Here is a 72089-nt window from a genome sequence, read left to right on the forward strand (position 1 = left end):
ATGTCTGAGGGAACAAAGGATTTTATTATCTTTGCTACTACCTTGCTACATGAATCTGAGAAGTCAGCTAAGCTCTAGCTGCACCCATTTCCACATCCGGGAATTAGTGATAATTATGATACAGTGAAATGAAAATTGAAGTAGTTGAGATGTGATCCAATTTCAGGCGTCCATGTAGGGCACAATCCACATTACTTGAGTCTAATTGAAGATATTTACTTGGCTGCAGATGAAAAGGAAATGATGATAGTATTAACACAGTTACTTCAAGAAGAAGTAGGGGGTAAGAATAGTTTAAGCTGGCATTCACTGCAGAGAAATATTTGTTAATTCTTGACCTAAGTCTTTTCTGGTGTTAAGACAGTTGCTGCAATAGGAACATCTTCTTAAGGTGTGTTAATAGAAGTCATTAAAATATAAAGTAAATATTTACAAATGAAAAATTCATAAACACACACAATGGATGCACATGCGAAAACTTGTTTTGGTGAAAGCAAAGAGTGGGTGCAGACACTGAGCAGTTGCTGGTACACGTGAGTAGCTGCTGGAATTTACCTTGAACACAAAAATGTTCATTTGCATGGTTAAATGTTGGCTTCCAGCAAGCACCTGGATTTGATGCAATTAATAGTTCTTGTGGGTGCTATTCTGGTCACCCAAATACTCTCGAGACAGATCTACAAAGTGACTGAACAGGCTCAGTAAAGGGTTTTGTGAAAAGAAAGTTTTATGATTTACCATCTCATTTTACAGCTTTTCTGGGCTTATTTGACCATGTCTGTAACTCTTCAATAACCTCCCTAAAGCTCCAAATTGCCCTTTTTTTGGTATTTACTATTCGAATTCCATAGTAATAATCTATTCATGTGAATTGGTTTTCACGAATGTTTGGTTCATCATCTAATGAGGATGGAGAGGGTCAGCAACCACTGTGCTACCGCTTCTTTGTGAGACACCGGGATTAAAGCAAGGCAGGAAGGTCCCTTCTTCCACTTCCATGCTTTGCAGGAGACCTGGCAAACTGTCTGCACGTCCCGGGGTGGGAAGCCAATGCCTGACCAGGCACTTCATTTTGACTCTTCAGCATGCCAGGTTATGCCACTCAGAGGGCTCATCTTAAAAGTGCAAGTAAAACAGTGACATTAACTTCCTGCCTTGCAATACTGGTTTCAACACCCTCCATGCAAATTCTCCAGAGAGTTGCAATTAACGGTTGTAAAGAAACAAATTAAATTCTGAAAAATAAACTCTTTTCCTCGGGTCTATCTTGCCTGGCAGAGATTGGAGATTGTATCAAGGGAAATTAACTTCCAGAGAGGTGATTGCCAGCCACTGAAACAAGTTACAACACATCATCCCCCTCTTCACACCCCTTTCCTGTGCAGGCACAATTACAGTGCCTTGATGTTAAGGCTCTAAGGTACTTGATGATGAAGATTTATTTGGGCTGGGCAACAGCTGTCATTTCACTAGCACACTCAGGCAGTGGAGATATGCAGACAGGCAGCATATGTAGAGTGGAAAATGTCACTGGAAATCTGGCAACATCTGTATGAACTAGAAAAATCTGCCATATTCATAAGATCTAAGGAGATCTGTCCTCACAGTCTTCTTTATTTTTCTCCAGTCAGAGGAGACCACGACAAATTGTTACACAGGGACACAATAGAAGGTGTCAATGAATTGTCTTTTCTTTTTTTTTTTTTTTTTTTGGTATTGTCCCAAGCAACGAGATACTCTGCAACGAGCAAAGGTTTCCATTTAGTGATTTAAAGTGATGACTGTGTGTTTAAGCTTCAGGAGCAGACGTGGAAGGAAAGCGCTCCCACGTCCTGGAAATGGGAGACTCCTGTATGGGTAATACTTGAAGGTGTTGTTAATTCTCACATCAAACACACAAATCCCACATCAACTGCTCTTCTCAAGCCTGCAGCAATCCCAACAGTTGAAGGCAGAGCAAAATTCAGTTCTCTCAGGTCTTTTGGGAATGTCTGGGACTCAAATTCTACCCAGCTATAAGTAATGCTGGTAGAAAGAAGCTGAATTTTGCATTCCAGTCATGGAGCTGACAGCAGACCCAGGCAGCACACATATGAGGCTTTCTGGGGTTATAATACAGGGTTTCCTGGTACTCAAAGGCTCTGGAAGGTGTTATTTGACTTCAGCTTCCAACAAACTAACAAACAAACAAAAAGCGTTTAACAGCTCTGGATTTACCCTTGCACCACACCATATGTTAACAGTGCTGCAGGTTTATCTGTTGTTTTCTATGGCTGGAAAAACCTTCAGAGCCTCTTAAACTGCAGGGCCCATTGCTATGTGTGCCCCGCGCTGGGGGAAGTGTTGCAGGTGAGTGTTAGGTGCAAAATACATTGCTACAAATCCATAGTCATTGTCTGAGGCAGTCATGCTGGCATCCCCTATATGCCCATCTACCACAACTGGCAGAGGAATAGTCAGGTCTTCTTCTGGAGAGAACAGGTGTCACCTACACTACACGGTGTTAGGAGCACACCGTAAACTCAAGATATATCTTGTTGGTTCCCCAACAACACAGGCCTCTGTAGCACATGGAGGCATTCCTAGAGGCATTCCTACAGAAACCAGAAATGCCCCCCTCATATCAGCCTGTTTGACTTCTCAATTTTCTTAAACAATGAAAAGCCAAATTGTACCTTTCTAACTGAAACTATCTGCAGAAAGGAAGACATTTTCTCAAGCAGGCCAATCTGACAGCCTGGAGTCAATGCACTGAAGGTCTCTGCATCCTACACATATGGACAAGTGTTTCCATTTCCACTCCACTCAAGGAGTAGGGCACAGTCAATTCCAAAGCATCAGTCTCCAGAGAGGCTGGAAAAGTAACACTTTTTCAGTTTTGTTAAGAGAAGCTTCCTTTCTCATCCTATCCATGAGCTCACCTGCAGCCCTTCAGCCAGCAGCTTCAGCAGGCCCTGGAGAATGCAGCTTGCAGGGAGCCAGTGGATTTGAGTTACCCTTGTCTGAAATACCTACAGAGGCAAAGGCACCAAAGGTTACGACTTTCCAGTTCATGACATGTTGGTTCATGACATGTCAGTTCGTGACACACCTTAGCACTTACACCGCACACGGAGGGGAGGGTCCTACGCACACAGCCAAGGGGCAGGACCCGTCCCTGCGGCAGGAGGTACATCATGACAGTGGTGTTTCCTTCCTGTGCCTCAGTGCCAGCTCTGAGTAACAGCTGATGTGTCAGGTGCTGTAGTAGGCATTAGAAATCACAGATGACGTACACAGGCTGTGTAGCTCCTCAGGCACGTGCCAGAACTGATGTCCTACCAGGGACTGCTCTGCTCACAAAAGAGAAGCTGTCTGATATTTGTCAATGTGCCTGATGTGTAAGGGTCTGCCTCCATCACCTACCCGGAGCTGTTCCACCCTGGGCAGATGATGGACTCCCTGTCTGAGTCTGGCTTTTGTTGCTTCCAGGGGTCTCCTGGTAGTAGCAGCCAGACCTGTTGGCCTTACCCTAACAAATATCAAAAAGATCTTGTGTCAAGGCTAGATAACCCTTTAACCCTTCATACTCACGGTTGCATAGCATACCTGCATGCACAGGGGCTTGGCATGAGGCTGTGAAAGACCCTGGATGCTGGGGGAGCAGCAATGGAGGATGATGAGAAGCTGAAGGAGCTCCCTCTGGCACTGCTCAGATCTGCTCTGCAGAATGCACACGGTGGTGTGGCCACTCCATTAGCTCACATCTGATTCACACCACAGTGTAATTTTTAGTTCACTTTAGAAAGCAGATTGTGTGCAAAATAGCGTGGAAGCCTAGCATGTAACAGAGGATCTCCTTAATCTGACAATGCAGAAATATTCTGTTAACATCAGTAGTTTTTTATCCTTTTGAAGCTGTTTGCCTGACCTTAAGGGAAACAAACTTCCCAATTTTAAAAATCTGTGTCCTGATTTTAAAGTTGACCCTGAGAAGTTCTTATATGAAGCTGAGCTTTCTGAAAGTCTCATGAACCCTAAGTCACTGTGTTCTAGGAGACGTTTGTGCAGTAAAGAAAAATGATGACAGAGAGAAGATGCTAATAAGCGTGTTGCAGTTAGTGGTGACCAAAGACCATCTTAAAACTTATTTCTATAAATTTTAAGAATAAATGTATCTTTTTCTCCAGAAGTGTCTCCCTCCTCTGAATGATGAGCTAGGAAGTGGAAAAACTTGGTGCTACTTATTCAAGAAATAAAAACTGCTAGTTGGAAAACAAAATTGCCCCACCATCCAAGGATTTTGAAGTAAACAGTTTGTATTTCCCATCTAAACAGAGATTAGTCAATCAGAACCACAGGTTTCCCTGGAAAAGAGGACTCTTTATAAGCAAAAACAATCACGATGCTTAGCGTGGTGTTGGGGGAATATCTTGAAATCACAAATACAAACAAATATCATTCAGTGAACCCAGCAGCAAACTAAGTCCCCATTTATTCCTCAAAACCAAGTTGCCGTTGCAGAAGTTTTGGAATCCTGGCAGGATCGCCTGAATCCGCATGCAAAGGGCCCTTAAAAGTAAACATGTTCAGATCTGCCAAGTCTACCAGTCTTCCCAATAAACCACTGTTTTTGATCCTGTGAAATTACTGAACCAGCTTAGTGCTTTTCCAAGAACTAAGTTCCAGGTTTCGTGTGTGTATTTCACAAAAGCAGTGTGCTTTTTGTATGTGTGAGAGATGACTAGCAAAAAAAATTATAATTGTGGGTTTTCTTGCACTTCAAGATGTCTGAAGATAATGTAAAAATGGTTGTTTGTTTTGTTTTGTTTTGTTTTGTTTGAGAAAGGCAGTATTTACTTTTCTTGTATTACACATTGCAAAAAAAATACCTTTTTTTTGTATTGTTTTAAGTATTAATGTTGTATTTTCAGCCAGGAAGCTCTGCCTTGCCTTGCCAGCCACTAGCCTGGCTTCCGCCCTTCGCAGCCTCTCCATATAGACTTTTCCTTCCAGGTGTCCTTTAGGTGTTTGACCCAAATCAGGGTGAGTATTCCTGTTCTCCATTCAAGAAAAAAGTGGTTTCTCTCCTGCCCTTCTATTTCTGTCTGTATTGTTGAAGAGATAACACTGGTGTAGCCTCCTCTGCACTCAGCTGCTCTTGCTGTCTCTAGGGGCAGAGACTTCCCTCTGCACAGCTATAGCAAGGGAGCCATAAATCATGCTGCATGTTTGTGGCTCAAAGCCACAAGTGCAAGCGCTAAAAAATAGGGAGAGGCATCCTGGAAAATTTGGGGAGGTAATCAAAAGCTTCTAATGCTGTCAAGGGTAAAAACAAGATTCATCAGAAAATATGAGCTTCCTCTAAGCCAGAGGATCTGGGGCTGTGGTGGAGATCCACCTCTGGGATAAGCATGGTTTTCTGTTTTCTTCATCTCCTCTCTCATGATCCAGTAGATCCTAATTCTCCCCAGTTTCTCTTAAGAGACATATAAATTAATACCTGCTTGCTTTGCTCGATTATATTCAATGCTTAAGGTGCTCAGGCTTCCCTATTTGCTCCAGCCAGGTGGTAAACAGATGGTGAAATGTCTTAGAAACTACAACAGGCTTTAACATGATGCTCCCTGGGACCATGAACAAGAAGTTTTGAAAGGGGAAAACTAGTAGTAGGAGTAAAAGAAGAGAATAAGAAGAAAAAGCTGAGTCCCGCAAATTGTTTTTAAAATGCTTGAAATAAGGACACCTTCTGGGAGATGAGGGAGCAAAGAGTTGAAAATGGATTGACATTTCTCTGTTTCTTTTTTGACACTACTAGGGTTGATTAAGTGACAATTAAGCTAGGGAATGTGCCAACAGTCACTGTTTCGTCCAGTTCCTTTACCCCCTCAGGACTTGTCACCACTGAATGAAGGGTAGAAATGATATTAGAAATGTCTGCAGTTTTGAGACAGTGTAAATTAAGAGGCTTGTGCTTTTTAATGCTTTATGGTTGATTCGAGGCAAATCAAATTGCCAGACTGATTTTTCTTTTCCCTCCGGAAATGAAAGGAGGTTGGATTACATGCTATTTACTAGCAGGATATAGAGTCTGTAGAGTCGATGCACGGACCTTGCATCTGCATTTCTGCAGACTAAACAGTAGAGGTACATAGGTGTGCACCACACACAATGCAAAACAAAGGCAAATGCCAGCAGATGCTAGTTTTCATAGAAGATAGCCTCTCAATAATACAATACTACTTAAAACAATACAAAGTATTTTTCAGTGTACCTTCTAGGACTTCTAATCTAAAGGAGTTTCCAAAGTTCAGGTATTTTTGTTCTGATTTGGAGACAACTTTCTTTGAAAAATCTTACAAAAAGAAAATTCCATTAAAGAAATCCCTCTCACTGGTTGGAGAAATATATAGTTTAGGAAAACTTTGAAATGTATTTAAAAATTCCCTAATCAATTCACTTGATTTCATAGTGAATTTCATTTTATTTTACCATTAGTTACTTAATTCTAGATAATTTCATGAGGTTTTAGCATATGACTTCTAATTTTCTAACTTCTTCAATGAAAAACTACTGCTTTTCTAGAAAGCACCTTACTCTATAATAGTCAAAATATTATGAAATCTTCAGAGTTGTTAATAATTATGATTGAATAAAAATCTTTACATTCTAGATTTTAATGTCTTTTGTTGATTTGCAAAGAAGCAATTCACTGAACACTCAGGGAAATAAGAGCTTTGAGCACAACCTCTTTGGGGGTTTAAATTCTTATTTAATTACAATATGAGTTAGGTGCCTGAATATGAATAATGTGAGTGTATCTGGTAACAGCTGTTTCCAATTTCTGAATATTTGCTTGCTACGATTACCCTCATGGCTTAGATAGAGTCACAAGTTCCTAGGCCATTTTTATTCTAGTCTTTTCAGGTAAACTCTAAGAAAAAAAGAAAAGGAAAAAAAAAAAAAAGATAATTCCTCCATAGCTTTTAGGAGGGAAGAGCATGGAAATGGTAAATAGAACAGAGTATGATCTAAAGGCATAGTAAAATTTGAGCAAATATTTGATGGCAGTGGATATTGCATTTACATAACTATTAGAAAACACGGTGAGTTCACCACTCATTAAATTGATTATTACTTTTTCTATATTTCTGGTTGATTATCAACCCTGAAGCACATTATACTCTGACACACAAGATTATGTTTGTTTCTTATCTTCCTTCTGAAATGGCAATGCTCTAATACAAAAGGTTTCCCCCCTCTGGAAGAAAAAGACAGTATAAATCACAAAGTTTAGCCTCTGTATTCACATAGATGCAGATTGTATATGCACACTACAAGCTTAGAAACACTTTGGTAAAATCAGATCAAAATCCTATATTCAGTCAAGTACTAGGGTTTTGACTCCTCTTTATTCCTGGCTTCTCATTGATTTTGTATTTTCAGTTTTCAGTGTGAAACTTCAAGCTGACTTTTGGCTATATGAAACATTCCCCACAAATAACTGGGGTGAGACTCCTCTCACCCCATTTCTGATGTCTGCAATATAGGCATTTATTTCTGGGATTTTTCTTAGAGATGATAGAAGAAGCCATACTTTGTCTTATCCTTGCCTGGAGATGTAAAGCACATCAGATTGGTTGGAGGGATGACTGATTTCTCTCAGCTGACCATGCTGGAAGTCTGTGTGACTATCTCAAGTGTACCTGCATACTGTAGATTCAAGTTATGATTGAAACTGCTGATGTCAATTCATTCCCTTCCTCTGAAAACGTACAGAAACTTCTGAAAACTGCTGTGCTGGTGATCTTGCACTAAACTGAAGTATGAGGAAGAGATGTGTTAGTTAATACTGCAAGGAGAGCAATGGAAATGGCAAAACAGTTAAAATGTTCTGATTTTGTTTGCTTGAGGCATGAATTTGAACACCAGCATACCAGAGGGGATGCCGGCCCCCAAATGTTTGCATATCCCTATATCACTCAGTCTATAACCTGAATTATTTTTTTCTTCTTGTTGTCAGTCTCCTCCACTGCTTACATTTACATTCCCCTCTTCTCAGTGCATTTTTTCCTGGAATAACAAATGCAAAACCTGGCATTGTGGATGCTACATGCCCCTCCCCGCCACAGCAGAGATGGGTTGTACAGCCCCAGCTACAGAGCTTGAATGATACCTCAAACTATGATGTTTCATATTATTTGGGGTCTTTTTATATGTCTGATTCAGTCTCTTATGGGCAGGATAACAGCCCACAAGCACACCGAGCTTAGTGCTTGTTGTTGGATGCTGACCCTCAAAGCTAGGTGAGACATGAAATGAGAACATGGTGCTTTAGGAGTCTCTTAAAAGTGCCTCCAGCTACCAAAGGGTAATGCACAGTCCCTGATGCCCCTGTTTTCTTTACTTAACCATGATAATGACAGGGCTTGTAACCTGAGAGACCATCAGGAGGCATTTTTACTTTATGCCCCAACTCCTTTCAACTTTGAATTCCAAAGCTAAGCTATTATCATGCTGAAATGTGAAGAATATGGCCAAGAGGTACTTTTTAGCTGTTGTAGCTGTTGGCTTTCTCCTGGGAGAGGCAGGACTGCATAATTTGTCTGATGTTTCTCCTGAGTAAGAAGAAACATGTTTTTAAAATCAGGCTCGAGATAGGTTTGTGGTAACAATGCTGAGATTCCTGAGATAGTTCTGTGCTAATGCCCTGGCCTCCTGTCCGATAAACCCTGCTCATGTTGCTCTTGGCAGTGTCCTGCTAGCTGGCAAGTGGGCATATATTCTAATACCAGAGCTGAACTGGAAAATGAACCTGGGGGCACTACTCAGTGTCGAGTGCTTGTGGAATGCAAAAGGAATCCAGACATTTAATTCCCTGGTCTCTCTTTGGAAAATCCCTGCCTTGCTACTCTCAGTAACTTCAGCACGTAAACCTGAGCAGCCGGTGTCGTCAATGAGCACCAGAACAGCTGGGATGGTGCATGCTCATGGAGCATTTCTCTTTGCAAATGCTTTGTGACGCAGTGGAGATGTTGTACCAGGGACCTAATATTTTTCTGGCAAACCCTCAGTGAAAGCCACTGCTCTCAGAACTTACTAAAAAAAAACAAAGAAAAACAAACACACAAACAAATAAAACAAACAAACAAAAGCAACAGCCAAACAATAATAATAGAAATGGAGGGGATAAAGTTGATGAAATACTCTGTAAAATATTCCTGTCTGTCTTAACAGGCATGGCATGTTGGGTTGTGATCCCTCCTAGAGACACATCACAAAGGGGACAAAAGGTACATGCCTCTGAGTATTTCTTTCTCTAACCTTGCATATGAGATTGCTTCTACATCCTGCAGGGATCTCCAGTTCACCTCGACATTGTATCTAGGAGTGGTAGACTAGGTCACCCCCTGCAAGGCTGACATGGATGCTGATGTGGATGGGGCGAACACCTGACTTTAGAGGACCACATTCAGGTGAGATGAACCCATGCTCCATGCGTATAACAATTTAGCTCACAGGACTGAAGCATATGGACTGTTGTGTTTATAACTTAATTAATCTCCGTATATCAAAGAAGGGAAATCTAGTTAAAATATACTGAGCAAAAATGGAATCTTTTTGCTCATGCCACCGCCCATCTCTAACACCACTGCAAACACCACAGATACTGCTACGTACAAGAAGTCTCAGATTTACATGGACCCAGGAGGTCTCAGATTTACTCTCAGCTTCAGCTGCAGAGTATGAAACCAGCCCCATGCTTCATAAACAAAGGTTACCCATTGCTTGGTAAGCTCCTAATGTGTTGTCCATGGCTTCTAAAATGGTTTCTCTAAAGAAAAAGAAACTCCCCTGAGAACAAGCAACTCCAGTGTTAGCATACCCAGCCAGTACACAAACAGATGTTGATGACTTCCAGCAGTGAGATGGGTCAAATTCAAAAATCTCCTAAGTTTCCTGACCTAGATGAGACCAGTCACATCATGGAAGAGATTGGTATCATCTTTAGCACCCCAAAATAGCTGTTATTGTCACGTCTGGGACTAGTAATGCAACATTAGTAATGCACTAGTAATGCAACGCTATTAATGCATCCATTGAAGTAGTTCATATTTTCTGTGTGAAGTATGATTGTCAGCATGTGTTTTGTAGGAAATGCCTAATTTATTGAACAGAATAGCTTCACAATGAGATTAAAGTATAACTTGACCAGGTGGAAAAGCATTTTACCCTAATGAAGGCTAATGACTTGCTCAGCCAAGTCATTATCAACAGTATCTGTTTGCTACCAGGATGGGAAAGGATGGTCCCTGACCACCAAAAAAGAAGTCTTTAGCATCTCTAGAGTGCTAAAGGCAGACACTAGCCTTGGGGCAGGAGTGTGGGAAATATTTCCTGAGTAAATTAATACCAATAATCCCGGGAGTGAAGAGTGTCTCGAACTTGAAGAGAAGCCCAGGGGATTCAAAGAAAGAGCATCAAGAACATGAAGCTTAGGTAAAGAGTGGGTCCTTAGGTATGGTTGATCAGCTCATTAGGCAATAGTGAGAGAGACAAAAGTCTTGCTGGAGCTAACTGTAAGGTAAATAACCAAGTGCTTGTGTTTTTTGTCTTCTTCGCCTATTTCTAAGTCATTTCAGTGTTCTTCTTCTTATTGTTGTTGTTGTTATTATTATTATTTAGGTTCTGTAAATAAGCACAAGTATCTCGCTATGTGTTAGACTGTTGTTGAGGATGAGAATATGTCTGAGGTACCTGGCAGACAGCAAGCTATTCCCCACTGCACAGCTGCTGCAATCCTTAACCTTAAACACTGATGCTCCAGCTGTGTGCTGAAGTCACTTCTCTGGGCATTTGGGAAGAAAAAGAGGGATTCCCTGAATTAGTGCAGAGTCTGCTTTAGGAATGAGAAGGAGGAGGATCTGTTTGGAAGGAAAATTTTCCAGTGACCTGCATTGGCCAAGAAAGTGCATAGCTCTCCGGCAAGACACGAGAGAGAGACTGTCCAAACCCCCAGGGACATAGAAATAGTCACATGTTAGCAAATAACATATTACATCTCAAGTAACAAGACTCCAATGAAATGAGTAATCATGCAAAAGTGGAAGATTGGCTGATTTCCTCTCTGTATAGCAATTTTACAGACAACAACTCTGCATGATGCCACACGTTAGCTCATCAAGTGTATGACAACATCTTTAAGGTAGCCATAACTTTCTTAGTCTTTAAGAATGCATCTAAATAAAAATACTCTTATTTGCAGACATGAGGAATGCATACAACTCACATGGAAATGTCCATGAAAAATCCAGTTGTTCATAGTGGTATTGTCGTCTTGTGCAAAAAGTGTTACATTGACATCGTGATCCCAGACAGCTAAAACTTTAACCCAATCCTAGTTTCTTTCCACCTTTTGGCAGGGACACATCAAAACATGTCAGATCAAGCTGTCCCACATGATATAACCCATGAAAACACAGTTGCCCCATCCTGGATTTGGTACATCTCGTGAAGGATGAACAAGGGCTCTGTTCGTCATGTTCCCAGATGAAAGATTGGGAACTGTCCTTGTTCAGTAAGATGACTCACAGTTCTTTAAAAAATAAAACAAGAGAATGGGAGAGAGAGAACTGCCATCCTGTGTTTGGTGGAGCAAGACTTTCTATATCTCCTCTGTTAATAAATAGGATTGTAGCAAAGTGACACCTGACTGCATTACCCACTGATTTCTCCTCCTCGTGGTGCTAAAAGGGCAGCTGGAGAAGTAGTGTGAGGGAGAGCCATCCCCACACACAGACCTCTTCTTGTGACCCTGTGGGAAATCTTGTGCACATATCTATGCCACAGTTCTCATGAAATTTACCCTGACCAAAAATATGAATAACTTAATGGGACCCGTTCTCGGCTTAGTGCAACCCAAGCTATGTAAATCTAGTACAGTTAGTGTCAGTATTTAGTACAGTGACCTGAAAATCTAATCCCCATTTGTCAGTTCATTCTGGGTTGGTTTGGATTTTTTATTTTTTTTTCTTCTTATAATGCAGCTTCTTTAACCCGGAAGATGAATTGTTATGTGATTAAACCTACCTTGGAGGCAGGAGATGAGAAATTTGCCAGCCTTCCTATAGATGGGTGATGTGCAATCAACTGAGTAATTTTAGCATCTCAGTGCCTCAGGTACTTTATTTATTCAGAGGTATTTTCCCCTTCCTATCTCAGAGGGGGTTGTGCAGACTACAAGGAACACCTGCCTTTGATGATTTCAGCTGCTATAAAACTCAAAGTATTAATGGACCTCTGAAACTTTGATGCAATGGAATGAATGAAGTTATACAGTTCATGTTCCAGGCCCTAAGCTGTGCTTGAGTCTATATTAAAGCCTCTGTGAAGTTCTTATTGGTGATTTTTCTTTTCACTGAGTGGGATTGACTCCATAATCCTTGTACGCCTTTAGTCATTAACCTGGGCTGGAGAAATCAGTGCTCATTCCTCTCTTCGATAAATATGTAGATGGAGCCTGCTTGTGGGGTCCTTGGGTGCTTGGCAGGCCTTCAAAATGAGGAGGGCAAACTGGAGGAGTGCAATTTCTTCCTTGCTCTTCTCATGTACTCTTGCTTCCTTGCATTCCTGCAGCAGAACCACTGGGGGTTAATGAGTTTTTCTCCAGTACAGTGGTCCTCACAAACATTGAAAGATGCCAGCTGCCTGCCCACACGTATGAGGTGGTGAACTTCACCCCCTAAACTTTTGGATGCTTCCCCAGCTCCCTAGACCTGTTGCAATTCATGGATGTTCATGGAGAGTCAAACCCTGCACTTAATCACAGCAGCACTTTGAAGAGGAGGTTTCAAATCCACATCTGCAAAGAGTAACTGGCCTTGTCTTCTTAAAAGGCAACAGAAACACCGTGGAAGTTCAGCTCTGACTTTAGCCCTCACATCTCAGGCTCACCGTGGTGCGGTAAGCCATCTGAACACATACAGTCTTGGAGTAACTAAGTGGGTGTAAGAGTGTCTGCGGCTCCTGGGCACCTGTTGGTTTCAGTGTCAGAACCAGAAAAGGCTTATTAAGAGACGTGACGTAGCTCATTTATTTTGGTCGAGAGTTTTCAACCATGCAATTTGATTTGCCTGTGGGTAACAGGTTATACCGGATGGTTCCTCATTCAGGCTTCTAACATTGTAGTTCACAGCCTTATCTTGCTTGCTTCACAGCTCACCCTCCTGCAGTAGAACACAGTTATTTTATTTTTAGATAATTAACCTTTTCTTTTGCCAGCCGTAGATGAAGTGCAGGGCTTCATAATTGGTGTGTTGTTGTCTCTGACTGCCATACACCCCCATGGGGACATTCAGTCATTGTTAGGGCTGGAGTTTCGGTCTGAATCCATGACACAGAGCTGCCTTATTATTTACCCTGAGTAGGAATGCAGCAGAAATCGATGAAATGAATGATTATTATTACCCAGAACTGACTAGAATTCGGATGCTGAATGATGTGGCCAAATTAATTTTTAAAAAGACGGAGGTGCACGGTGGCTGCGTAACACTCTTACACTTGAAAGCACAACTCTCATCGGGGGGGGAGGGAAGTATGACTGTAAATGTTTTTTCAGCAGCTAGTTAGCAGAAAAAATGTGAGAGATTTTATTGACTAGTGAATTTCTCAGGAAGTAGGGCGGTTAAAGCAGTATTTACATATTGAAATAAAGGGCAGTGCCCAAGTCCTCAAGGACAGCCAAAGAAATAAGCCACATCCCGGGGAGGTCCTGTCCTATAAGCCTTATTCCAACAAGGAGGCCTTGGAAACCAGTATAAATGACTGCCTACATGGATATTGTCTGAATACAACTTTTAGCTGTGGCACAGGGGCTTTTGATCTTCGGATCATTGAAGGGTTGGGTTTTTATGAGAGCTGTAAATGGGTTGTTATTCATGATCACACATCATCACTTCTCAGTACTCATGAGCACTTGGAGAGTCAGCACGATCTGGGGTAGCTTCTGATTTTTCTAGAAAACAGGATTTGATAACAACACGTGGGGGAAGGAAAAAGGGAAATCCTTTCCTTTCTTCATCTGCATGTAGGAGATTTCACAGGCACTACCTGAACTTCTTCTCAAACCCATCATTTCTTCCAGTCCTCTGGACAAAACATTGCTCTAACTGCAGCGGTCAAGACCTGTACAGACCCATGGTCTTGGTTTACTGGAAAATCAAAGTGAGGTTATGTCAGAGCAATTCCTGATGCCCAAGGGACTGAAGTCCAGTCTGTGCTGCCGTGAGGGCACCAGATGGGAAAGTGAGCATCTAGATGGTCTCCACTCCATCGCCTCTGAGCCTTGCCTTCTTTGTCTGGTTCCATCTCAGTAACAACATGTGGTGAGTGACCGTGGAAATGGGAAGGGGAGGGAGGTCCTGGCTTCAGCCTTGCTCTGTGCAGCCCCGTCAAGTCTGGGCTTTTATTGAACTGTCCAGAAGCATGCCTGCCTACACCAAGTAATTGCGTTTTGTTGTGGCTGTTATAAAATACATTGGAAACATGTGTGGCTAGAAAGGCACATTAAACTCCTGCATTTCAGTGTGAGTTTCTTTTGCTCTGTTTTGGTTTGATTTAATAGGCCAAAGGAGACATTTCAATGAGGAGCTGTGGCTCTCTCAGAGTTTCCTGTGTTCTTCAAGGGGCTGTAGGCTTTGGTATTAGGAAGGGAGCAAGCTTGGGCTGCTGTGGGTCCAAGGGAAACTTTTGCTTTAGCTAAGTCATCCATAAATTGCAACCCAGGGTAATATCCTCTCCCTCTAGGACTTGCACTCTTCCTTGGGTACATGGTGCCTAAGAACAGAGAAGGAAGAAGGACATTTTCCAGTGTCTCATGAATATGGGGTTCACCCTTAGGGTAACATTTGGTGTCAGGGCAATGCCTGATGAGAAACAGCAGTCTTTCTTAGCAGCAGTGTGTGGATATTTCATCTGTCAGAGTCACGTTCCCATTGCTACCCATGGGAAAATTTCACTGCATTGCCCAGGGCTCCCAGTTATCTGTCTGAGATATCTCTTACTGGTAGTAGCACTTAGGGTCTGATCCTGTAGAAAGTCCCTACGAGGTACATGAGTTCTCACAGGTGTTGCAGGCACTTTACATGCCTGAGGTTTTGCGTGATCAGTCCCTGGGTTTATGGACAGGTCCTGTTTCCCCTTTGTTGGGTTCCTCTTTGTGCAGCCCTGCAATCAGAAGCTGATCAAGGACGGCAGCACGATATGTCAGGTTTCATTATCACCCTGGTTCCTGGTAAAGAATGAGGATCGAGCAGCCCAGTTCTCACAGTTTTCAACTTTCATCTGCCTTTGTGCATGAAGCAGTGTTTAAAATGTTGCTACTACTCTCCCCTGCAAATAAGAGAAGTCTGTACCTCCAGCAGGAGGTATAAAATATTTTGTTTATTCAGGGAAAGATAGCAATCATGAACATTAGTCTGGATTTAAAAGCCTTGAACTTTATTAGGGAAATTGACTTCAGTTTAATAGGAAAGAAGGGGAGGGGTGGAGGGGGTGAGAGGAACAAGAAGGAAATTTCAAATAAAAATGTTCCAAGACCTCTTATTCATGAGTTTAGCTTTTGCCTGTTGAGCTTAAACAACTTTCCATTAACATTCCTTATTGAGTACTGCAAATGGAAAAAGCAAATAAACATTGGTCCATGGCCTGATGTGTTGTCAGTGATGCTGTTCATGATTTTTTTTTGCTCTGTCAGTGAGAGGGAAGGTGCCAGCAGCACTGCTAGTTGCCATCCTGGCCAGACTCTGTGCTGCATTCCTGTACAAAGCAAGCATGAGAAAAAAGTTTCATTCCACCTCCATGCTGCCCACGTAGGGACAGGTGAGAGGGCTTAAAATGCACCCTAGTATAAATTAATAGTTGTCAAAGATGAGTCATCACATCCTACATTACCTTTCCTAAGCTGGTCAGGTTCTGTTTTGCAGAGTCAATAGGCTTTTCTGGAGTTTACCATTCTCATCTGGAGACCTCACAGCTTTAATAAGCAAGGACGTCTCTTTAATTTCCAGCCTGCATTTTATTGACCTACTTGTTATTATGCCAGGATTCTCTATTGTAGTTCTTCCTTTCCTCCCTCCCTCCTCCCCCTTTCCCCCCCACCATTTTTGCCACCCCCCCCCCCCCCCCCCGGCTTGAAATGCATATACATCAGATATGTAACCTTTCAAGACTTGTTATTGAACAAGCCAAGGTCTCCTAGTCCCTTCTTACAAAAGAATGTCTCATCACCACGCCCAGCTCCCTAGCAGGATTCAGCAGATTCATTTCACTAAGTGCCTTACCCACCGTTGTCATAAATACTTGTACTCTTCATCTCTTGGCTGGGTATTCTTCCTACCACTGACATTGTTTTTTTCCATTGATGCATCTTCCTTTGCCTTGCTTTCTTCTTGCAGTCTGCTCATAATTGCATATAGGAAAAACACTTCCAGACTTGCTCCATCATTTCTTAGTTTAAAGCTCTTCTTACCAGAAAAAAACAACAACAACAACAACAAAAGCTGAAGGTGAGTGAAAGAAAGTTTCTTAAGCAGAAAAGACCACTTTCTAGGCACAACCTAGATCTGTTTCAGGGAACAAGCTGTTTTGAGCCACCTGTTCTTCAGCCTCCTTTTCCCTCTTTCTGTGCAGACCAGAGGAATTCCACTTTAGGGCCGTTGAGGATGTTTGAGCTCTTTTCTACCTTGGCTGAACTATGACAGCCCTAAATCTCCAGGCAAGAAGGATGCTCAGCCTCATGAATTGGCCTAACCTCTAATTTTGTACAATCTCTACCACAAGAGAAAACTTTTTTAACACTCATCTCGCTTGTCAGCTTTATCAAACAGAATCAATCTTTGGCTAAATTCAATGACGAAAGTTTGTGAGGGAGTGGGGAAAAAAGTCACCTGCCTTAACCCTATGCTTTTTCTGTGTTAGGCTATGTGAAGGGACCTCTTGCCCTTGTGTAGACTGAGAACATCATATCAGAGCTGGCTGGAGTCAACGTAAGATCAGCTACATGCTGTAGTATTACTTGAATGCAGCACAAAATGTCCTACCATGGAGTGAGGCCAACACGCCTAGGGCTTGCATGAAAGTGCATCATTAGGTCTCAGATGATCTTTCCATATGTCTTCTAAAATGTCAACACACAGCTGATCCCATACAGGCCAGCACATCCTTTTATACTGTTGTGATTTTCAGTCAATTTTTCATTCCTAGCTAGTAACGTGCTGCTGATACTCTGCTAATGGGTTCACCCAGAACTCCCCTCCTGATAAACCTCTTGCCTTAGACTCAGGACAGGGGAGGCAAAGAACCAGGTGATATTTTGTTCATGATCTAGTGAGAGATGTCCCTGTCCGTGGCAGATGGGTAGGCTAGATGACCTTTAAAGATACCTTCCAATACGAACCTTCAGTGATTCAATGATTCTATGAAACCAGATTGCTTGGCAAGTAAATATATGTGTATTTTTGCTGGAAATTATTATCCTTTGTACTTGAAATCCCTGCTCTACATGATTTAGCAAACTTTCTATTTGACTTGTTTCTATCCAGTGAGGAATTATAACATCTTCTGAACTCAAGATTCTTAATTCAGAGCTCAGAAACGTTCAGGTGATTTACACAAGGCACCTACACCTGGCGTCCAAACAGCTCCACAGGCTCCACCAACTGTTTTAATGAGCAAGAGGAACTGTTACACTGATGACAGCAGGAGCTCTAGCACTCAGCTCCTATGTATGTGTGCATATTATAGGCACCTAAATAACCTGTTCCTGGAGCTGAGTATCAGTATACGTGCTTAGCTTAGGACAAAGGATTTTGAGGGGGTGGTTCAGAGCACCCATTAAGTGGGTAGGGAATCTCTGCTGCTGAAATCAGATGCCTCCAGTGAGATGGTATTTCTATGGGGGAGTAAAAGAGAAGAGGAGGAAGACAGAGAAGAAAGCAGGAATGGAGCTGTTGTACAGGGTCTTGGGTTATTATAAAACAGCTGGTCATGGCAAATATCTGAGTGATGGATTACAAGTCAGATACATTTCAATTAAAAGGCGGAGTAGGCAAAGGTAAGCTAATAAGTAAGATTTAAAAAAAAAAAATCAAAAGAGGAAACTTTGACGAATTGTAGGAAATAATTAGCAAAGACAGCTGATCTCAGGATTTGAAAGTGTTTGGGGGTGAATTTTAACCAAAGCTATGGAAAGTATCTTAGACTTCTATTTCAAGAAAGAAGAGAGAAAAACGAGTAGAATGGGACTACAAACATAAAAGTATGAATAATGCAGAGGTAAAAAATCCTAAGAAGAAGCAGGGAACAAAGAAAGAAAAATGGAAAAATGGAAACAAGGAAACTCTCTTAAAAGATGTAGAAGTAAAAATGAGATTTTGCTAAGCTCCAGGTGAACTACAAGCTTCAAAGATTGTTAGAAAAGGATGAAAGGTTCACTGGGTATGTTGAAGTTGAGCATTCTGGGGTGGACATTAGAGATATTAAAATAACTTTCTTTCCAAAACCTAAGTGAATATGTTGCCTCTGTTTTCAAGAACTTAGGGAGAAAGGCAATGGTTAATGACAATGAGCGTCTACATGGAGCTCAGGTGCTTATGAAATGATGAACAGATAACACAGGACTTTAAAAGAACTCACAAATGACACCAGAATTGGTAGTAAAGTTTTTCAATAAAATTCTTGAGTTAGAGATGATGTTACAGAAATGGTGAATAGCAAAGGTAATACCTATGTTTTAGAAATGTGAAAAACGTGATATGGGAAGCCATAGGCTTGTTAATTTGATCTTGATACACCTCAGGTCTTAGAATGCAATAAAAGGACGTGGATAACATGTAAATGATAGAAATGCATCTTACCAGACTAAACTGACCTTTACTTCATAGGATAATTCATTATCTGAGACAAAGGAAATTAAGTAAATTATACCTATCTAAACTTAGTGGAGTATTTGAGAGAGGGCTGCATGGGCGATTATTAGTTGAGCTGGAGAAGGGGATTAGCAGAAGAAAAGTTATACAGAACTGGCTAAAGATAAGATGAAAATGGAGCTAATATTGAAAATAGAGGCATTATAAGGAAGAAACTCTCTCTGATTTGGCTGGTGATTTAAATAATTTTGCCAATACAGAGAGGACTCAGAATATCTTAATGAAATGGAATGTAATTCAAGAATACTTAGGATCTAATAACAAGGGTTTCAGACATCAGCTTAGAGCTTTTCTGAAGTGAATGGCTGAGAAAAAGACCAGGTGACTGGTCATGAAAAAGGCAAAAGTGATCTTAAAGATATTGGAAAGGTATGTCCAAAAAAAAAAAAGTATGACATTATAAAGGATATCAGTGAAATTTTAGAGTGTAGTATGACCAGGCTGCCTTAGAGCACATTAGACTTGTTTATTCAATCAAATGTGGTGTCACTAACCTCAGTTTTCTTCACATGACTCAAATTCACCCCTTTGCACACACGTTCCCTACCAGCACCACCTTGTGAGAGCTGGTCACCTTTGCCCCACCTTTGAATTGTGCATAATTTTATATCCTGCTTACCAAGTGTGACCTGACTGTGTAACAGTAAATCATAGCTTTGGAGTGATTCTACAAGTACGTATCTTAACCGTGACTGCAGTGAAAGTTATTTTAAGTGTCCCTGCCTCCCTTATTCATTGCAGTACAAGGGTGGGAGTGCAGATTACAGTACAACTGAGGCACGCTAGCAGCTCTGGGCTTGGCTGTCTCTTCAGGCTGTTGCCCTTCTCTTTTTCTCTTGCTCACCCATCATACCCTGCAGGAAAGAAATATCCACCTTGTCTGTTTGACCTAATGATATCTCATCACAAAACCTTCCTAAAGTCTTTGCTACCAGTTTAGTGTGTGAATGTAAGTTGTGTTAGTGGTTCCCAAATAACCTGATAGAAGAAAGAGATGAAGGATGTTTTCAGGCTTTACACCCTGAAGAAAGACTTCTGAGATCAGGCCAGAAATAGCTATGAAATCACTGTAGATGAAATTAACGGCAAGCACAAAGTTTGGTGTAAAGGTGAATCACAGAAGGTTTATCTACACAGATCTGGTTTCCTAGTACACCAGGCTTCCCAAAACAAAAATCATTAGACTAGAAGTCAAGAGCAAAACTTGTCGAAGTCTAGCCACAAGGAACACAGGCCCCAGCTAAGAGGTGGAGGACTGTCTCTTGGAAGCTTTGATGAGCTCCAATTGCCCAGTACGTGGTAAGGAGAGCTAAAAACATAAAACATAATTCTAGCTTCTATGGTGGGTGATGAGTAAGGGACATGATTTCCCACTGTGAAAGCATATCTAGTGCCGGTAGTCACGATTTCAGAGTAGATGTCATAAGGGAGGAGATGATAAAGCAATAAAAGGTGACTCAAGGGCTGGAGAAAATGGCCTGCAAATGAAAGTCTGTAAGAGCTCACGTTTAGTTAGTTTAGCAAAGAAAGGACCAGGAAATTAGTGTATTAGAGTGTGCAATTGCATGGAGGGAAAATGCCCAGATAGTGAAAGGTGCTTCTATCTAGCTGTGACACAAGGTTGGAGAGAAGTGCTGAGAGAAGTGAAGGTCCCTGCCCCCGGAGCCAGAGTAAATGGGTGATCTGGTGTATGCAGTGCAGAGGTGGACAGACTATGGGGTCTGATAGCTGTTCTGGATCCTAAACCCTGTGAATCTTTTAATTGTGCTGCAAAGATCTTTCTTCATACAGGGTTCCTGTCCCTCACCAGAAGACAGAGCAAAAGTCCCCTGGAAGGCTATCCACTGTCTGCAGTGGCTGTGGGCCAGGGCCACAGCATTGCAGTGACATGCAGGGGGAAGCAATAACTACTAAGAGAAGTATTAAATACCAGTAGTGGCCTGAAAAGTGTCTGTGATTGTGTGGCTGTGAAATTTAGGAAGTGAAAGGAAGGTCCGTACTATCTTTCCAGCCAAGAAGGACTTGGAAAACCACACCCCATCTATTACAGACAGATGGGTGGCACACTGGGACTGCTGACAAGACTGTGAGCAGCTCTGGAAGAATTAGCTCTTCAGGTTAATTTTCTGGCAGGCAGATTAGGACCAATCTCTTCTTTACATTACCTTTGATCTGCAATTTATTATATTTTATTTTATTTATTTTCTGAGGCTTAACTCACTGCATTGCCATTTCCTCAGGTAAAACCTTGTGGGCTCTGCTGTGCTGCAGAGCTGCAGAGATGTGCTTCTCCTCTCAGCCCTTGCACAAAGCCCTAAGGTCAAAGCAGTTGTGATCTCCTCACTGGGACTGACTTGCTAATTATCAACTTCAATTTCATGCACTGTTTTTATCCATTTAGCTTCTTAAAGAAAGGCTTTCATGCTGTATTTCAATAGAAAATTCCAGTTCATGCTCACCAACTTTTCAAATATCCTTTGCCACAGGAGGGGAGATGCATTTCTCAGGCGGGTGAGAGACCTCTGTGTTGGTCTCTTACATTCTCTGTTAGGTGCTATTGCAGCAAGAGCACATAGCATCTTTCACAGTCAGGGATTTGAAACCTGACTTAGGCTCTTCTGTCTACTTTAGGTACTTCTATCTACTGCAGTACATATGTGCTGCATCTCTTTTCATGAAAAAGATGAGGACAAGGAGAGATGCAGGTGCATATTTCTCCATCCAAGCCTTACTCTGCAGTGGGAGGGTGAAGTGGCATGCAGCCCTTGCCATGATCAGTGGTGGGAGATGACAAAGGAGAATGTCATCTGGAGGTGTCTCTCTCACCACAGCCATTGTAGAGAGTGTAAGCCACTGTGCTCTTAAATGTCACACCAAATTCAAGCAACTTATCTGGATGTCAGAGATAAGGTTAATCCAAGGGTATGGACAGAGACAGCATTAGGAACCTAGTGCATCTCCACCCAATAAATTGCACCAAAATTCCTTAACACTTGCTTCTTTGGAGAGCATCTTAGGACCATCCATATGAGAAGAAAGACTGATTAATCCTAAATATTTAGATGCTTTAGCCCTGTTAGATGGTTGCACAAAGGACAGGAATCTGATTCTCTGCAGCACTCTGTTGGATGTGACCAAAAGAGATTACAGATAACCTCTGTCTATCAGCGATTACCGTGCAGTCTTGCTTACCCTGGTTTTCCTCTGTTGTGTCCCAGTGCCTGCATTGGATGAAGCTGGCTTGGAGCTGGGCTGTGCCTGCACATGTGGCACAATGACACCACCTCTCTCTGGTGGATGGTCTTTACTGGGGGCTCTTCCCAAGGAAACTTCAAAGGGAAAACACGTTTTTGGTCCTTTCTGTCCCTCACTGCAGAAGAAAAGGTCAGACATCATAGAGAGATGAATTAGCTCTGTATCAAGGCCTCGGCAGTTGTTTTGTTTGGTTGGTTTTTGTTTATTTCTTTGTTTTTTAACACAACCTCCAAACTTCAGAGGCTTTAGTAAATCCTCCTATTTCAGCTTCATTTCAAAACAAAAGAGTCTTAGGGCTTACCTATGACCTAACCACTCAAAAGTGCAATTTCGTTTCCCTTAAAATTCAGACTAAACAGTTTCAAGCCTCCAGAGAATTTACCTAAGCTTTGCCAGGTTCTGAATTAATCATGTTTAAAAAAGGTAAATAATTTTTTTACTAAAATGACTTCCTATCCTGGTGCCTGAAAGAGTGGTGATACCAGGGGCAGCTAAAAGCAGAGGCACAGTTTTTTTAGGACAGTACCCCACAGAGCACCTTTCTCCTCCCCACTGAGTAATGCTGTTTAGAGTCTATTGCTTTCTCATTTTCTGTGTATAGTACCGAGGAGCAGAGGATGAATGAAAGGCAAAGCATGATGAACTGTTCTTGCAGATGACAGCTGAAAACTGCAGTCAATCAGCCACCATCCGCCTTCAACACGGATTCGCAGAGAGGGTTAATGAAACCAGAGTCGATCACGATTGTCCTCTGGCGTGGAGTGCCTGCGTGCTGCAGTGTAGCAGCTGTGGCTTGGGAAAGAAAGGGCTGAGGCTTTAACTGCCCCCAGAAAACCTCCCTGACAAAATAAACACACAAGCAAAAAGGTGAGAGCTTAAACTCTGACACCAGTGACTCCCAGCCGTATCTCAATAAGGAAGGCAGATTGCCTGGCGAGCACGTTATTCAGAGGTGGTATCATGTATTGATTTATTTCCAAGAAACCTTAATTACATTGTTCAAAGTCTTGAAAAAGAAGGATGGCCTTGGAGTTATCAGCAATATGAAACTGGGCAGTAGATAACAAAACCCATCAGTGATTCTGAGCTGTTTTAATACACTTCTTGATGTGTTTCTCAGAAGACAATCATCACCAGATATGCTCTTTTAATCTAACTAACCAATGTTGTATGTTGACATCAACTTGTTCCATTACCTCCTCGCATGGTTGGGGCTTTATGCTTCACTTATCTGAACAGATGAGCGGATAACCTCTACTTCCAGAGCATCCTTTGGATTTTTATGGTGTTTTGAATTAGTGATGCAAATCTAATTTTGCTGAAACAGACCTAGACTCCATTACTGAAGGAGCAGTTTCTATTTGGATTAACAAGGCTGCATTGTGTCACTGCCTGATGTAAGGTGCAGAAGTGCCCAATTTATCAGAATATTAAACGTAAGAGCCTGTTGTGGTTTCTCTCTAGCCTACAGAATGTACATTTGCAGGTCTGCAGCTGAACTCCCTTCATCAAACACCTCATTACCTTGGCAAAGTGAGGGGAAATAGCAACTTAAATGCTTCAGGAATATACTGGTTATGTATTAACCCATGGATCTGTAGCTGTAGGAATAGGACAAGCACCACAGCGTTTCTTTTGTTTAATAGAAAATCGAACCAGAAAAAAAATGTACTCCTGTCCTCTTTGGGATGTTGCTTATGACAGAAACAAGAGGAAGAACCATGTTGGAAAGGATTTTAAACTATGCCTGCGCTGGTGATACCCAGGAGCATTTCTGAGGTGTGTGCTCCCATGCCGTGCTGAAATGAGACACAGGCATGTGCCACCTGCCCCCTCCAGGGTCTGGTGTCCCCAGAGGGCATGGGAGCTGGACAGAACCCCTGGCGTATTCTGCAAAAGTGTCTCATCTGCACTTTCAGTGGAATACGATCCCAGATTATACCACACACCACCCTACTGGTCAATGTAAATGCAGACCAAGAAATCAAGGTTTTCTTTCTGGCTAAGTAAAAAGCTTTCTGAGTGACCTTGTAGCATTACTGGATCCTTTGTAGCTGGTCTATTTTATGTAAACCGATGTGGATAACTTTTATCTATTTGGCAAACATGTTTCAGGTAGAACGAACATTAGAAATTACAGCATGATACAACGATAGGAGGATCACAGGATCTGATTTCGCCTTTTGCAAAACTTGCCATCCCTTGGGAGGCTGTTGCCTTGCAGTTAGACCTTTACAGGTCTGTGGAAGCTCCTGTGCTGGTAGTACAGCAAACTCTGAGTTTGTGGCTCCATTGCATGCTATCAGGCTCTGCTGTTTTCAGGATTGATATGCCTGCCACCAGGTGTAGGAAATAACAATGCAGTATGCTGCTGTGTGCAAACCCAGAGCTGCTATGCAAGATTTACCTTTCCAAAGAACTATAAACTTCAGCGAACTGTGTATCTTCTCTGTCTGTTGTTGTTTATGTGTCTATTGATTTATTTACCCATTCATCCACCCAAAAGTAACTCACAGCAAGAGGCTTCTCAAAAGCTGTACAAGTGTTTCCATGTCCCTGTTTTGATTCTCCCAGGAGTTATTATTCTGGCAGTTCACAAAGCTCCTTGTCAGTCTCTATAAAGTAAAGAACTTAATTGTGCAGAACAGATAGTTCTTTGCTGGTGGCACAATGCCTACAATTATGAAGATGGACAAAAATTACCAGCAACTCACTTTGCTGGGGTAAAGTTTGTGACATCAACAGTGGATTTTTCTTCCTCTGAAACAAAAGTTTCTGCATTTTGAATAAGTATCATCTTTTGCATGTACTGCCAGTCACCCACCTAACCAAAGGGGAGAATTACCACAACCAACCACATGGGGTTGTAAACAACAGGAAGGAAAAAGGGACTTCTTGTTATAGAATTGATGGGAGTGGGTGTAGTTCAAGGAACTTTGCTGCTTCCAGTCTGCCCTACAGCAGACTTTATAGGGATGCAGGAGGCAGAGGGGATTCCTAGAGATACCCAAGCCCCATCCCACTTTGCATCTCTTAGAGGTTCTTCACCAGTGTAGAAACATTTGAGCATCCCAAGGAGCTCTGCATGTGTCAGAGAGCTTTGAAGACCTGACCTTGAATGTCCTTGGACAAAGTCCTTAGACACACACAACTCCCACTGAAATGGGACTAAATGGGAGTTAGTAAGGCGATGAGGTGAACCTCTGGTGTCAGTTCCTCATCTTTACTGTCTGACTCAAAAAAGCACAGGGACATCAAACTGGGGCACTACTAATCACAAATCATTATGATAACTGCATTGGAAACCAAACCTTGAAGATATTATATGCTCATACTGTTGCATGAAAGAGTATCTTAAAGGGGGGTGCAATTATTTTAGTGATGTCCCTAAACTGGATCTGGACAGGTACAAGTGGCAAGTTGTATTTCTGTGAGTGCTGAGGACATCTAAAACAAATATCTTTGTAATTTGTGATTATCCTGAGAACATGAAGATGGCATCCTGGCAGATCAGGCCTGAGTAGAGTAAGAAATTAATGTCAGTGGAGGTTGAACCAAACAGTCAGCAATTTCTGATTGAAGAAAGGTGTCCATGAAAAAGATGCATTCTTTTTTGGATAGTGGCTAAAGATACATTTTATCCTTAGACAGGTTTAATCTGTCTCACGACAGGGAGAGTTTTCCCTCAAGACCAGTTTGCATTATGTAGAATTGATAAAGCGTGAGCTGACTCCTCCTTTTTCTTGTACCTGGTGTGATTTCCATTTGTCCCTATCCTGGGCAGAGGCAGCACAAGCAGCAGCATAGCTTTTCTTCAGTCACTTGCCCTAAGTGCAAATGCCTGTATGACATAAAAGATCAGAGGAGTTAGGCCATGTATCATAATTTGCTCCTAGTCCTCAAGGTTCTGAAGAATAAATTAAAAAAAAAAAAAATGTTTTCTGAAACCATGACTCTTATCTCAAACGCCCAAGATGAATTTCTCTGTTCCCTTCCCTCCTTCCCTACAGCCTTTTGGGCTCAACTGCCGGTAGAGTTTCTTATCTCGGTTCCTAAAACAGACCATATCTCCTTCCCTCCTCTTCTTTCTCACAGGCACCCACACACCTCCTTGGCAGGAGGCACCAAGAGGGATTTGCTCCCGCCATGACTGGCAGAAGAATCGTATCGTGTCGTTTCTGGTCTAAACTCTGTGCTGACCGTGCTTTGAGGATTTCCTGAGATCCCTTCCAACTGGGATCCTGCTGTGAGAGGATGATTCACATGCTGTGAGGGGAAGCCCTGAGCCACTGACCAGCCTTCCCACAGTGAAGCAGCCACCTCACGAATCATCTGCAATCCAGCTATGGGTTTAACCTAAAATGTGCGTGCAGGTTTTTGCACACAGAAAGCACAGGCAGAGGTACAGCTGCCTAAAAACTGGTTTGGGGGAAGGCAGTAGTGTCAGCCTGAGAGAAATGTTGCCTGGCACCTTGTTCTGGTCAGGTCTTTGAGCACTGGGAGAGCTGCCTCCATTGCAGCCATGACATTGCTGCACACTGGGAGGACACGCAGGACTTCTCTGGAGTCACCCAAGTGTGGATTTTACTGCAATACAAAAATCTGAGAGGGCACTGTGAGCTGTAGCACTCATGCTACAAAACAATTAAAAGTGGCTGAGGGAACTGCTGCACTTGGTATCACTGTGCTTCCAAAACAGTCAGAAACAAACATGCAGAAACCACTTACTCTGGGGAAGGGAAAGCACTGGAAATAAATAGCCTCAGGCTTGGTCTCCTACAGCTTAGAAGCAGGTTTCCTGTGAGATAAACTGCTGTGGAGTTCAGGGTTTGATCCTGACCTCCTTATACCTCCGGCTTCCCAGGGACTTCAGCAGTGACTTGCAGAAGGAACCATCTCCTTTGTCAGGGCCCAGGAGCCTACGGTTGCATTAATTAACGTGTTCAACACTGAGGCAGTTCTCAATCACCTGCTCTGCTGATGGTGTAAGTACTGTCAGAAAGGCACCAAATTAGCTAAGTGGTTTCCGTCATTTGAGGATGACCTGTGGTTCCCGCCCCAGTGAGAAAACACAGCATTCTGTATGAGACTGAGAAACAAGGCTGTATCAAGTCATTTCCAAAGCCCTTTTAAATTCTTGTTAAGGTTTGGAATTGAACAGCCAATTCAAATTCATCTCTTCTTGCCCATTGCTAATTTTATTTAAGCTGAAATATTTTAAAAAAGAAAAAAAAACACTTAAATTGCATGCAAGCAATAAATGTGCAGATGGTAGGTGGGCAGACAGATAATTTATGACCTAGAGCAAGCTATATGCTATCTTTACCAGTTGTAAATGATGCCCTATGTGTTTCAGACCTCTGACACTTTAAACTCTAGTTAACATGAATGATGATTTAGCCCACAGTCCAATTCCACCCTGAAACAAAACATTTCCTTGATTAAAGGATTTCTTAGGGGAATATTTAATGTATCATATAACAGCAAAACCCTTTTACTTAGCAAATAATTCCAGATTTCCAAAACTATTCCAAACTGAGGTTGTACTGGCAATTCCGTATCTGCTTCATAGGAACCATATTTCTCCTTTTTAACTAGATTCTTTAAAAGCAATAATAAACTATTGGAAATGCAAACAGTGCGTAGAATAAAAATATTCAGGCCTTTCTTGGAAATAAAAAACCCATATAGGTAGTTGGACATACTTTCAGGTCTGTGGACACATGCCATTATTTCATGAAAACCGGGATATGCAGCACTGGAAGGGATCTCAAGATGTTTTCTGGGCTCAGTGTTCCTGGGCGGTGGGACATTTGTCATCGATGACAGACAAACTGTTTCTAGGATGGTCATGAGGGCATCTTACCTGTTTCTCGGGATAAGGCCATCCAAGTAGGCAGTTGCACCAAACCACTAGAAAGCATGAAAATAAATGGGTGACATTAAAGATGCTGGGAGTGTGGGAAGATGATGGGAAACTAGAAAGCATGGCATTGGGAACTTAATTGAGTGGATGACTGTAAGTGATAAGAGGGAGAGAAAAGGCCAGAGGCAACTCTTTTCTTGCTCATGACATTGTTGCAATGCCAGCTAAACCCACTGAAGGAGATGTCTGTATTACTTTAGCCTTTCTCTTTTGAACATATTTCCATTTGATGCCCTCTTTCTTAGAGCTCAAGGTAGAAAAGAGTGATGCAGGGCATTCAGAGTGGTTTCTCCTTTAAGAACCTGTCTGGATTGCATTGATTTTCCTGCTCTCCTGATGCACCAGTGAGCAACTGAGTGTGGTGGGTTTGGTCTCTGTGCAATGGAAGAAAAACAGTTCTCCTGTTCAGCCCCTGTCACAGCTCTCCCATGATCTCCTCATCTTTGCCCCATACTCCTGTGGGCTCTGCTTTAGTCATGTCTGCAGCTTCAATGCCAACCTCTTGGGGCTGGGAAACCAGCCCATGGCAGTGTGTTCTCCGCAGGTCCCTCAATTTCCGCATGGCATAATAGTACTCAGGTGCCGTCACTGGAAAGGGTGGCTCTGTGAACTGGTCCTACTTGTGGAGGAGACAAGATCAGCTGTGAGATATGATACACATCCATGCACAGGGACAGGACCAATCACCATGAAAACAGACACAGCAAAATGTGGACTTGTTTGCTCAAATAAGACACAAATGCTTTCTAACAACTGTCTCTTCTTTATTCTATTTGCTTTGCATTTACAAACAGCGATGCCTTTTCTCTGTTACTTTTAACCACAACCTATGTATATATAATTTAAGCTAATGCTATCTTTCTTTTCTTTTTTCTTTTTTTTTTTCTTTTGAAGACTACATTGATATCCAGGCCTAACTACTGAGTGGGTGGTTTTTTTTTCTGATTTTCTTTTGGTGGCTCTTAATTAAAAGCCTCAGTCTGGTTTGTTCCTTTGTACTCTCTTTTAATTCTCTAACCTGGATATTTTCAGCCATTTCTTATTTTTTGCCCTCTTAATGTTCTCTGTTGCATCTATGCATACTGATCTGAAGGCTGCTGGTAGTGCAGCTGCATTTCCTAACTACCTTTCACAGACCATTTAGTATTAGTTTATGAGCCATGAGCTGCTGCACTAGCCTCTTCTCTCTGTTTTACCAAGAGCAAAATGTGACCCATTTGCACCTCAGATTGTGTTACAGAACGCCATGGGAGCAGAGCTTTTCACAAAATTGCCCAAGGCATCTGAGAAGCATACAGAACAGTCTTATTTTTTTAATGTCATTTCCAGTGAGTTTTGTTGTCTTGAAGGTGTGGCCCAGTTTAAACGGGCCACCAATTATTTCACTCAGACCCACAAGCTTTTGAAAAGCCCTGTTCACAGAAACCCCAAGATGGGAATGCAGAAATTGGAGCTGGCACTGGATATATGTGCACAAGGGGTGTTGGCAGTAGCTCTGTCCCTGACTCTGGAAATGATGTCCAGTCTCTTGCCTTGCCCTCCTGATGACACAGCAAACCAAGAGGTGGAAAAGCCATCACTAGTTGTAAGCCTGTGTTCACCGTGCCCATCCTCAAGTGGCTGGCGGACGTGAGATTGCTCAGCTCAGCAGCTGCCCTATGTTATCGTGCCAAGTGGAAATGGATCCTACGGCTTTTGTTAGCAGGCAGGCTTTACCTCAGCCATGCCCCTTTAAATCAAAGCATTTGCAATTCAGTAAAAGCAAAGGATAACTACAATGAAAGCCAGGAGTTCCCTTCGATATGGAAATGTTTCCCCAAGTGACTCAAATTAAATTTCATAAAAAGAAATCTATAGTTCCATGAAATTTCTAGATGCATTATAAAAAAAGTACTGTATTGCAGGTTGCTTGATTTACTGTTGATTCTTTGGGCAGCACTCAGCAGACTAAAGGAGGAATGTGATTTGGAAATGCACTGGAGGGGATTCAGCAGTATGCTGGCAGCATCAAGTTTCATCCAATTTGAGGGGATTTTCACTCTCCTTGGATACTGTAACTAGCTGGGCTTACTATCAAATTACATATTGCTGGATCTCCTGTAAATCTGAGAACTAGTGAAAATAAATGCAAATATAGCGACTTTTGCCTCATTTGCGCTCCCATTAAGCTTTCAGTTATTCTGACATAATTTGTTCCTTTTTTACCGTGTCTTGTTTATGGATTGTGTATGAAGACTGAAGCTTCTACACAGCGTAAGGACACCAAGGTATGTGAAGAATAAGTATCGTGGACAAAAAGTCTTTAAGAATGGGTACTGTCACAAGCTGTGTCTACAAAAATGGTGCAGATATTTGAGCATTTACTCTTCCCTTAAACCAGAGTGGACGGAGTAGTGGTCCTCATGATCTTACCATCACATTCATGTGTATGTATGTGTCCACCACCCTGGAGCAGACTTGTACTGGCCAGATTGAGTAGAGTGAGCAAGTGACCATCTTCACTTGTCCATGCCTTGTCTATTCCTTGGATCTTTCTGTTCTTCCTTCCACTTTTCCTTACATCACACAGATGGGAAAATGTTAGTGATTTGGAGGCAGCTGCAGCCACAGGAGTGCTGGGCTTCTATTTCCCCTCTACGGGGTTCCCTAATGAACCTCAGATTTAGCTGGGCTCCTTGCTGCCTTTGCTCCATTTTCATTAAAAAGCTGTCCTGAACTGTCGTCTGCAAACAGAAAATGAGAGATAAATTTCACTTTGGAGTTTTAAAGCACAAATGATCAGCTGAGGTGAACAGGGGCTATAAGCACATGGAGACAAAGTACCAGGAAGTCTGTAAGATACGGTGAGACATGAAACCAGCAGTCTGCCTTTGCTAGAGAGAAAGGTTGGCTCCCACAAAGCCAGAGGAATCTTATCCTCGTAATCAGTTACAGCCGTGTTTGCTCAACGTAGTGTGCTAAAAATGTGCAAAAGCAAGCCCTGAAGCCTGCCACAGAGATATCGATGAGCAGACACTTGAAAAGGCTGGGTGCTTGTTAATGTTTAACAAGCGAGTCCTCATCTGACTCCGTGGTATTGAGCTTTATTTGTTTAATCCCTAAATTCACCAAGGGAAATAGAAAGCTGTCTATTAGCCTCTGATAAGTAAGTAAAGAGGAAGACCTGGAAGAGTCTTGCCATATTTATTCTGCTTAATAATACAGGAGCCTGTTCTACACAGCTTTCCATTTATGAGATGAAGCAATATTTCACAGTGATTTAAGCAAATCCTCTTACCTCAAACGTGATGGTGAAAGAGGTAAAATTTGTCTGTCCTGAGGTTTGCAACTGGATTTGAGAACTGTCTTTACATTACTGCTTCTGCCAGACTCAGTTATGGTGGAAGCTGGGGACAAGAGGGGACGCACCACTTTGAGACAGAGTTAATTTAATTTTAGACGGGGACTCATAGCTCAAATCTAAGGACAAACCATGCCTTAATGGAATATTTGTGTGGGAAATTTGTAGCTTTTCTAGCTAATAATCAGGCTTCTGTCCTAATCCATGGAAAATACAGACTTATCCCTTCTACTGAAAGCAATTTCTGTGGAATTCCGTGAGTTTGCTCTCCCGCTTTAGGCAGCACAGCAAAGATACTGCCCATGTGGGATGACATGATAATCCTGGCAGACCAAGGAGTTTCTTCCAAACCAAGTTAGAAAAAAAGAATTTAACCAAGTCTACTGGAGTAGGATCCAAAATGCTGTCTCCAGGTCTGAAATCTCCCATGGGCTCAGATTTTTGGTCAGTTTGAAGTCTTGTTTTTACAGCCCAGCTCAGGCAGGATGAGTGTCAAAGCTGTTCATAGCCAAGTTTCATCAAACCCATGTCAAAAGCTAGAGAGGAGGCCACCAGCTTCCTACAAATGGCCTTGCTTGGAAGCAGTCTGTGCTGCAAGACATGATCTCCTGAAAGCAGAATGGTGAATCCTCATCTCAGGCAGAGGGAGGATCCCTTATTCCTGATATCTGCCTTAACAGGGGGTTATAAAAATTGCACCTCGTGACGCTGGGGCTGCTATTTTTAGGCTACAGCACTAGGAGTTCTGGTAGGTTTGTTTAACACAGAACAGTCATTTTCTTTAACAGTCCTTGCATGATTTTACAATCTGACTGCCCATCCAACTAACAGGTTTTTTTGGGGTGGGGTGAGGGACGGAGTTGGGGGGTGTCACACTTTCATCTTTTCTAGCTGCCATGGTGATGGTAATACAAACACCTCCAAAGGATGAGTTACTTCCCTTGGAAGAAGAACGTCTTACTGTACACACAAGGACTGCAGAAATCTTTAGTGTAATTTTGACCACATGGTAAGCTAGTTTGGTGGGTCATAAAGCAGAAAACTCCATCTGGGGCCAAGGTCATGTCAGCCCCATCAAGGGAACGTTTTATGTTATTCTCTTCCACTCAGAAGACCACGTTTTATTTCTCACTCAGGCCAAATCAGGGGTATAACTTATGAAGAGTATTTTGCAATCTAAATAGCTATTTATACATTAAGTAGAAGATTTGCTGCCAAAAGAAGTTTCTCCCCAGATTCAGATCTAAACCACATTGATTATATGCTTTCAGAAAAGCCTTCCAACCCTTTATCCTCCTGCTCGTACAGTTTTCCACATAGGAGGGTGAGCAAAACATCTCAGCCCCTTCATGGAGGACCGATAGAAGTTAGCACACACTATGAATGCAATTCCACATCTGGTGAAACTGGGGGAGACTGTGCAAATAACTTGTTCAAAGCAAATATAGGAGTTGATTGCCAGAGCCCAGAGAAGGGCCCGGCATGGCTGGGTGGTACCTGACCCGTACTCCACACTCTTTAACAGCAAATACATAATACAAAATGATGGTCTCCAAAACTCTAACACAGAAAAAAATAATAATAATAAATCTTGCTATGTCTGGCATTCTTTTCCAGTATGGGGTGTTTGGGGGTTTCTTCTGGAGATTTTGTATTATTTTCCCTGGGAAGGAATCGTTAGAATATAGGGATATCTGGGAGAAAAAAAAAAAAAAAAAAAGGAAAAAAAAAAGCGTTCACTGGAAATAAATATTCAGGATGGAGCCAAGAGAAAAGAACTTGCATTATGAAGACAGGCAGCCTTTACCATTATAATTTAGAGTCAAACTGAGGTTATCATAACTTATCTTATTCAGCATGAGAAGAGTTAAAGCAATATGCTTTCAGATGTCCTCAGCTGCAGTCTCACCTCCTCCCACTGGGTCCCTGCCCTACATTCTGGCACTGCAACTGGTGGAGGAGTCTGAAGGAAAACAGAAAGAGCAATGTTATTAACATTCGGAAAATGTAAGAATAAACTTTGCTCCCTGAGGGAATGACTTGAGTGACACAGTGGAAAAAAGCCTGGGGACATGTCTTCCTGCACCCTCCATTACCAGTGCAAAGATCCCTGGGTCTCCAATGGAATTAAGTTTGCATTGCCTGTTGCACAATCAGGACATACCTTGGTAAGATACTGTTGATTAGATCTTTCTTAACCATGAATATGTACCAAATCTATCTGATGTTGTTCAGTTATAGGGAATGAAGTTCACCCTGTGGCCACTTTGGCAACAAATATTCTTCATTTTCCTTTGTAGTTCTGAGATTAATAATTGAATATTATATCCTTAAAAAAAAATCAAATATGTGAAATATTTTATTTTATATCAGTTCCAAGGGGGGGGGGGGGGGACTGAAGCAGCATTCATGGATACACAAATAGAAATGTAGACTGTACATTACTAATATATTAACAATCTGTATTACTTTAAGGTAAATATATAGGGTAAGAATGAACAGGAAATGTACAGTAAAATGACTGCAAATGTGACTCAAAGGTTTAGAATATTTTGAAAGTAACTCTAAAGGTAGCTCCAAGAAGATTTCAGTTTGGCATTGAAGTATGTGTAAGTTTTCCTATATAGCTGGGAAAATGACAGTCAGAAGGTGGCTTTTTTAAACTTACTTGGCAAAAGTTTTAATAGCAACAGCTGTCCAAACATTCTGCAGGACTTCTCTACACAAAAATACAACATCTACTGAATTTTTGGGTTGGGATTTTATTTACAAGCAAATCCTGTTGCCCTTGCACTGCCTTCACATACTGCATTTTACAGACAGTTACATTTTTTGTTTCAAACAGCCTTGGGGTTTCTGTGAGGGAGAATGGCAAGACTGAAACAGAGAAGAGAAAAATCAGTGTGCCAGTGCTCAAGGTTACAGATCTTGTCGTCAGCACGAGTTCACTGCTTTGTAAAGGTACACAAGAAAACTAACATGGAGAGTGCAAAGCTGTTCAGAGCAGAGAAATAACTCTGATTTTGTATGCATGAAAATATTTGAGAGCTGTGTTAGGGCAGCACCACTGTTTTCTGTCCCCAGTCTAACCACACCAAAGGCCACCTTCACCCTCAGTGCCTGCCCAGTGCTCCCCATCAGCTCTCATGGCACCAAGCCCAGAAAGCAGCAGCCCGTGTCCCAGTGCCAAGTTTCCCCTTCTCCAGTCAGCTCTCTTCTGCCATGTGTGACCAGTAATTTGGGGAAGGTGAGAGGGGCCAGGGCTTGTCTTTGATGGGGTCCTCACCCTTAGCTTTGCCAGTGGGAAACACGAGGTACTGGCAGGTTGGTGGTAGCTGACTCAGACGACCATGTCGCAGGAGTACCACAGGACTTGTATGGATCTGCTGGATGGAAAGGGACAGAGTGGATCAGAGGTTGTGCCTTTCACAGACAGGTTTCCATGGTGTGAACTTTTCGCAGCACCACTCCAGTGATCCCTCCTTCATGCAGCAGCCCTTGTGTCTCCCTGCTGGAAATGCTCTGGCTCCCATAGCCTCTTGTGCAGCGGTCTGGGGAAATCACCCAAGGCATCTTTTTAGAAGAACCAGCTGATGTAGAGCTGCTCCTTTGCACACAAACAGAGAATCCATGCTCAGGCATCTCCCATGGGGTCCACAGTGTGAGATGAGGTTTGAGAGAGACTCTGGTTCTTGGATAAAGGTAATAAGGAAACATCCAGCCTATTCCCCCCCTTTTCTGAGGGGCTCCACTGAATCAGCAAGATCACTTCCAACTATTAAGATAATCACTAAGAATATAAATATATAAATGCATTAGGAATAGAAGGAAAAAGAAAGAAAAAGAAAGAAAGAAAGAAAGAAAGAAAGAAAGAAAGAAAGAAAGAAAGAAAGAAAGAAAGAAAGAAAGAAAGAAAGAAAGAAAGAAAGAAAGAAAGAAAAAAGAACTTAAATAAGGAGAAGGGGAAACAGAAATGCTTCCAGAAAAAAACAGGAAGAGAACAAAGCAGTGAACTCTGGAAAGAGAAGATGAAACAAGTGAGCTAGAGTCATGCAGACCTCAGCATTACTCAGTGTGTTGCTGAGAAACTGAGAATACGTCTGGTCTAACTCCCACTAGGCATGGGTGGTGGGTTTCACAGAAGGAATTATAGCGCGTTAAGAAATGGCATTAGGTTTAAGAATAAATTTTCAAATGACATTAAAATGAAGGCCTTGAATCGTCCTCCAAAATGTCATTTTGCCCTTCCCCTCCATATTCCCCACTGTCATCTAAGTTTTTTTTTTTCTTATTTGAAAGCAAGAGCTGTCTAAGGATCATTAAGCAGTCAATTTGGTGGCATTTGAGCATGGGCTAAATGTAAGCCTTTACATACTTTTCCTATCCACAGAGCTGAGACTCAGCACTTTCAAGGAAGGGGGAAGATTTATGGATTAGACATCCACGCACGTTCCCACCCGGGTAGCCCCACACTCCCTCCCAGCCGTGTCTTGGCTCAGACACCTTGGAGAACAGCATCGAGGTAACCATGGTGACTAGGGCCTTAAAATGGTTGTAGTCATGATCATTTAAAACAAACAGCTGCGTAAGTCTGGCCTAATCCTAATGTAATCCTCCCAAGTCTGGCAACCTAAAAATAGAAAGGAAAAAAAAAAAAAAAAAGGCGTCCACCTACTCAAAATTAGTTCTGCCTCAAACAGCGGAGAATTTGTGCTTTTCAGCTAAATCTAAATTCTGCTTCTCCGTGAGACAGGGCTTTTGTGTCACAAGTTCATTGTTATATTTTTAGACCCAGACACTGAAAGGTGGGGCTCAAATATAAACCTCATTGTACTTTGGCAGCAAACAGGAACCAAATGATACCTTGCAGAGGTCAAGCTCGATTTGAACTCTCTGGAAGGTTGGAGGTTTTTGTTTGTTTGTTTGTTTAATTTTTCCCAGACATTATAGTTTTTTCATTAGCTTCCTTCACAGGAAGCTTTTAGTAGCTCTTCATGTGGCTCTTATGCTTGTCACAGTGTGGAGGGATTCAAAGGCTTTAAGTGACTTTCTGGAAGACCATCAAGATGGGATTAAATAACCATTCTGCTATTTTAACCTGGGTCTTCTGCTTTTGCAAGCCCAAAGTCATCATTTGTGGGTCAAGACATCAATATCCATGGCTGTACCTTGCCTTTGAGAAAGATGCTTTCACGCTTGTCAGAAGTTGCAGTAATAAATAGGACAGAGCTGTATGGTACAGAGACAAATAGAAGAAATTACACAAGGTCTGCATCAGGAGCTTGTGTGCAGGAACCAGCTCCTCCCTACCACATTCAGGGACTACTGCCATGTCTTTGACTGTCTAAGGACACTGGTGAGGGGATACTGAGAAAAGAGAGTGTTCTTCTCTGCTCCTAGGGTCCCACCATGCTCTCCCCAATAGCAGTGGAGACAGACCAGTGTTGTCATGCACATTGTTTTTGGTGTCTGAAGTAGGATCCAAGATGTGTATAGACATTCCCAAGGTCACCCATGATCAGCAGCAGGGCGCAGAAGGACATCGTTGCTTCCAAACCGACCTTGGCCCCACCAGCTGAGGAGGCAGCACCAGCACTGTCACTGCACATTTGGTCTCCCCCACAGGGCTGAACTGAAGAGATGCATTCAGAGTGATGGAAAAAACACCGGGGTTGTAATGGAGGAGTGAGGAGGCTGGGAAAATCTTATTTGTCTTCCCACAACCACTAAGTACTCCTTACAAAGTGCTGATGGAGAAACTCTGGTACTTCCGTGGGAGAAGAATGCGGCAGCACTCAGGTGCAAGGGGGAACCTCACTTTCTATTTCTGCTAGGATTTAGGTAACGCAGCTTACTTTTAACCTTCTTTTTTGTTATTGTTGTTTTGTTCATTTTTTTTCTGCATAAATTTGTGAGAGAAGGAGCCAAGGGGTGCTGAGAAAAGCAAAGCTGATTTCAAAGATATATTTATAAATCTCTAATGTTGTGTTTTAAAATCTCTCAAGGTAATCATCCTCTTTCTATCTCCTAGGTCTGTTTATATATTCCTTGCGTCCTGAGTGTACAAGAGGACCTTCAACTTCCCATCTGTGAAAAACAGCCATCATAATGAGGTGTTGATATGTTTGGAGCGCTACCTGCTACTGTAATAGGAGTGATTAATAGTGATAGATCATTTTCCACACCCACACAGATAATAGCATCTCTCCTGGGATGGCTGACAATGTAATTGTGGCAGAATGCAGGGAGGCCTGAAGCGCATTTCATTAGTTATTGACTGGGGTACTTTGTCTCGTCCTTAAAAAAAAAAAGAAAAGAAAAGAAAAAGCACAACACATACACACAGAAAAACCACCTGACAGGAAAAAGGAAAAGCGTGTGCAGTACTTTTTAAAAATCAGCACACAGGCACAATTAAAGATAACAATGCAGCAGCAAATCAGTGCAACCCATCGGCATTTTCTTGTTCCACCGCACACAACAACGTATTTGCCCCAAGAGACATTTTTGGAGGTGCAAAAGTTCACCTGCAGCCTGTTAATTCACTTTGAGACGGGACTGCGACCACTTAATGGACTCTTCTTGTACTGGCTGCTATGGTAACTGCTGCATCACGCTCTCCATAGGCTTGTTTTCGGAGAAGAGTGTAAACTGCGAGAGCAAATCTCAGATGGGTTTGTTACTGGAATCAAAATCCCAGGGCGGATTTGCAATTCTACACATGGTCTTGGCCCACCGAGCGCTCCTTTTATGGGCATGTTTGCTCATCTGGCTTAATTTTAAACCCAGTCCTTGAGCATTGTGTGCTCAAAAACACTTCTCAGAATTGAAGTCTTCTGGGTTTGGGCTGGGTTGGAGGCACATGTGGAAAGCTTGAAAAAAAAAATAAAAGCATAGAAAAAAATAAAAGATGAGACAAATAGAAAGGAGATTGGGTTAAATCATTCAGCCCATCTGGCCTAGTCATCAAGCTCAAAGGCTGAAGAAGCAAAGCCCTCTTCAAAAGCAAGAAAAGAAATGTTCTCAGGAAGTGGGAAAAAGAGATACCAAGTCTTAACCAAGTGTAACCAAAGCAGTGGTAAATACCCAAGTCTGCAGACACTCTGGAGCAATAACAAAGAGACCTGGGAGTGGAGATTTCTCATCCATTTCCTTGGCACGAGCAATACGATGAAAAGTGACCTTCACCATCTCCTGTTCCATCTGTCTGCAGAGAAGGTCAAGGAGTCAGGTGCTGGGACAGGGCAGAGGATCTCTGTGAGTGAGACGAAGGAAAGTGTTGAGGGAAAGCAAGGGGAAAAGGCATCAGGGAAAGGGGAAAAATGAGGAATGAGAAAAAGAATATGCAGAAAAGTGAAACTGGATGTAAGTGACCTGCTGGAAGCTAGCAAACGTGTTCCTGCGAACGGATGGGTGAGGTCAGGCAGTGGCGGGCAAGCAGGATAGGGGTAATAGCAGAGGATGCAGGTTCATGTCTGGGCAGGAAGCAGACTTTAGAGCTGAAATGGGCCTCGAGAAAAGAAGAAGCTTACTCTTCACCCCGCAGCAGGACCTTCCCTGTCAGGGTCATATCTCGCAGATATATGTCTGACCTGTTCTTAAAGATCTCCAGCAGCTGATGCTCCTGGACCTTCATAGACCTCCCACTCAGTGGTTTGCCATGTTTTTCTCAGAGCTAGGCTGAACATCCCATTTCTTTCTCAAGTGCATTAGAAGAACGTATTGATTATATCTTCTTCTCAGAAGTGTTTGAAGACTACTTAGTCTATAATGTCCAAGTATTCCAGCTGAGATATTAACAATGAGCTTCAAAAAGATTATTTAATATACCTTGCAAGCTACATTCCTGTCAGTATGATGCCAACCTTTTTTGCAGCAACATAACCTTCTTGACTGAGTGTCAGCTTGTGATCCACCATTACCCTCATATCTTCCTCTCCAGAACTGCTACTGATCAGATTTCCACTGTATAGCCAAGGGAAATATATAGCCATATAGTCATATACTTGATTATTCTAGCCTGAATGCAGTACCTTCTGTAACTGTTGAATGCCATTTGGATTTCTCCCTTCAGACCAGTCTTTAAGGTCATTTTGAATTTTAACTCTTTCTTTAAAAATATTTGCCGTCACCTCAATCTCCAAAGTTAATGTATGTCCTTTCTAGTCCCGCATTTATTTTATTAATGAAGGTACTGAACAGATGTGATTCAGGACAGAACCTTGCAAAATCCTATTGAATCCATCCATTTTAGCATGGGTCTAGGGATAACTTCATCCTGGAAAAGGGCAGAAGAAATAGAGAATGAAGAAGAAAATGGGAGTAGGTCAGTTAGAGTGAAAAACCTCTTAGACTGGGTGGAGGTGATATGGTAGTGGTAAATAGGTAGGGAAATGGACTGTAGCATCAAAAGCAATAGCTTTTGGCCATAAGGTAAGAGACAGAAGTGAGTGAAAGGAATAAAAGAAGCAGCATGAAAATCAGGGGAGCCCAAATTGAACTGATGGGTTCCCAAAGCATTTGACAAAATCAGTGAATCAAATAAATTATTTTTTAAAAAATCAATACAACTATCAACAAACTACACAACTTATATGTGGTGCCTGTCAGACCAATGAAAAGGAAAACTACTCCTAGAAATGGGCAGACAGGTAGTGATGGGCCAGTCAGCAAAGCCACCACCACAGCAGAAGTCTGGGAAGAGTAATAGTGCAGGGGAAGCAGTTCAGGCAGCACTGGGCCGTGCTGTTCCCCAGTGCCTCCATCTGCAAACCAAACCACTCCTGTTATGTCCATGGGACAAGTGCAGGGAGCAGGCAGCACTGTATGAGTAAGCACCCAGTGGAGCTGAGAGCAGGAGAGGGAATGACTGAGAGTCATCTGATATCAGCTGTCAGCAGGACATGCTGGAGGGCTGCTTTTTTCCTTGCTGCTGCATCTCTGCAACCTGCCAAGTGTGAAAGCAGGGCTTTCAAATTGGTATCAGCGAGCAAAACCTCAAGGAAGATAATCAGCCAAGAGATAGGGTGGTGTGTCTCACAGGCTGTCCTCCCTTGATGCCCCTTTCCCAGCAGAGGCTGTCAGCTCCTCAGGTTTGAACATCAGGCTTCACCTAAGCCATGTGGTAGCCCAGACATCCTTCCTTGTCCCCGTCACATGGTGTGAGCTATTTAGGCTTTCCACCCTCTGCCCTGTATGATGACTTCTGAGGTGGCAAGAGCTGCCCCATGTGGGTGGAAGGGCCGGAGGGCAGGCAGGCCTGGACCACCACCAGGCCTTCCTGGGGTGTGTCACCACCTCTGTCACTGGGAGGGCATAATGACAGGTCACCAGGCAGGCATTAAGGTCACGGGTGGGGAAATGACCATCCCAGCGCCACCAGTGACGTGCACCTGCTCCTGACTGTCCCAAAATGTGCAATAAGTCAGCGAGGACAGACCTCGGCCCCTTGGGCTTGGCCCCGTGCCACGGCCACTGCTGGCAATTCACATGCTGAGATCCTCTTGCTCACCATTCACATGGGCTGTGTTCTGACACACATCGCCCAAAATAGAAATTCCTTTCTAACTACATGGTTGTCTCTGGAGCTGCGTTTGGGCCTTGGTCAGCTCCTGAGACACCAGTCACCCTCCTTTGAGGCAAGGAGCAAGTCCTCCTCGGTCAGCAGGTGCTGCCAGCCTTCTGGGAAGCTTGCAGCCATACAAAGTAGGCAAGCTGTGATAACACTCTCTTCCCACACGTTTTGCCAAGATTGACAGCTCTACCCAGTTGCCAGTGGTGACGGTTTAGCTACCTCGTCGTTCCTCCATGGAAGCTCTTCTGGTTGGCCACAGCAGGAGATGTGCCTGGTTTGGGGGAGCTTGAGGGTGCAAAGTGAGGTGCACAGGGGTTAGGAACATGAAAATTAAGCTAGGCAGGCATCTTCTGTGGTAGTGAAAGATAACACACCAGCAAGGCAGTCCCTTAGGGACTCTGCTGCTTTGTATCCTTCCAGATGAACATACAGACAGGGACCCCCTCAGCCTGGATTTGGTGATTATGGCCAAAAAGTAATCCCATACCTGTTCTTTTAGAGACCTTAATATTTGTCATCCACTGTCCTCCAAAATAAAGGTCATATGTAATAACACAAACAAGTAAGGGCTAGGCTTTTTTTGCTCTGTGCTTTATGTTTTACCTCAATGTACAAAAAAGAGAGACAAATTAGCTCGAACATCCATTTTTCAAGATACCTGGGCACTGTTTTCTGCAGGAGAAATATGAGCCTGAAACCATCTGTTATTTCCTGTGAAATATCTCCCCTGTCTGACGGGGCTGACTGCTGCACTTCTTACTTCCTTTAGACAAGCAGACAAAAAAAAAAAGAAAAAAAGAAAAAAAAAGAAAGAGGCAGCTCACGGCCACCCATACTTTCAGCTCTGTTTACTGATTTCTACAGCTTCCTCACAAGACACTGCCAGAAAGGCAGTAGTTTAGCTGACTACAGGCTGTTCTCATTAATCCCCCTTAGCTAAACAAGATGCAGGATGGAAAACTGCAAAGCAGGAAAGCCAGCAAATTGCATCGAAGAAGCATTTTAGGAAATCTGAGCAAGACACTTTTTGCATCATGCCCCTGTTGATGAGCAGTTGTTTCTAACAAAGTGCTTTTTACCAGTCTAAAGCACATGGGTATTTGTATGCATGTAGGGCTATTTGTAAAGTTTCTGGAAGGCCACTTCCTTCCTCCCATGCTCCCACAGCTTTTTGATGTCTTCGCTGCATTCAAAACATCATTAGTTAGCTGACCAAGGGTGCTGACCCTTCTTGTTTCCACCTTATTTACATTGTTCGCATTTCAGGGGAGCTAATAAAAGGCAACAGTGGCAATGTGGTAAGCAGGAGTGAAGCTATGACATTGCCGCTGCACTTCTCAGTTCATCCTGGGGCCTGCTCCTGTGTTCAAAAGCACAGCAAGAGGGATGGGAGGTCTCTTTCCTTCTCCTTTCCACCTAGCAATACTACTCTCTTAGTAGACAATACCTCATCTTGGTGGTTTGGTGGGCTGATTCCTTTACCTATTTGCATAGCCTATGGGTGAGATAACACAGGAGGAAGCAGACAGTGGTTGTTAAAGCCAGCCCCATGGGAGGTGGAGGAGTATGGAGACCCCATGGTGGGTATCTCCAGCAGGGCTGTGCCCCACTGACTCTCGAGGGAAAGGGAGACTCTTGACTTTGTGGAGGGGCAACAGCAAAGCATGAGGGACATGAGCTGGGGACCATCTGCACTGCATAGGATCACAGAATAGCTGAGGTCAGCAGGGACACCTGCTCGGAGCAGGGCCACCTACAGCAGGTTGCTCAGGGCCATGTCCAATTGGGTTTTGAATGCCTCCATTTTATATATATATAAAATCTAAAAACCTTTATATATATATAATATATATACACACATATATATGTATAAATCTACAGGAATTTCTTATATTTTAGGTTGTACCCATCATCTCTTGTTCTGTCACTGGGCACTTCTGAAAACAGCTTGTCTCCTTCTTCTTTACTCCCTCCCATCAGCTATTTGTCCACATGGATAAGATCCCCTTGGGCCTTCTCTTCTCCAGGCTGAGCAGTCCCAGCTCAGCCACTCTTTTTATGAGACATGTTCCAGTCCCTTCATCATCTTCATCGTCTGTCATTGCTAACAAGGCAGCTGGCGAATGGCATTTCAGAGCTCCCTGTATCAGCCTTCTGATCAGCTCCTGTTTTGCCATAGCCACCCTGTCAGGCTGGAGGAGCCCAGCTGAAAATTGCTCATATGTTGATACCTGTTTGAAAGAGCTCCCAGTCATTGCACATGATGCTTTCCTGACAGCATGCCAGAGACGGATCACTCGACTTGCTCTTTGTTTTCTTTTCTCTGCCAAGCTCACAGGCTCAGCAGTCACAGAAACATAACCTCCAAGGTATGAAGTTAGTTTTTCGGTGAAGACACAGAAATCAGTGTTCATTTCTTTATTCTTGTTTTGGCAAGTGATGTTACCCTTTGCTCAGATCCCCTACTACCTGTCTTCACTGGCAGTATAACAAGCTGAGAGCTGGCTCCCTGCTTGCTCAGAAACTCATTCCTCTTTTGAGCTTAAGCATTGCAATCACTGAGGCATCTAAGTCAGGCAGTTCTTGTAGATGGCTTGGAAACAAGTGGTCAATCTTTTTATGCTTCATTTCAGTAGACATAACAATGCTTTCTTCTCCTTTATCTTTCCTGCCCTTATTAGGTTGTAGTTTCTGCAGAGAATCCGTTTACTACTCAGTGTTAGCTTAATATAGTAAATAAATATATGGTGATACAGTATTATGGGATATATATGATACTATAAAGATAGATAGATAGTTACATACATACACAGTATGAAGGATAGTAGGCAAAATACAGGTTCTTATTTTTGCTTGAACTATTCCTATTAGAGGTACCCTGATGACTTCTAACCTTTTGTTAAATTAAATTACTAAAGCAGTCTCCTGAACGTGTTGCCTTCACAAAACAATGGTCATGAAACAGATGAGAAGCTTGGGGACTTTCCAGTCTTCCTGTAAACAATATCTGCATGGGTTGTTGCAACATCATCCATTAATGCTGGTTCACGTGGAAAGGGGTGGGATGAAATTGCTCGTTGCTGAAAATCCAAACAAAACGAAGTCTTCTTTTATGATCTTCTAAAAGGATGCAACTTCAAGTCCTTTATGTGTCAAAGTTTTCAGATAAAAAAGGCTTGGTAAATTGGTAAATAGGGTAATTTTCTCTAAACACGTGCTATAAAACCCTGACAGATTTTTCCAAGCCTAGGAAAAAGAGTGAAACCAGAGTGACTATTTCACATAGAAAGTAAATCCCTTAATAGTCAATCTTTCTGATGGGAAAGGAAATTATTATATAGACCTGGCCAGGCACCATCACATATTCCGTCAGAAATACTTCTGTGGGCAGAGACCCACAAACCTACAGTATGAAGGGATAGATCAAGAGACCACCGTGTCCGCTGGAGGGATTGCAGTACATTACTTTACAGCAATACGTAGCTTTGCCAGCCCGTCTAAAGTTACAGCATTTCCGTAATCCACGTAATATGCTGAAGAGTTATTAAGTTTGAGTAAACCAAACACCAGTGGGTGTGACAGCCATGTGGCAAGTGCTTGACTCAGACGTCTACCGCAGAACTTGAATTTCTCATATATTTTTGTACTCCTCAGTGAGGACAACAAGCAAGGCTGGAACTTATTGGTCAAGGGCTCAGTGGGCTGTGTCGGGATGACTAAACACTTGTCCTGGCTGTGGCACCAATCCTTGACTAATCTCTCTGTGCCCGAGGTTTCAGCCTTTCCGATTGCTTTGTTCTCAGGCACCATTCCCAGCAGGAGAAGAGAAATGTTGTCTGTGGAATAACTTCCCCAAGTGAACAAAGATTTGGCTAAATATGTTGTGACACGGGAATAGAAACACACGGGAAAAAGTGGGAGGTTGTTTAAATTTGCTACAAACAACAATAGCCTGTGTATGCTGACAAGACGTAGCACAGTGTCTGACATAATGGATCACTTGTGTCCTCTCATTCTGCCGATCCAAGTCAGTGAGTCTTGCAGCATAAGGTGCCCCACAGGTTTAGCTGTTTTCAGGATCTAGATCTTAGTTGTGATTCTGGAAATGCTCAGGTGACTTTGCTGTTATGCAGAGTGATATAAACAATGAACTCTGTGAAGAAGCCCAGAGATAATGGGGAGTGACTGAAGCCTAGCACGAAACCACTCTTGGGTGTCGTGCTGTTTATAGACTCTGTCCATTCAAGCAAGGCAAAGCCTCTCCTCCTGGGGTATCTGTCATCCTTTAATGGTGTTACTTGGCTTTAATAATTAACCCCACTTATTGATATAGCTGTTTTGATTTATTTACTTTAAGAACTGGGGAATTTTCACACTCTTCTTAGAATAACAGCTCTCTGCTTAGTACAGCATATGGTAATTTGCAGTTCCTGGATAAATGGGCTCTGAGCTTTGATTCACCTATCAGGAACTCTTTGCCATACAAATAACAGCAGAATATGTGAGGTGTTTGTAGGCTCACCAGTTTCTATTTCACAGTATGAAGATTTGTTGACTGATACTTCCAGAACTGTGGCAGTAGGGGAAAATGCATAAACATGACTCTTGTTTTCTTGTGTTTGTAGGTTATGTGTTCAATAAAGTGATGAGCCAAATTAAGCTGTTACAGTGCACAAGCTGAGTACCCTGAAGGTAGCTAAACCTCATTCCGTTTCAGACCAAAAGGAGGAATTTTGAGCCAAAGAAATCTTTCAGAAAGAAATTGGCTTAACAAAAAATGTGACCACTTTCTATTAACATTGTTGGTCTGTGTTTTCAGATCATCACAGCTATACTAACTCTACTAATAAATTTTATTTTGCATTATTAACTCTGGTGTCAATTTAAATCTTGAACTGGGAAGCAGGTCCTGGAGTGAGCTGATTGTTAGCTAACATAGTGAAAGTCTCATAATAAAGTAAAGCCTATCAGTAACAGCAGTTACTGATTTAGCTGTATGATTAACTGCAACTGTGAGGAACTACCTTTCAATGAGTAACTAAAAAGAAGACTTCAGCCTTGTCTGTGGGCTGTTTTGCTCTTATGCTCTAAGGTTTTGACCCTCCTCCCTTAAAAATAGCATCTAAAACAATTCTCACATTGATCATTGCTTATTTCTTTGCAATGCATTTCAGCACACATCTGGTAGTCATGGGGTTAAAAAACAGCTGGGGAGGGAGAGGGAGGCAGATATTACATTTTGCTGACTTTGTCCTAAAAAATTATTAGATATTGTTAATGAGCTACAAGGAAACACTAAAGTATAGATGTGTAGAGGAAGCAGAACAGTTCTGACTCCATTCCCATCTGTAGGTCTCCCTAGATTCCTGCTGCAATATGGGAAAACAAAGAAGACACTCAGTCTGTACCATCAGACTTTATTATGTTCCTCTGTTATGCAAGAAAATGATTGCAAGGCATGTTCATAAGGAGATCATCATTATACAATTAAAGTGAAACTAAGCTGGTGTTTGGGAGCATTTAAGCTGCCATTAGAAACTGAAGCTCAAGCTAATATCATGTTTCAGTGATGTTCTGACAAGAGCTCTGAAGGAAATTGCCCTTAGTGAGTTGTGCCTGAATCTATATGTTGGGATGTACAATAGAGCTGATTCCAGGCATTGTATCTTTGTGATTCCCATAGCATATGCAGAGTAAGAATATCTGTAACACAAATACTTATTCTGTTTGAGCCTCTAGGCCTGTCCTAACTACTGTGCTTCCAGGCTAAACTGTATCAGGGATATGCAAGAGAACTTCCTTCATCCATTTTCGCTTGAAGCAAAGAACATCTCTTTCTGAAAAGCAATCTAATCTTGATTTGGAAATTGTCGGTGATGGAAGAATCAACCACAACCCTGGATAGATGTTTCCGATGGTTAATTATCTCTGTGGTTGAAAAATGTTACTCACTTCTAGTCTGAATTTGCCTGGCTTCTGCTTTCAGCCACTGGATCTCATTATATCATTATCAGCTATGTCAAAGAGTCCATTTTCATATTTTCTTTATCCACGTAGGCGTCATGAGAGGGATCTAATTTATGCAGATTTAGCTGTCAGACAGTCACTGTATAATCTAAACTAGTTCACTAGGCCCTTTATCAGTCAACTCAGATAGCCAGTCATCCCTCTTCCATGCTCCTTGAAGCTGGCACATCTACTTTACACACAACTACAGCTGGGCCTTGCTACACGCTCCCTCTTCTCCTGTTTGGGTTGGGTTCATGACTGGACATTGTATGTGGACACTGTGCCTGGATGACTCTTGCTGTGACTCTTCGATTTCTGCCATATGCAGAACAGAGCTTTCAGACAGTCAAGGTGCCTGATAGGGCAATTATACCTCCAGGATCTAGTCTAGCTTCCTTGAAATACCAGATATATTTGTCTGCTACCTGATTCCTGTGGCCAGTGAGCCAGACATTTAGTCTGTATCCCCTATCTCTGTAAGGTTTTCTTGCAGACTAGAATGGTTTGCAAAGATATGAGAACTTTTCTGTTCCAGACTGCTAAAAGTCACTTACTGATGTCAGGCCTGACACTGACTATATGATGTCCCCCTTTTTTTCCTCATATGCACATCATATCCAATGAAATAGGTGATGAAGAAAGATAATCTGGCAAATTTCAGGGCAAACTTATGCTATTCCAGAATGATTGACTGACCTTCCTCTTGAGGCAAGAAGCAACACTTCCTCTAGTGGAGACCTCAACCCCACAGTTTCCCAAGACACTCATTTTCCAAGAACATCAAGAGCTACTGGAATAATTTCCTTCTCTTCGTATCCCTGTCTGGCCAGGTCACCACCCAAACCACTGCCACTGTCTACTTCTCTCTTTCCTGGGTAAGCAGGATGTTTTCTAGACTTGCCACTTCCATCTTTCATTTTCTTTTTGAGCTAAGAGGGAAAGAGTGGTGTCTTTCCTTGCCTTTGCTAACAGGAATCATGATGTCTTAACATCACTCTTGCAGAGTCACATCAATTCCATTGAGTCAGGTCACTAAGTTGGTGGATATCTACAGTAGAGATCTGTCTGACTCTGAAACTAACATAGGCTCACAGCAGCATATTTTCCCTTTTGAAAAAATAAATTTTAAAAAGTGAAAAGGGCAACAAGAAGTGGAACAGTAGCACCAAAATGAGAAGAAATAACTCAGTAATGAGAATTTGAAATTTTTACTACTTATATTCCTAGACTGTTATGAACCATTATTAGTTTTAGTCTCAGAAATGCAGTGGATGCTGGAGCAAAAACTCCTTTATGTAGGAAAGAACCTCTAGATCAGGAATGTTGAAAAAGATTAGTTAAAGTTTGAGTCCTTGTGTATAAACAGAGTCCGGTCTTTGAAGCACTGGTGACCCGCTTCAACCAGCGGGTAGTAGCAAGGATTTCCCCAGTAGTGACAATGTGGTAGGAACAAGTGGCCCTTTAGACCCCACTGGAAATGTTCTGCTGTTTACAGGGAAAATTACCTTGAACTGGAGAGTGTGCACATGTTTGTGCGTGTGATCACAGCTCCTGATGGATATCACATTACAGGAGTACTTTCACCACTGCTTGTAGAAGCACAGATGTGCCAAAAGCAGTGATCCAGAGGGAACTTGTCAAAGGCTGAGTGAGAACAGTTAATCCTTCATGTCTATCCAACCTTTTCTGCTGCAATTGTCTGCAGGAATGCTGCCTACCACCAGCTGCGGTAGTGCATGTAGGTGAAAACTGAGCCAGGGGCTCTCACACCACCACAACTTATTCCATGAAAGCCACTGCTCTGTAATGGTAACAGCCAGCCCAGTCTGGATTTCCACTGTAGTTAGATGCCATATTCAGATGGCATGATTTGTGAGCAAAACTCAGATGCAGTGATAAACCTCCATCTTCATTCCCCAAATGAACATCAGGGTCTCTGCCCACAGAGTAACATCCTTCTGGGTAGCATTGTGGTTTGGTGGTGGTTCCCCAAAGGAGTTAAAGCAGATCACCTGGATGATTCTGAGATTTAAGAATATGAAGTCCACCTAAAATGGGGTTTAGGGAAATTTGGAGGGGAAAGGCTGAATATCTCTTTTAGCCACAAATCTCTTCTACTCAATCTTCACTGTCTGATACTAAAAGACAATGCATTAAGAAAAGGGTTTCCCTCTTCACGCACACCAATCTGATTTATGAGGCTATCCTCTCCTCACAAGAGTACTTATGCTTTGTATTTCTCCAGAACAACCTCATAGCTTACAAATATTTGCACATGATGGAGCTGGAAGAAGATTTTTAAAGATTTGTAAATAGTTTAGGCAGATAATTTCCATTCATTTAATGTAATTCTCTGGGAAACATTGAAAAATATCAGGGTGTTTATGAGAAATTTCTTTCAATGCCAGAAAACCTTTACATAGCTACTGTCAATGCTACTGTGCAAATAATAATACTGTAAGATTTCAAAATCATGTTTATAAGCTGGAGCTGTTATGGTTCAGAAAACTCCAATGATTCACCAGCACTGTTGTTATGGTTAATTTTCCAGGAAAAGTACGTTATTGCAACAATTTCTCTTTTTTTGTCATCACAATGTTTGTTCCATTTTCTGCTTGTTTTTACTGCTGAATCCTAGTCTGGCACAGAGATTCTCGTATCTAAAAAGGGTTTCTAAAACCATCAGCATTTTGAAACATATACAGACTGCCAGGGGATCTTATTTTTGGCTTTTTTAATAACTTAGTGTTTCTGAACTTTTTAACAGTAATGAGCAGTCCTCCCCCTCAAATAGCAACATTTTAAAGTGGCGTTTCAACTTTTGTGGCTGCAGTCCACTTTTTTATAATGTGGGAAATGCCCTGCCTCTGAACTGTGTAAGTGATACGTCATTCTCCCCAAGTCTGCTTTTTAGCAGAAACGAGTAAACACCTCTGAGGTCCTGAGGACGTGTTTTTAAAACAGTGTCCAGTACTTACAAGGATTGCAACAACGATGGCTGAGGAGTTAATAGAAAGAAAACACCAGGTCAGGAGAGAGTTGCTGAGGACAGGACAGGATGAGAAACTTGGAGTAATAGCATGGAACAAAGGACAATTTTCTCTTTATTCCCCAGCAGCAGCAAAGTCTGTTGGAGTGCTGACTAAGCCTCCCAGGGGAGAGAGTAGGAGTCCCAGAGGATGAGCGGTAAACATGGGCCTGGACAAAGCACTGGGAAATGTGCTGCTTGTCAGCAACCCTCTTGCTATGAGATGGAGATAAGATAGGTAGCCTAAACTGTCTCAAAAGACATCTGTGAAGTATCTCTTGAGGCAGACAGGGAGCAGGAGGCCCTCCAGGCTCTCTTGTTCCTCCAGGCCCTGCCTTTCTTCCATTTCCTCCTTCTGCTGCTCCCTTCTCCTCTCTCTTCCTACCCTCCCCTATAAGGTCCCCACAAGCAGCTATCGATATATGTTGTAACTCTTTCTGAAGAAAATTGATAGCATGCCGACAGTCTGGATTATCCCAGTACACTGAGGATATGGAGACCACTGCATGCAGTTTGTAAGACAGCCACAGCTCACCTTATGGTGTCCACAAGGTTTTCCTGGGAGTTGAAGGGGAAGGACCATTTGAGGAAGGCCCTGCCATCATGGGATGGATGTGACGCATGGGTGCAGCATGTCCAAACCATCCTCACTGCATGTATCTGGATCTGTGTTCATGAATAACACAAGACAGAGTTTTCAGTTTTGTGATGGATGTTTTCAGACCTCCATCAGAAGGTTGGTCCCATGTGACACCAACACCTGGGCAGCTTGGAACAAGGAAAGGTGCAAGAAAACCATCCTCCTTTCCTATATTGAACAAGGCAGGCCCAGAGAAGAGCGTTTTAAGAGTGACATCAAAGTTTTCTCATCCAAAGGGAATCTCTCTGGGTCAGATTCCTCTGAAGAAATATAATATCTATATCTGGGCATCCTACGCCTCCCAGCATCAACATGAAAAATAAGCACAACTAAAAGTGGTAATACACATCATCTGAAATACCTTTGAAATTTGCCATGTATTCCTGCGCATTGACTCAACAAGGATCCAACAGTGATTAACTCAAATGTAAATAACTGTGTTGTAGACATACAGAGATAGGAGACATGGATCTTGCCTCTGTGCCTTGGTGTGCCCTGATTTCACTCCGTCAGGGTTGCAGGCAGTGAACCTTAACACTGCTCCAGCTTCAATTGTTTAATTTCCCTTTGCCTTTCAGTCCGTTTTTGATTCACACCTGAACTTTGTGACTTCTTCCATGCCACTCCCCATATGCGGAGCATTCCTCCAGTTGAGGTTTGACAAACATCCTGGTTCTTAACACAGCTCAGAACACAACTGCTCTGTGAAACTGTGGGGCTGTTGTGGCCCCACCCCAGCAGGGGTTTTCTAGGTCCTGTGGAGCACCACTGGCACTGCCAAGTTCAGGACCTCCTCTCACTCGTATTTTGCTGGTTCCTTATTGCAAGGAGGTGTTGGATCCCACAAATAACGTAATAAATTCACCTCTCTAAAGCCTGGGAGTTCTAGTCATTCCCTTGTATGGAGTGGAAGATACAGGGAAAACTGAAAGGAGACTTAAGAACTGTCTCGTGGCTGTCATTAGGTGAATGATTTCTGCCAAAACAAGTGAATAAATTGCTCTCTATGGCCGCTGAAGGTAGGACAAGAAGTGATATATTAAAATTACAGCAATGGTTAGCTGTTAGCAAAAAAAATGCAAAGGGAAAGAGAGTGGGGTTATTGAATACCGTGGTTAGATAGCAGAGACCCTGTTGCTGTTGGTTTTAAGATCAGACTTGAGAAACACATCACACTGCCATCACAACTGAGCAGCAGAGGAATGGGTTAAATAGTGGTCCGTGACCCATTTCCCGTGAGTTCTGTGTGCTTGTAGATAAGAATCCAAAAGCGTTGAATCACAGGGACAGTATCCCAGCTTGTCCAAGGGCAAGACAGGGGCAGAAGGTTAGGATTTGGTGATGTAGTTTGGTAGCCCTGAGGAAAGTTGCCGTTTAGGTCACAGCCTTGTTTGACTTCTAATGAAGTTGCTTAATTCTACAGAGCTGACAGAGCAATCTCCTGCTGAGGTTAGCAACGGTTGAAGTTCAAGAGCCGGTACAGAGACAGAGAAGCATCAAAAACATGCAGGTGCATTTGTTTCTCCTACTTGTTGCTCCAAGAGACACTTGAAAATACATATATGCCAGGTGTTTTTCTCATTTGTGAAAGCGCAGAGAGATTTCTAAATATTCTTTGTTTAGTTTTGAGTTTTATCCAATTCCTATATACCAAAGAGATGTCATTTGAACAGGCTTGCAGGTAGACTGGAGAAATATTTGGTTTGACCTGCGAAAAGTAGGTTTAAGGTAAGCAAGTGCACAGGAGGCATCTCACACCTCTGGCTCCCCCCAGTCTCCAAGAGCAGGGCACCTTTTTGAACATGCCCTAACTCCTTTCCGGCATAAGCTCAGCTTCCTACATGGAAACACCTTTTCTGAGTCACATCTTTGCACTCAGCTGGGATTTAGCCAGAGGCCACACCTGGAAACCTCTGCTGAGGAACATGCAAGGATACCAACCCGGCAAGCATGGTTTAACAGAGTCTACATTTGCTCTGGCACCCTTGTAGCCTGTCAGATGATTATGGTTTATTCTCTAGTCAGGTATCCAGTTGTTTAACTTCATCATTTAGTAGGGACTAGGTTGGGATGTCTGTCTCTACAAGGTAACGTGTGAGATCCTGATGTCTTGTCTGAAGGCAAGGCTGTGCTGCTCACATGCTGGGAATGATGAAAGATATTCCTCACATGTTGTCAGTGCTTGACTGGACATGGGAGTCAGGTTGTCACATGCCATATCTGTCTCTGTGTGCCATGGTGGCCTGCGTGGCCCAGCCTGTATGGTCTGCACCAACCCATGTCACTGCCTCCTGAGGCTCAGAAGCAGACACGGAAATACTGTGCGTTGTCTTGCTGCAGTAACCATGCTGCCAAGAGGAACCCATTGCCCTGAGTGGAACGTAAGCCTTGAAACCGGCTGGAAGGGAGGTGAGAGAGGTATGTGCTAGGCTAGACCAGTGCCTTGTCCTTATGCTTTGGAGTATACATGGTCTGGGACAGGTCCACATAAAATAACTCACAAACACCCCATTTTGTGAGGTGCAAAGACCCCAGGGACACACTCCTTCACATCAGGTCTCCAGCATGGAGGCCTGAAGGTAGTAGACAAGTGGAAATGCCATGTGAAGAGTCAAACCCAACTTAGGCCAAAGTCACGGACCTGGGCATGTTCAAGCCATATTGTAATGAAACACGATCCCATCAGTCCTGCCAAGACTGGTAGTAGAAAGCTCTCTGAGAAGGGAGCGTAAAGTAGCCTCAGGATGGGTGGAAGGAGAGGGAGGGCTAGCTGAGGAGCTGGATGAGCTAAGCAAGCCGGGTGAGGTGGTGAATCAATGCGTCATTCCTTGTGCAACCACAAGGCAACTCCCCAAGAGGTTGCCCTTCCCAGGAGGAGCGTGTGTCTGCACAATGTGCGTGGATTGCTGGTGGGGGTGAATCCCTTCTCAGGACCCAGCAGATGAGTCAGAGCTGACTCAGGTCTTTGTAGTCTTCCTTGCTCAAGTGATACTACGTAAAGAAGGGAAAAGATGAAGCCTGTTTGTATTTCTTCTGTGTGACTCCCGCTCTTGCTATAAACTGTAAACACTGCAGAGGGGCATTTTTTTCTTTTTTTCTTTTTTTTTTTTTTTGATAAACTTGACTGCTGGGTGCACACATTAAGCTATAAATCTAGTCTTTCATAGGAAAAAAAAAAAAAAAAAAAAAAAAACCTCATTTATAACCGTCCCATTAAGCAAAAACATGTTCCATTCTTTGTGGGGAGACCATTCTCCTGCCCACATGTTGAGGTATCTTGGAAGCAGTATGTAGCTCTTTGAGGACCAATTATTAATTTGAATTTATTGAGTGCTGACAGATGTGCTTGGTGCTTTATGGTCACATAAGGGAACCCTTGTGGCTGCACTATTTCAGGAGAAAACTCCCATGAAAAGGTAGAAACCCTTTTGGTTTAAGGAAACTGAAAGACACTGTTCTGATTTTTGAAACACTGGCCTCAGCAGCACTCCACTGCATTGACAAGCTTATGGACCAACTTGTCTCCTTAGCAAAGTGCTAATAAACACTGACAGAAGTAAACAGGGAACCTCTCCTCTGCAACCAACCAGGTAACATTTGCTACACTGATTCTATCTGCTTCAGCTATATCTGAGGGACACAAAGCTGCTGGGTACTAATAAATCAAACTCAGTTTGTTTTCATCTGTGCAACCATGAGAAGAATTTAGCTTCTCATTCTGAAACCAATTTGTGAGTTGCAGGGGTTTTATTGACCTTCTGTATTGTCTTCTCCCATCATCCTTTTCTTCCAAAGCAAATGGTATCTCCCATGAGTCTGTGGTTTCAAGGATGGTGTCATAATAGAGAAGAAAAATATTACCAAATTATTTTATTTTTATGATACTTCTAATGCTCTCTTTCAGCAGTGAAGAGCAGCAATTCAGCTAATGGAGAGACACGTGAGTATAAAATTCAGAGTCTGGGGATGACTCTGGAAAACAAAGAAAAGGAGGCATAAGTATATCCTACAGGCTCACACAACATATCTGGAGGTATTTTTCTTCTTTAAAACAAAACTGGCTGCTCTACAGAAGTAGAGGTATAGTATGTCCTGGGGCTTCCAGGCTGTCTGTTCATGCAATTTTTCTGGTAGCTTCACAAAGTAAAATCTCGCCTAACTCTTTGCCTCCTGACCACAACCTTGAGAATACTGACAATACTTAAATTGTTGTAAAGGCAAAGAGCAAATGGGCATACTCCCTTCTCGCTGCTGCTGGAGGGAGAGGTGAGACCCTAGAGGCTCTCACACACTTAGGCTCTTTAAAACCAATGAGTCAGTGACACGTAGTATGGAGTCCGGGAAACCATCCTGCTAACCTTTTCCAAGTCCTTAAACTTTTGATGTGTGATGGTGAAGGTGATAATGATTAAAAGAAGAATCTGTTATGTTTGGGGAGGTGAAATGGCGAAACACTGTTGTTTTTTCTATCCCCTCCCACAGGTTAGATTACGCTATATAGAAAGAATTTACCCAAAGGCAGATAATGCTTAAACCATTTAGAAATAATTAATAGACATTAGAGTCATTGCGTACTACAGAAAACTGTGTCCTGAAAGGCTAGACAATAACTTTCTTTGTTAGAGTAAAAGATGTTTGTTTAGGCCCAGCTGGAGCTTCCAACTACCTAATCACCCCGAGATGAGGTAGCTGTGCTCTTAAGGAAGTCAAAAATGCACTCCAACGAGTGCTGGGCAACACAGGCCACCAGGTTTCCACAAAACGTCGTGCAGATATGTTGTTAAATTAGTTTTGCAGGTGGAGGCTGTTCTAAACTTCTGCACTTTCTAGAAGGCTAAAATAAGTTTGCAATTCATCTGCAGAATTACTTTCTTCCTTCTGTAATGTGCATTAAAGAAGCATCCTAGAGACTGCCAATGTCTCTGCTCAGGATCCATGAGGACTGTCCTCCTAGCCATGACCAGCAACAGGACCCCCTTGTCACTCGTGGGTGACCACCATCCCTCCTTGGGACCATGGGGATGGCAGGAAAGATTCCAAGAGCCACGTGCTTGGCCAGCTTTGTAAACTTGAAAAGTCCTATCTCCTTGGCCATGTCTCACACTCGTTTTGTCTCTCCCTTCTCCCAGTGGAAGAAGGAAGAATGAAGAATGGAAAAATTGAAGAAGGAAGAATGGAAGAAGCTGGCAGTGTTCGCACCCCAGTGCAGCTGGCAAAAAGTGAAGCTAAACCATCCCCAGCTCCTCTGCTTGTTAAACACAAGGGAGGAAGGGGATGTATCTGCTCCCAAGGTTTTGTAGAAGAAGATTATGGGAAACATCCCTTCTCCAAGATCCTTTCTGATAGTGCCACTTCCCAGCTCGCGCTCCTCAGTTCATCTCTGGCACACAAGTCTCAGCTCAGCTTGAGGTGGGAGCAGTTTGCCCTGCTGAGAAGGGATGTAAATGGGGGCTTAGACATTCAGGAACTGGAAGCCAGCTCTCTGGATTTGCTCCTGATGTTTGCCAAATGCTTTCTATTCACTGGAAGATGATGAAAAACATTTCTGTGAGTTTGTGGCTGTCTAGTTCCTAGCAAGCCGTTAATACAAGGGATGAAGGGGAAACCCAAACCCCCAAACCAAAAATCTGGACAATTTACAAACCTTCTCTATAGCTTAAATAGAGGCTTGGTCTAATACTCCTAATTGGCTGGAGCAGCCCTTACAATTTCCCAGACGGTTACTTAAGTGCATGTAACCACTGTAACTGCTATGCCTGTTATTGTGCTGCTTTCCTTTCCTGCTGACTGACACGGAGCAATGAAACTACCCAGGTCTGACATTACAAACCAGAACATTGAAGCCAGGGTATGAATGTAAAGGGCAATAAATACCCTGCTAATCTCTCCAGCAACACAGAAGCAATAGCAGGAACTATTTGCTCCAGAAAAATCTAGCTGGTGTTTATTATTTTTTTTTATTCTTGGAGTTCAAGTTGTTCCAGTTTTTAAATATATGCATACATTTGTGTCCAAAGGGTTTGTACTGCTATAATAGAAACCTAGCTTTTTCCTTCGACCCTGGATCTGCTATTGTCTGTGACTCTGACATGTCACTATGCCACTTAACATCTTCCTGTGACTGAAGACTTCCCCTTCCCCTTCCCCTTCCCCTTCCCCTTCCCCTTCCCCTTCCCCTTCCCCTTCCCCTTCCCCTTCCCCTTCCCCTTCCCCTTCCCCTTCCCCTTCCTATCCCAGCAAGGATGCCATGCTTTCCCTGATTGCACTTATTGACTGTTTTTAAACTTTTCTTGATGGTTTTCCTTTCATATGTCCATGGAATTTATTTAAACCCACGCTTACTTGAGAAATAACAGAAAGAGTCCCAACAGTTTATAGCAGGAACTTCTACCAGGAGCTTATGCTGCTCTGCCTTAATATTTTGGTTTTCTTAGAGAACAGATATCTGTTTCTCATGCTCCTGTACTGAGTTAGCTCTGTTTACAAGCTACTGCTTTTATTGATACCTCGTAATGAAAACATCTGCTCTCGGGACATCAAGATACCCATTTCACTTTTGGCTTGGCAGTTTGGTCTCAGAACTATAAATCTCTCCTTTCCTAGCACCCCTTGAAATGATGACCTCTCTGAAGGACCTCTCCTCTCCCGGGCCACCCAGCAGACTGTCGGCGGAGTTCCCCAGCACCCTACTTACAGCTTTGAGGAGCACAGCCATGCTCAAGCAGCTTTACACAGTGAAGGTTTCCTTCCCTGTGGCTGGAGTCCCGGTCCTGTTCCCCGTGTCTCTTGCAATTGTCGTCTCCTTTCCCAGCCCTGCTAGGATCCAGGCTGCATCCTAGACTAAACACGCTCCTGGCCAAGGAAGCAGCTGGGGTGTCCATCATCTGCCACTTGGCTCTTCACGTTTGTGTGTGAAACCAGCGCTGGCTCGCCTTGCCTGCCCCTCTGCCCCTCCTACACACTCATGTTCATTCTCTCCTCCAGAGCTTTCGGAAATGGAAAACAAAGATTCGGGCTGTCTTGGATCCAGGCATGGGAGCGAGGCAGGATGATGTCTATAAACATCCAGAAAATAATGGCATCATTTAACTTACAGCAGAGGGCTTATTTATCTCTAAAGAGATTACACCAAGTGTTTCCATCCAGAGCAGAGCCATGGAGTAGATGTAAAACCGTGACAGGAAACTTTTTATACACGAAAGGGGATTGTAAATTTCTGGCATAAAGTTATGAATTACATTCACTGTGGGCAATAAGTCAGATGGTTCTGCTTTACATACTTTTGGAGTATTGATGTTTAAACAGACTGCTAGAAGAAAGTGGGGGGGGGAGAAGCATGCTCTTTCTCTGCAAGACCCAGGTGACATCGGGGGGCATGGCAGGGGAGCCTGCACTGCTGGAGAGCTCAGCTTTCCTTCTGGGGAGCTGTGCTGAGGGTTGTCAGCACCCCTGCCTAAGCACGGTACCATAGGATCAAGGACCGATGGTGAAGAGCAGCTTGGATTCACTGTGAGAGCTACTGCAGGTTTTGAGGCTAATTCTGCACCACATTAGGATTCAGAAAGCCTAAATTCGCTGAGCCAAGGCACCCTGATGTGTGCGTGTGTGCCAACCATGAAGGGGGTCAGCAGCTCCAAAATTTAGCAGATGACAGATTGACCAGGGCATGCTGGAAAAGCCCCAAACACAGGAACAGACCAAGAGAAGTGCATTACAAGAATATCCTGCTCCTTTCTGTAATATGGCTTCCGTTGGCATGCAGCAGCGGCAAAATCCCATTGCCTGGCATCAGGGTCAATGTACATGTGTGAGAGATTCCTGAGCCTAAACCACCCACCCCCTGTGTTTGGGGTGGCAAAGGAAAAACAAACAAACGCATGAACAGAAACAGTGATGAAAGGGTTCTGCTGGGCAGCAAGAAGGTGATGTGAGAAAGCCCATTTCAATTTCTAGATGCGGACGGAGTGGATGTTTTAAGTGTTTCTTCTGAGCCACCCTGGGACTGAGGGCTCTGCAGGAGGTCTGTAGACGTGTTTCAGCTGAGACTCTCTGGAGTCAGGGGAGATAGATGCTGCCTGCCTCACTCTGTGAGACGTGATGGAGATTACTCCACTGCAGCAGACAATAAGTCTGGAATCACAGCTTTATGCAGCTCTGTCCAGGCACCTCTAATATCCATTTACTGGAAAAATTAGGGGGAGCTAAACACAGTAATTGAGGTTCCCCTACTGAGTGGAAATGATACACCTACAGAACATCCCTGGGCACCCATCGCTGCTGCACCCGAGCACGTCAGCTGTACAAGTGGCTCAAGTCTTCCAGGTCCCCTTCAGTGCAGTCAGGGCTTAACAGCCCTGAATTATGGTGTGGGAAATGAAGAACAAGGAGGGAAAGTGAATCTTTTTAAGAGCTTTTTAAAGCAATGTTGAGTCTTTATCTCATGTATTCTGCTCTTGCTGTAATACTGCTGTCTCTTCCCACATGCTTTTTTCAGTACAGGGCAAAAGTGAGCTTTACCCTCCTCCCCTCTGTTCTGGTTAAACTCTGTAGAGATTAGGGACCACGACTCTTGCTTATGCAGGTGCAAGCCAGCGCAGTCAGAGGGAAGTGACTTGGGTCTTGGCACGGCTGCAATTTGCTCTGTTGTGCAAGCGGGATCCCAGTACACAGTGAGCTTCCCACTCCTTATTCACAGTGGTTTGTCCTGGGCTGACCTGGATGTAGCAAGTGAGAAAAATGCTGGATGAAGCCTCACTTAATGTTAGGTTCTCTTTTAACTACTAACTAAGCCGCCTCTGTACCAGCATGCCACTCTGAGAGGATGTAGACAAATATATCTGTGCTGAGGAGTGGCAGAGGCTGCCGTCCGCTTTTAGAACTGCTGAGATGCACGTTTTCCTAAGCTGGCTAATTAGTATGGGCTCAAAACTAACGGCTGTGTTTAACTGACAAGGCAATATGCCCTTCACCCGTCCCTCGAGATGTCAGGAGAATTATTCCTTTTGAGAAGTGTGCCCGTTAACACATTCCTCTCTGTCTGCTTTGATCTTTTCAGTCCAGTGCTTTCCCCCCACACCCCTCTTCTCCCTGTGAAGGAGAACATTAAATAGATTCATACTGATTTCCAGCCAGGTCTTCCTCCCTCACCCTGCTGAGTTGCATGGCTCAATCTTCTGTGCCAGCACTAGCAGATGGCACCCTGGTCTAATACAAGGAGCTGGAGAAAAGGCAGGATCACGATCCCAAGGTGTTAGCACCAGTGCAGCCGTGAGAAGATGCTGTTAGAGAAACTGAATGGCTGCAGATGACTCTGTCCTCCTCCAGGGTAGCAGGGAGATCAGGAAGAGGCAATGATTCAGCAAATCACTATTTTCCTCCCAGGTTGTTCCCCTGGGCTCTGGATAAAGCTGAAAAATGATGACCTGGCCTTTAAATGGGAAGGAGGATAGAGTTTTCTGGAGAAATCTCATTCAGGCAAGTAGCGTGCAACCCTAGTGCATATAAAACCATATGCCCAGATGCTTGTGATGTTTATTTTCTCCACAAGAAGATGTTAACACCTGTTGAAAGCAGGTCAGAGTCTAAAGGTAAATGGCATTTGCTGAGAAAGAAAGAAAGAAAGAAAGAAAGAAAGAAAGAAAGAAAGAAAGAAAGAAAGAAAGAAAGAAAGAAAGAAAGAAAGAAAGAAAGAAAGAAAGAAAGAAAGAAAGAAAGAAAGAAAGAGAGAAAGGAAGGAAGGAAGAAAACAGCAATAATCACACACTGATATTTAGGGACAAATCTTGCCCTCAGATTGAAGGGCTCTCAGCAAGGGTGTGAAATGTTTGTGCACTGCTCAGTTCATCCAAGAACTGAGAAGTTAATTGACAAAGTGGCAAACACTGCATTTCTCAGCCTTGGTATCAGAGGCAAGCCAGGCTACATAGGAGTCGGGAGGGATTTCAGTGCCTAGGTTGCACTTGGGATACAAGAGGCATCATTTTGCAAGTTAAATGTTTGTCAAACATCTCCAGGACCTTCACTCCTGCAAGGGTCTGTTTAGCACTTGACAAGATTCACTAGCTTTGCATTTCCAGACAGGGGTGGCTCTATTTTAGCTCCCAGATTTGGGGAGCAGCATACCAGTACCTGTATTCCAGGAGTGCTGAGCACTTCTCCGCATTATGTACAGCTACAGCAAGCTGCAGACCTCCGAGACTTCACAAGGTCAAGTAGTCAGGATTTAAATCATTGCAGCATGGAATTAGAGTCCTATTTTGAGCCACCAACATTCAAAAAAATTTACTCCAAGCCAGCAATTGCCTGCAGTATCATACCAAATTCAAAAAGAAAAGAAAAAAAAATAGGAGGCAGAAAAAGGGTAAGGGAATAAGAGAGGTTTGGCTGAGAATAATGTTATTACACACTGTGCACCAAAAGGAGATGACTCCAGGGATAAATGACCCTTGTGACTTACTTCCCCAAATCACAGGATGTCAATTTGTGTTTTGAAGGCACCTACTATGTATTGCAGGGGACCGATGTGAAAAAGTGCATGCTGTCCCCAGACTAAATAAGTGTTGCTTTGTTTTCAAGCTAGAAAAGACAGAAAGAAAGTGGGAAAGGAAGGGAGGGACAGAGAAAGGATGTCACAGATGAAAGCATGTTCTCAAAGGTCACGCCAGAGTGTCCTTACCTCAGCAAATGCTCTGGCTTAACTTCATAACCGAATAATCCTGCTATCTGATACTGTCTGAGAAATAAACAGTGTTCTTTAAAGCTCTTGCCCATTTCGCAGCACTTCCCTGACACTGTAATAAAGTAGGTTGCAGCAAATATCCTGCATGCCATGCCTCTAAATGTACCAGTTAATTACTGAGCCCTTTAAACCTGCTAACAAGACAAGCCTTGTTCTTTCAACCTATTGCTTTTTGCCAAAAAAAAAAAGGGAAAAAAAAAAAAGAAAGAAAGAAAAAAAAAGTCTGTTGGGCAAATAAATCTTTCCAGAGAAAACAGATTTGTTTCCAAATCAGTCAACTGTGCTGAACTGGAAAGGAAGAAATGTTATTTTTTCCAGGATGAAAGCAAAACAAGATCTCTCCCTGTTTACCCTGTTTCACCCATTTCTAAAGAAGGTCAGTTTAATTCCTTCATTACTTTTTCCTGCTGTCTTATTTATCTTGAAATCTTCTAGTCTTTTTCAATTTCACTGGCAAAGCTCTGCCTGGTTGGTCCAACATAGGAGTGCACTGTGCTTTGCTCTTCACAGCCATGTGAAGATGCTGAATAGAGCCGGGTGAGTTGTAAGGATCCAGAGTTTCTCCTTTCTTCATCGTTTTCTCCACGCTCCTGAAGAAACATAAATCTCAAGAGCTTATTGTCGATTTGGTTTCCTTTTGGCATCGTGTTCATTACAGATGCTCCTAAGCCCGTGACAACAATCGCAAATTGATTTTGCCCCAGCCCTGTGTGTTATGCCACACCAAAATACAAACTTACTCTAAGCACCTTTTTATACTGATGCCTGGGACAGAATTGGGAAGGAAGGAATAGCAGTAAAAATAGGAGGCAATGCGGTGAGACAGAAGGAAAACAGTGCTTTTCTGTCTTCATAGTGAGTAGCTTTTAATTTTTAACTCAGAAGGAGGTTTGGACAGCTCTGGGGGATGACTGCAGTTCAGTGACATAAAGTAAGGGCCATCGGGTCTGCCGTACACCAGCCAGCCAGCCAGCGTGCAAGGCATGTTTTGCATGTCAGTGTCAAACTGCAGAACTAGATGCACTTTTTATTCTTTTTTTTTTTTTTTTAACAGTCATAGGCTGTAGGAGAAGGTCATTAGGTCAATTAGTTGGGTCTCCTAGATGACATCTTAACTAAAGGCAAACGCACCTTCCTGAATTCTCATGTAAGTATTCTCATTGTGCTGGGTTGGTTACACCAGTCTGACCTCTTTTAGCTTCACGTACACACCACTGACTTTAGAGCATCAGACCCAGCAGAAGGGCCTGAAGGGAGGTATAAGCTACTTGCTGATATGCAGGTTTTAGGATAAAGGCCCAGACACGTGATGAAGTGCCCATGCCTTATCTCCAGCGTCTTCTGCAGCTGAATTACTTCACTCATGCCTCAGGCATTGAGTGTGCAGACACAGGTACAGCAGTTTAGCTGGGACAGGGAGCGGTGACATGGTGACTCAGGCACCATAACCTGAGCAGGTGCCTACGCCTGACTGCGGCTGGGCAGCTCTAGAGGCAATCCAGGTTCATCCAGTACATGCACACACCAAAGAAGAGCCACAACGGCCAGAGGCTCTGTGTGAAAGTCTCCAGTGGTAGACTGAACCCACTGCAGGACTTGGTTCTCACTTTGGCATCTAGACTCGAGGTGATAGTCCTGTTGTACTACAAGATATGCTACTTTCATAACCAGAGAGTGATAGGATACAATAGATGGCAGTGCATACATGGTTCCGAAGCTTTGCCAGTGAAATGAACAGCATTTTCACATTTTTTCAGGGCAGTTCCAGTCCAAGTGCCAGCATTAAGTGCAGCAGCCCTTGCAAAACAAACCAGCACTCCCCCATGCTCCCCTTTCGTTACTTCTCATGTTTTATCCACACTGCTGAAGCTGCCAGCAGTTTTGTTTCATCATGTCGTCCTTTATCTGCCCAGACTCCAGAAGATTAGTCAAGCCATTTGCTCTTTTTTGACTTTCGTGGCACACAAGGCAGATCTTCTGACACCACAAGTATTTTCCTTGTTCCAAGCACTGTCGCCTTCTGAGGTGGCGCAGGTCTTTCCAAAGTTGCCCAGTTGTTCCTGGTAAAGGTAGAACCTTATGGGATGAAGTCAGCTGCTTATTTTCAGGAGGATGCCAGCCCAGAGAAAAATCAATCCCACACTACCAAAACCATTTGGAAAAAGCTACCTACCCCATCCTACCCACTGCTAGGATGTCTCAAGTGTTCCTAGGTGGCAACTGACCTGTTCTGATGACCTTCATGAGAATGGATCCATGCTTTAACTCCCTCAGACTTCTGGGGTTGTCATTTTGAGTCATTGTTAATACTAAAGAAAGTATTTTCAGAAAACAAATAGAGTGGCTGTGAAAATCAGCATACTCCCATTGAAGTCAACAGGAGTTATTTGAGTGGGAGCAGATGGCACCTGCTTTTTCTTTATAACCAGTGTTTATTCATTCACTCTAGATGCTCCTAAAATCTTTACCCTGTCAGCCCTTCTCTGCATAGATCTAGTCTAGCCTGCATGAGAGCAACATTTGCCAGCTGTGCTGCCAAGAAATTACACTGCGCAAATAATTACCCTTGAGCAGGATAGCTTTGGCAGCAGCTACCTGAGTGCTGGAGAACTGCAAGTAGTCGAAGGGCAAGACTTTGGGGAGTGCTGCCATAAAGTGTCTGGTGGAACGTATTAGGGAGACATTCAGCAAATGTGACTGAGACCTCTGATTCTCTGCCAGCTGTCAGGTTTGGAATTACAGCCATAACAATTAGCTATGATTACTTCCCGATGTTGTTAAGTACAGTGCAAAGATCGCCAGTCAGAGTAGTTTCTTTCTGTGATAGGCAAGAGTGGTGCCAACGAAGAGTATCAGATCACAGGGTTGAAGACTGGTGATGGATTGACGGATGTGGATCAGGAGGATCAATATTTACTGTTTACGCTTAGCAGGTTTCCTTCCAAACAGCTACTGTCAGTGTCTGTTAAAACTCAGCCATTATTGCAATAAAGATAATGATAACCCCAAGTAGGCTATGGAGTCATCCCATGGTGTGGTAGTTCAGCCAGCTGCCTTGTAGTTTGTCCTAGCCAACCTTATTCCCTGATCAAAAGCACGAAGAAAATAATGTATCTTGGTACACGGCCACAAAGTTCAAATGTTAATAAATTATTGGGCTTTACCTAGAACTCTTGACCACCATTAGTTCTCAAATTTAGTCTCCTAAGATCTCACAGACAAAAGTGATGAGCAAATACCAGAGCTGGAGACCTGCTGTATGAATACCTTTAATACCATGTAGTCAGAAAAAGCATTTTCAGCTGAGTTCCTCTGGAGCTCACAGGTAAATTTGGGCAGAGCACCTCTCTGAGCAGCTGGGGACACCATCTTTCTATGGCATTCATGTGTAGTATCTGAAAGCACACCTTAGACATTTCCTCCATGTGTGATAGGTATTGTGATTTGCAGCAGGGCTGAACAAATATATTCCAAGCTCACTACAGTTTAGTTTTGGATTTCAAGCTTTCATTTTCAACGAATACAGGCTGAAGGCTATTTACACTGAAGGGGCTGGATAACCTCACCACAGCCATTTTTTTTTCCCCCTTCATTTACATTTTCCCACACTCCTACCTCCTATCCTAAAAGCTTTCCAGAAGATTTTGGAGAGTGTAGTGAAGATGGGGTTTGTGTGGAGAGATGGATCAGTTCAGCCAACCACAATGTAAGACTTGCTTCTCCTTGTTGATCTCAAAACCTGGTGTAATGTCAAGGGGTACAAACACCTGTAGAAGTCATGATTCCAGTCATGCCTAATTTGCCAAGTCTAAAGTTGGGGTGTTCCAGTTTACATTATAGTGGCCTGTAAAAATAGTTGATGCATGGAGAAATGTTTTTGTTAAGAGCCAGGCAAATTCAGTGCTTTCTTGAGTGCCTGTCTTCCAGTCACTCTATCCTAATCAGTGTTTAGTTCCTGGCTTGGCTGCTGGACACCTCTTATCCAAGACGTCTGATATGGAACTGTTCAGTTATAACTGATCATAGAAGGCAAAATCACTATTTCCCTTCCTCTGTAGAACAAATGTGGTTCTTACAATCAGACTTTGGTTAAATGCTTAAGAGAAGACCATTTCTGCCAGATCAAAAGAATGCCCATGGAAACCAACCATGGCAGAAATTAATTTAGTTAAACATTTGAACTAATCCTCTCTGAAGTTCTTTTGGCAATGTTTATTCAGCTTTAATTGTTTCGTGAATGCACAGCAGTTTAAAGAGGGCCTTAGAACCTACATCAAGCCCATACGGTTCATTTGATACAATTTAATTTGACCACTTGAGAGGCATAAACATTCTTAACATGTGAATTAAAGGTGTCTCTGGAAGGCATTCAGCTTTTCACTACATGTTGTTAAGAAGTAGACAGAAGCCAAACAGAGAACTGTTATACAAAGTTGGTAATCTGATATTCTGCTATCATTACCATGGAGCTCTTTTTCACAGTAAAAACACCTTAGACTTGGGATTCCAGGAAGAGGTGATTTTTTTTTATTATTATTATTATTTTTGTGTGAAAGAGTAGATGCTTTATTCTTCTACAGTTAATGGAAGAAAAATCTTGCTGAAGTTTGCATAAGTTTAAAGTATACAAGATCTGGAGTTATACTGCTCTCTTACAGGATGCAACCTGGTAAGTCATTGTTCCCAATGTTGCCAAATATTATGTGTGGGAGTATAAGGTTAGCAAGTGTACAACAAACTCTTTGACTTTCTGTCTTCTCTGGAGACAGCAGAAATCAGTGGGTAAAGAAATAGCCTACCAATTTTCCCTCAGCTAAGCCAAGAACCTTTTAACTCTGAAAGTCCCAAAAACGTGCAAAAAGTTATGACATTCATAGGGCGTAAGGCCACCTGTAGTCCATCTTCATCTAGATTTCTGGATCTGCTGAGGAGAAAAATCTTGTGTCAGGACAGCATCATGGAACAAAAGACACCTTACACATTTGGCCTTGAGCAGATTTGGTCCCGGGAGCAGAGGGAACTGAGCACATCCAGAGGGAGTTTCAACCTAAGACTTAATTGCCCAATCATCTCCAAGAAGCCTTTGTCCTTCTCCAATGATTAGGGAGAGTATCCAAGGGTAATTAGACTACTGGCTTACATGCCTTAGCAAGGGCTGAAAGACAGGATGAATCTAGGTTCCAGAATCTGCAAAAATATATATGCAAACCAGCAGTTACCACTTTGATTTATTACATAAAGAGGAAGAGAAAGGAGATGGACAGGAAAGGAGAAGAGTGTGCCTTCTGAGCTACTTAGTGTAAAGTAAAAGTGAAAGGACATTTGTGAGTCAGATATCTGAAAGGCAAAATCATGCTGAGAACCAAGAGAAAAACAGAAGTTTAAAAAAAAAAAAAAAAAGTTGCGTTCATCCTTTTAGTTGCTGTTCTCTTCTAAAGAACCCTTTATCACCTACTCTGAAGTGACTTGTGAACTCCCAGTGAATTGCAGTTTGTTACATTAAGTGGGTGACAGCAATGCAGTTTGCCAGAGGAAATATGGATGTGGAGATGCTCCAGCGCAGCCTAGCCTTCCAGAAACTTAGTTAATAAACGTATGATAACAATTAAATAACAAATATGGCATTTCAAATCCCTAGATTAGAGTCACTGTCTTCTACACAGGCATGTTCTCTTCTGCCCTAAACCTGGCCAAGTGTTTTTCTGTTCCTGGGAAAGCCAGGTGAAGGGGAAATGTGTCACTTTGGCCTAGGGCAGAGCAACAATGGAATTCTGCAAGGGTAGGTACAGGGTGGAGATGGAGGGATGAACATCAGGGAGACACAGAGGAACTGAGCAGCTGCAGAAAATCTGGAGGGTCTGAATTTGGTCATCTGGGTCAGCCAAGGTTGGAAGGTGTACATAGAAATCACAGAATCACAGAATCGAAGGGGTTGGAAGGAACCTCAAAAGATCATCGGGTCCAACACCCCTGCCAAAGCAGGTTCCTGAGAGCAGGCTGCCCAGGTAGGTGTCCAGACGGGCCTTGAATATCTCCAGAGAAGGAGACTCCACAACCTCCCTGGGCAGCCTGTTCCAGTGCTCCGTCACCCTCACTGTGAAGAAGTTCTTTCGCATGTTGGTGCGGAACTTCCTGTGCTCTATCTTGTGGCTATTACCCCTTGTCCTATCCCTACAAACCACTGAAAAGAGGTTGCCCAAATCCCTCTGTCTCCCACACCTCAGGTATTCATACACATTGATGAGATCTCCTCTCAGTCTTCTTTTCTCCAGGCTGAACAGACCCAGGTCTCTCAGCCTTTCTTCATAGGGAAGATGCTCCACGCCCCGTATCATCTTTGTGGCCCTCCGCTGGACTCTTTCCAGGAGATCTCTGTCTTTTTTGTACCAGGGAGCCCAGAACTGGACACAGTACTCCAGGTGAGGCCTGACCAGGGCAGAGTAGAGGGGGAGGATCACCTCCCTTGACCGGCTGGCCACACTCCTTTTAATGTGTGCCAGGATCCCATTGGCCCTCTTGGCCACCAGGGCACACTGCTGGCTCATGGTCAACCTGTCGTCCACCAGGACCCCCAGGTCCTTCTCCTCAGAGCTCCACTCCAGCAGGTCATCCCCCAACCTGTACTGATACGTCCGGTTGCTCCTTCCCAGGTGCAGGACTCTACACTTGCTCTTATTAAACCTCATTTGGTTTCTTCCTGCCCATCTCTCCAGCCGGTCCAGGTCTTGCTGAATGGCAGCACTGCCTTCTGGCATGTCGGCCACTCCTCCCAGCTTTGTGTCATTGGTGTACTTGCTGAGGGCAGACACTATTCCCTCATCAAGGTCGTCGATGAAGATGTTAAACAAGACCGGACCCAGCACCGACCCCTGGGGAACGCCGCTAGTCACAGGTTTCCAGCCGGACTCTGCGCCGCCGATCACCACCCTCTGAGCTCGGCCAGTCAGTCAGTTCTCAGCCCACCTTACTGTCCACTCCTCTATCCCACACTTTCTCAGCTTTTCTATCAGAATGTCATGGGAGACAGTATCGAAAGCCTTGCTAAAGTCAAGGTAGATGACACCCACTGCTCTGCCCCCATCTACCCAGTTGGTGATGCCATCATAGAAGGCAACGAGGTTGTTCAAGCATGACTTCCCCTTGGTGAATCCATGCTGACTACTCCTCATAACATTCTTCTCTTCCAATTGCTTGGAGATGACATCCAGAACAAGCTGTGCCAACACCTTTCCAGGGACAGAGGTGAGACTGACTGGCCTGTAGTTTCCCGGATCCTCCTTCTTGCCCTTCTTGAAGACCAGAGTGACACTGGCTATCCTCCAGTCTTCAGGCACCTCTCCTGTTCTCCAGGACCTTTCAAAGATGATAGAGAGGGGTTCGGCGATCACCTCTGCCAACTCCCTTAGCACACGCGGATGCATCCCATTGGGACCCATGGATTTGTGTGCATTGAGCCCACTCAGACGCTCCCGAACCACTCTCTCGTCAACCACGGGGGAGCCCTCCATTTCCCAGCCCCTTTCTCCCCCCACCAGGGTTGAAGAGTCCCGGGGGGGGGAGTCCTTGAAGCAAAGACTGAAGCAAAGAAAGCATTCAGTATCTCTGCCTTCTCAGCGTCTCCTGTTACCAGGACACCCCCCTCGTTCAGCAAGGGACCCACATTATCCTTAGTCTTCCTTTTACTGTTTACATACTTTAAAAAACCCTTCTTATTATCTTTTATCTCTCTTGCAATCCTCATCTCTAGGTGGGCTTTAACATTCCTCGTCGCGTCCCTGCAGGCCCTGACAACACTTCTATACTCCTCCCAAGAGGACAGGCCCTTTTTCCACATTTCAGAGACCTTCCTCTTCCTTTTGATCTTATCGATGAGCTCCTTGCTCATCCACGCAGGTTTCCTGCCCCCCTTCCCCGATTTCCTACTCTTAGGGATGCACCGATCCTGAGCTTGGAAGAAGTGCTGTTTAAATGTAGCCCAGCTCTCACAAGCAGTCTTGCCTTCTAGCAACCTAGCCCATGAGATACTCCCAAGCAGGTCCTGAAAGAGGTCAAAGCTGGCTCTTCGAAAGTCCAGGGTAGCAATCCTGTTTTTAGCCTTACTTCTTCCACCAAGTTCCATCTTGAACTCCACCATCTCATGGTCACTGCATCCCAAGCTGCCCCCAACCTTCACATCCCTAACAAGCCCATCCCTGTTGGTAAGGACAAGGTCCAGAAGCACCCCCCACCTCGTCAGCTCCTCCACCAACCGCGTCAGAAAATTGTCTTCAACGCATTGTAGGAACCGTTTGGACTGCGTATGCCTGGCCAAGTTGCTTACCCAACAGATGTCTAGATAATTGAAGTCCCCCATGAGAACGAGCGCCCGTGATCTTGAGGCTACTACCAGCTGCTTGTAGAAGGCCTCATCGACCTCCTCTTCTGAATCTGGTGACCTGTAGTACACCCCCACAACAGTGTCCCCCATACCAGCCCACCCCTTAACTCTCACCCACAAGCTCTCCACTTGTGCTTCACCCTCACTACACTACAAAGGTCTTTCACGCAACATTTCTCACTTTGGAAGAAAAAAGTGAAAGCTGTATAGTATATGTTTTGGCATCTCAGATAGCACTAGATACCTCTGCATGGGTAAGTGCTCTTACCCTCTGTAAGATATCATCTGTACTGCTAAACAAAAAGAAGGCAAGGACTGCTGCCAAGGACAAGCAGCACAGACTGCCGTCCGTACTGCTTAGGGCTTGCTCTCTCTTGCCTACGCTGCTTTGACTTGGATATCTTCTGATGCCCTTGTGGTCTCCATGTGAGAGAGAAATGCTGCTTACTGTTTGTTGTCTTTTTTGGTGGGAAGTGTGTGAGATACCCCGATGGCTGCACCTCAGCACACCTGAGTTACATTTTTACAGAACATCCCCAAATTTAAGTCGTATGCCTGGATGTATGCTGTTAGAGGACAAGTTCAAGGACACAAAAGCTTTTGGGACAGCGGTGGAGGGTTGTTTTGGGTAGAGGGAGGCAAACCTGGTGCAGTCTTATCTATACTGCGTTTGGGAGGAATCCACTGGATTTTTTCCAGGGGCAATATGCATCTAGGATCAACATGTGTATGACTATTGGTCAGATGATACAGGCCACCGCTAACATCACATGGCATTTTATCTTGAAATAGGTCACTGCCATGGTTGTCCAGAGAGTTTTCTTATTGCAGCCAGTCTCACTGAACAAACACTCGGTTGTTGTTTTTCTCTCCTGGCTAGGAAAAAAATAATAATAAAAAAAATAAATAGAAAGCATAGTTGTTTAAGCTCTAATGCTTTTTAAGGGCTTGGGATTTCCATCATTTTTTGCTGTTCAGCAAACCTGCTAAGCAGAACCAGAAGCCTGTAGCCCCTCTGCACTGCTGTTGGTTTGGGTTGGAGCGCACCACCTCAGCGTGTGCAACCCAACCGTGAGAACAAGCTGCGCTGCCCTGCAAACCCCGCTGAGCATGCACGTTAATGCTTAATGTAGTTCTTGGCCCGCTGTCATTTTGGCAGCACTTTGGGCTGCAGACCTCAATTTAATACAATTATTAAATGTAAGACAAATACCATGTAGGATACATCAGTCATCAAATCACAGACGGGAGGTCTGGATCTCAAGAGGTTATGTTGCTGGTCCATGCTCGGAGAATCAAACACACCCCACACTATTCCAGGTTATATTTGTACTATTTTTTCTTAAAAACATCTAGTGACATAAAGGTCTTTAGTAGCTCTGTAGGTCTGAAACCCACAGGAAAGACAGAGTGAGCCCCACTGCCTCTGTGATCACAAGGTATTGATCTGGGAACCAGGGGGGTGAGAGATTGCATCTCAGTTCTCCTGCTGACCTAGTCTGGGACCCTTATAAGCTTCCCAACCACATGAAATGATTATATTGGCTTTACCTGACAAACCACTTTGATGAAAAGTACTTCTGATAAAGATCTACAGTCTAAAAAGACCCCAATATTATTAGCATTTAATAATACTATTAATAATTTTAAATAAACTCTATTATTAAAATTAGGAACTGGTTCATTATAATATCCTTGGACCACAAATACTCATCTAATGACATTTTTTTTTCTTTTGTAAAGATAGCAATGTAGAAGACTGGTATTCTTTCCTTGCTCTCCAAAAGATTTGAGCTGCAGTTTGTGGGATGGTGAGGGAGACTTTTTTTGCTCTTTACCATTTTGTTTTCACTCCCTCTGTATAGGACTTTGACAGGAAGCTACATGTCTCTTTCTTGTAATCAGCTTACTCAATTCCCTCTCCAATGGACAGCCTATAGCAAACTGACTCCAGGTAAGAGCCAATGAGCATGGCGAGAGCATGGGGTCATCATACAAATAGCCCTTTGCCTTTCAGAGTTGTAAGTTTTGCATGGCCCTGGGGATCCTAGGGGTGTTTTTAAAAGGGAGGCTTCAAATGCATTCCTGACTTTTTTTTTTTTTTTTTTGGGAGCAAACCACAATTACATGGGGGAGAGCATAGTGAAGGTATTTGACTGCCAGGCACTGGAACAGTGGATCTACGGGAACACTTGTGCTTGCATGGCTTGGTTTATTTAATCTGGAATGTCCTGTGA

At 43.2% G+C, this 72089-nt stretch overlaps 1 long non-coding RNA gene across 8 annotated transcripts; it reads right to left on the reverse strand.

Annotated features, from left to right (window-relative positions):
• Positions 1-15005: 15005 nt before the first annotated feature.
• Positions 15006-57785, reverse strand: LOC310904454. 8 transcript variants are annotated; one of them, XR_014588359.1, is made up of 6 exons: positions 57432-57785; positions 50633-50763; positions 31424-35093; positions 22158-30869; positions 16324-16499; positions 15006-15795 (listed from the first exon to the last, which is right to left on the reverse strand). It is a non-coding gene; the product is annotated as an uncharacterized lncRNA (long non-coding RNA). The 8 variants fall into 8 exon arrangements; XR_014588360.1 differs by having other exon boundaries at positions 22158-28133; positions 28646-35093; XR_014588361.1 differs by having other exon boundaries at positions 22158-22335; positions 25970-35093.
• Positions 57786-72089: the final 14304 nt, after the last annotated feature.

The sequence above is a fragment of the Anser anser genome, assembly GCF_964211835.1.
Source record: "Anser anser genome assembly, chromosome: 1".
NCBI lineage: Eukaryota > Metazoa > Chordata > Aves > Anseriformes > Anatidae > Anser > Anser anser.